The following is a 60,948-nucleotide window of genomic DNA, read 5'->3' as shown; positions in this document are numbered from 1 at the left end:
CTAGGTAATTATAAGCACAAGAAATGTAACTAACATCTATGGTTCCAAAAGAAATTTTCTTGTTTTTTCCGGCTAGGAAAGTTTATATTCCTTATTCCTTAAAGGCAGACAACGCATCTGCAAGCCCCCCAGTGTTGCAGATGTCCATGGGTGGTAGTCACTTTCCATCGGGTGAGCCTCCTGCTCGTTTGCGACCTATCACATTAAAAAAAGAAAATATATTCGCGGCTTATCTCTTCTATAATATGGATGTATAATACATATAGACCTTCCTCTTGAATCACTCTGCTCACTATCGAAAAACAGAATGTAATCCGTTATGTAGTTTAAAACATCTAATAGTAATTTCATTATCTATAGATTTGTTTCATCATCTATAGATGGTGTAAACTCACTCTGTTTTATACTGTCAATATTTTGCAAATGTACATACAATCTAAAGATTGCTATTACAAAATCATGTAATATTTGTCAGTGAACTATTATAAGTCAAACGTTACAAAGTCAGTTAATTTTTAAAGAAATTGGTTTTATTGTTAGCTATTCTATGCTTGAGTAAATATAGCACCTGCTATTTTTGTTATCAATAGAGTTTAAAAATTGTATTAAAATTGCTTCAATGACAAGGTAATAAAAAAAATCTCAAAGTGATTCGTACACTTTGCATAATCGAAAAATATTCGGACATTTAATTTGTTGCATTTATCTAAGAAATCATTTGATCGTTAAAATTGATAAGATGAACATTGAAATCAATTAAACGCGAATAATTATGTGAGATGTGTAACAGCAGATAGCGTTATTAAATTAGTGTTAAGATAAACTACTATTGCAACAAACAATAAATAAATGTTTATTTAAAAAAGTGACTGAGTGATACAAATATGTCGTCTTGGGTACCATTAAATTTAAGTGACGTTTGCTTAGAAAAACAAGCTCCTTTGTCACAATGTTCTTCGACAGGGTTTATGTTTTTGGCATTAGTGATGAAACTCTTTGGTGGTGTCTCATACAGCGTTTCAAGGGGAAAGAAAAAAGGTTCGCCCATATCGTTGCAACCAGAATTATTCCAAAGTAATTTGGATTTGACTTTCGATCGTTTAGATTCGAAATCTACATACCCATTTTCTAGTGAAAGTGACGCATATTTTACGAAATTTTTCAAGAATCCTTTTTTGGATTATATGTATAAATTCCCAAGTCATGGACAAAATCAATTAAAAGGTTCCAATTATTTTGATGTTGGAAATTCAAATTTACGCATGGATACATTACGGATAAAAAATAAAAAAGTAAACGAAAGAGGAAGAAATCAGAAAAAAATCAAAGAATACGACTTTATAGTTGTTGGAGCTGGGTCAGCTGGATGTGTTGTAGCTAATCGCTTATCAGAAATAAAGGGATGGAAGGTAAGTCACTATAAATTATAACACAAAGTTTCCGACCCTACAAAGTCAATAGATCTTTGGTATTTCGTCTGCAAACATTTTTAAGTTTGCTAATTATTATGCAATCTAAATCTTGTGTCAAGCCACTTCATAATCAAGGTAACGAATAATATTTAACTAGATTATATGGATGATTGAAAAAATAGAGTTACTATATCAGGATTTTCAGATGTAATAAACAAATTTAATTCTTCTAGATAGAATCTACGTTCCGAACCAGAGGTAGCTTTACTTATAAGATAATCTCGATTTAAAAGTAATTGTAAGAGGTTACTCAAATAAAGTACATTTTTATTTTTTATAATGCAGGTATTATTAAAAAAAAACACACAAAAATGCCATATAGTTTCCAGTACAGTACAACAAAACCGATTTAACTAAAGCAACTTTGTCATTTTGAAGAATTAAGAATGGGTGACATAAACATGATATAAAAACTTGTTTCAGATAGGTATTTAATACTTTCTGGAACGATTAACATCGGTATAATGTTGATTATGCATCATAACAAATACTTAGCTATCGTGTTAGGATTTAAAATACTGATTACAATGCGAACCGTATCGCTATGTAGTTCAAACTTCAAGAGAAGATGGGCGTGAAGTTAGAAATTGAAATTTGTTTGTTGATACAAATAGTGTCGATAATTATTTTAAACAAATATTGCTTAATCTATTATAACTCAATTTATTTGACTTTAATACTATGAAAACGAACCAAGCACAAGCCTAGACTAAATTCATTTCAAATAAAACCTTCAATTAAATATGTCTTATGAGTGAAAATTTTAAATATAATAATTTTAATGGACCAATAAATGTTGGGGAATATTATATAAATGTGTAGACTATTCCAACCATAGAAGGATTTTATTATCTTTATAATCTATTTCGAAATTCAATCGACAGGTGTTGGTCGAAATATTGTATAGGTACTTTGTTCGTGTTAATTATTAATTTGTTAAGAAATGGCGTTTCGAATGAAGGCGATGTTGTTAATCAGAACATTAGAAGTAAACTTTAAGTAAATACCTATAAACAGTCAAGTGGTATATTGTTGTATTATATTTATCAAGAACTAATTGTAATGCATTATACAGTAGATCTATTAGCAAATCGCATGGAATATGTAAATCTAAGGTTTGTCTATCTCCTTCGGTTTGAATAGTCCATAGTGCGTAGGCGACACGTGTTAAATTGAATTCAACTATAAGTATAAAATATCACTTTTAAGTTCAATAATTAATTTCCGAGTAATTAAATATATTATTAATGTATTATGTATTCATTCAAAATAAAAAAAAAAAATACCGTTCCATTAATAAACACGGTATAATATAATTAAATAATATTATGATATTAATATCACACAAAAACCGATATCTCCGTAAAGTACCAAATTCGAAATCTAAAACAAATACACGTGTTGTTTTTTGATTCTCCTTGTACACATAATATGTATATTATAAGTATACAAATACCCCAAAAAAGGATCTTTTCCCCTTACAATACTAAGGTAGAATTTATCACCTTTCGATTTTACGATAAATGTCAGAACTTCGATAAATACAATTCAAACGTAACAGAAACAAAAAAACATAATTTTCGTATTATTTCATCTATTTAAGAGGGGAAAACTTTATTCAACGAAATTTACATTTACAGTAATTTTTAAAACTCTTTTTTTAATTTATTCTTAAATCATCCTCACGATATCTGTTAGTGAAAATGAAATCAATAACCACTCAGAAGTTACTGAGATGAACGTGAATACGTACAGTGAAAAATAAAATACTTGAAGTATTTTATTTGTATATAAAGGCACAGGTTACAGTGTTATATACAGGTCTGTGTCACTGGATATGGCTTATCAACCAAGACACAATAATGGTCAATAAATCGTGAAACTATGCAAACTTGAACCTCAATTAAAATTATTTACATATAAACAGTGCAAATTTTCGCTTGTTAATCAAATTGTAATCGCTTTGCAGTAGATATACTTGGAGTCGAGCCAAGTTCTTTTTACTTACTTTTAGTTCTCGTGTCGCTTGCAATTAATTAGCTTTTAATTTGACGTACATGATACCCAAACGTTTTGACCATTGATGCGTTTCGTTTTATTTTTTCCACATATTTTGAGAAAAAAAGATAGTTTCAATAAAAAACTATTTTTGTTCGACGGATTTCAATTTTATTTTTAATTCAACTCCCGAAAAAATCCAGTGGAAAAAATCCATCAGAAAAATCGGAATTACGATGCAACAGGGAATAAGCAGAGACGTAACGTCCCAGTAAAAATAACACGTTGATCCTTAGCGAATTTTTCTGGCAAAAATCCTAAGGAACAGAGCGGTAGCTCTGAACATCAATTGATAATAGAAACTAAGTGAGACAGGCTATCTATTACACAAATGTATTGCGAATGAAACCGCGAGACCTAGGTAGTATGAAATATATAATTAGTTATCTGCTAGGCTTTACCTGTGTGTCGGATGAGTTTAAGGGCTAGGTATCCTTTTTCTATACCCCTGACAACTTGTCTGCCAATTTTTCTTGATGAACAGTGAAGACGTAAACCATGCCGGCGTTAGGGGGAACCGCGATGGGGGCAAGAGCGCCAAATTTAGGGGATAACCTATACATAACCTCAATACCCTCATTAGAGTCGGGCCATGTTTTCTAAGGGCCATCTTTAACCTTCCCATTTCGACCCTGGTCGAATATAAAAAGGCGAAATAAGTTCTGCCCGGGACACCTAAATGTTTAAGGGTGACACTGGACGTGAAAGTGTAACAATCAAACTTATTTGCGCATTTATAGTCTTAGTTATGATCTAAGTTATTATAGTTCTTGACATTATAATTTTTTTTGCTTTTTTAATTGTTATTTTAACAAAAGCAACGGCCGTGAAACATGAATGAAGTGAAGCGATGAAAATGAATTATGTTCGGCACTTTTTGTTTTGTCCAATGTCATATTTGTAAATAATAAAAATGATATATTGTTTACAAAGACAATATGACATTAAAAAATGCCGAATTCCATACCGTTCCGTAATTAAGTCGATACTACGATATGCGTAATCGAGCTATTAACCAATGTAGATTTCAAAAAAAGAATGAATTTGACAACCCCCGTGGTCGAGTAGTGTGTACACCGGTTTTCATGGGTACGCCACTCCGAGGTCCCGGGTTCGATTCCCGGCCGAGTCGATGTAGAAAAATTTCATTAGTTTTCTATGCTGTCTTGGGTCTGGGTGTTTGTGGTACCGTCATTACTTCTGATTTTCCATAACACAAGTGCTTTAGCTACTTACATTGGGATCAGAGTAATGTATGTGATGTTGTCCAATATTTATATTTATATTTATGAATTACTACACATAACAGTTGTGTTGCTTGAGACAGTTCGTATTACTTAACTGAAAACACTGCCACCATTAAGCATAAATTTTATATCAGAAGATGAAGTGCGTTTTGGTGACGGTGTTTTTGCTTGTATCGTACAAGCGTATAAAAAAAATTTGACCGAATAATCTTATAGTTAGCAACTGTTTATATAAAAATGGTAGGTATTGATCATTTGAACTATTTATGCAAATTTCTTACGTGATTATCTGTTTTTAATACACTAGTAGTAGTAGCAATTAAGCTTAGCGTGGGTCTCTTAGAGTCAAAAGTCGGTTAAAATTCAATGAATGGTAGAGATTTTATAATATCAGTGGCAATACCCATCGCGGTTTTGCAAGATACGCTGAAAAATAGATATATTACGTGCATTTTTAAAGCGACAAGTTTATCCAATCCCGAAAGTAAATATAATCATTGTTATTTGTTTGGGTGTGTTTAAAAGAATGACACTTTGAGCGGTTCGAATGGATAAAGTTGACGATTGGTGGATATTTCAACCCATCTAAAATAAATATTTGCCAAAATCCTTTCTACGCCCGTCCTTAATACGCAACGAATATCTTGCTTTGATGGTTTTTCATTCAGATCATTGCCCTTTTTTATCTCACTCTATCTTTGTATATATTTATAATAGCGTATAATTTTAAAAATTAAAATAAATATAAAGGTGTAAATATGACCAATACGGCATATAATTTAAATTGAGACGGTATAGACTTTTAACTAAGGTAACTGATATCACAATTGACACCTTACATTTTATAAATCAGTCATAATCGTGATCAGCCACTATTTATTCACATAAGCAATTGTTTTTCCCAAGGTAAACAAGGTAAACATTTAGATCATCGGTCTGAAGACTAATAAATTGATAAACACTAATATTGTGAATGCGAAAGTATCTCTGTCTGTCTGTATGTTGTTCTTTCACGGCCTTTAGTTCTTTACCAGCATGCAAGCTTGACACTTGACGACCAAGCCCCAAAAATGAGAGCGAAGACGCAGGCAATAACTGATGATACTATAAACGAATAATATATTCATCATAGATTTCATAGAAAGTTCAATTACCGACAAGGACAAAATATCCTAATTGAATAATTACTAGCTATTTCTCATTGACTTTGTCGGATTAAAGTGTATTATTTAATATAAAGGTAAAACATTCAAAACAAGTCACAGAACAGCAATTTACAACACGTAAAGAGTACTATAAAGTTTTGGGACTGTTGCAATCGAAACAAGTTTCTGTTGGATCTCGGAGAGTTTTGATATTCATTGAGAAACTATTAAAGCAAAATAGACCAATATTGAAAATAACTAAACTCTCCCGAAGTTGCGAAGTTCGTATTCACAACTAACGAAGTAAATAGAAATTTTGTTATTCTCTACTGTTATTACATACCTGTTATATAACTTTACCATTAATAAAAAAAATCTATTCGTCGATATCAAAACGTACTTTATTAACACTTGCAAGGACTTTAAAATCGTCAAACACGTCAATCTTTAGGCTAACAATGATTAATCATCCAAAACTTTTGTCAAAATGATAGGTTTGTTAAATTAAGCCTCTTCGTATCGCCTAATACACGTAGGGGTCACGCAGCTCGTATTAGAGTATAATGATGTTATTAATTCTTCTAATGATATGTTCAATTTGATATAATTTTAGATACTACTTTTAGAAGCTGGAGGCGAAGAACCGGATGTTACAAGTGTTCCCGCATTTGCAACCGCATTAGGAAGGTCTAACATCGATTGGAAGTATACGACTCAACCTGAAAAGTTGACCTGTCGCTCTTTAAAGGGCCAGACTTGTACTTGGACAAGGTACAGTAACAGCAAAAATGCATAATAATATTGTTCAATTATCTGTAGTATATTTAAATAGCTTCCTCTTTTTCGATTTCCACAGCCCTAGTTTATAAATACATCACTAGATGTTATCTGTAATTTATGACTTAACTCTGTTATCTGTGGTCGAACTCGTATTTAATAAAACATAGCGTGCAACTTATAATTACGTTTAATTTCACTAAAAACAACAAATATATTATTAATAAATTAATTTATCTTTACAACGCATAACCTAAATAAAATAGTTTAAAACAAAGTCACTATACTTACTAATAAATCACTCGACAGATTTTGATACGATTTACTCTAATAGAAAGAACGATAAAGGATAAATATTTGTATTTATCATTTGTAAATATTTTGTTCAATATGGCTGAGATATGACAGTGTTTATATATTAGGAGTTGCAAAAACAATGTACTGGAAAATTAAACGTCCTAAAAAAGCTTACAGAAAAGTCCGTGACAGAATCTATCTTCTAAAATAAACTCATAATAACTATTTATATTAATGACAGATTAGTAAAAAAACTGTAGGTTATAATATGCGAAATCATTTCTTCCAATTCATTATTAAATCTTGTTCAGGTAAACGTATAAGTTACCTTGAGCATTTCACATAGATTTAAATTACACTATATCATTGGAATGAATACTTAAGTCGATATCACTGTTTCCAAATTACATGCAGCCAAAAAAGTCGATCTCTGTGATCCACTAAACAGACGTAACAATACAATTTTGGATTTTGCAGCAAAAATGATCCTAATTTTAATCTATAAGTCAAGAACGAATTTTGAAGTATTTTTACATTAAAATTGCTATTCAAACTAATTTAATATCATTTTATATTTTAGTTTTGACATACCTTCAAACGTATAAACGCTTAATATGCTTAATAGTTTCTCATTAAGCGCACAGATAAATATGAGAATATCTTTTTATAAATTGCACCAGTGTGAAATCGAGGCAGGTCTCTAGTATAGTAATAATACAAAACTGACGTTTTGTCAAATTATTTGTAGCGGTAAAACTATGGGTGGATCCAGTGCAATCAACTACCTAGTCTATATGAGAGGAAATAGTCATGATTACAATAACTGGGCCGAAATGGGTAACTACGGCTGGACCTACAACGAGGTTAATTATACTTTTTACTCTTATTCTTGCTATTTGTGCTTCTTCCTTTTTATTTAAATATGTTGTTTCTTCATTTTAGGTCCTACCTTATTTCAAAAAATCTGAAAATAACCGTGATCAAGCATCTAAAGACTCATATTATCATTCAGTTAATGGACCACTGACTGTTGAAAGATTTTCTTACACTGATATAAATACAGTTATGCTGGTGGCCGCTTTCAAAGAAAAGGGGCTACCCGTAAAAGATTTAAATGAAGAAGATAATTTCGGAACAAATATAGGCCTTTCGACATCCAGGAATGGCCGTAGGGTATCAACTAACATTGCTTTTATCAAACCTATTCGAAATGAACGTAAAAATTTACATATAATCACGAATGCACATGTTACAAAAATCAATATAGATTCAGAAACGCAAGTAGCCAAAGGAGTTACTTATTATAAGAACGGAGTACGTTACGAAGTAATTGCGAAAAAAGAAGTCATTGTCAGTAGTGGTTCACTAAATTCTCCAAAACTATTGATGCTATCTGGGATAGGGCCCGAAGAAGAACTACAAAAATTTGATATACCTGTTCTCTCGGATTTAAGCGTTGGTCAAAACTTACAAGACCATGTTACAACAAACGCTCTTATTATGTCTATTTCTAATAAAACATCGACACTAATTAGTGCCCCCAAGATGCTGAATAAAATCAAAAGATATTATAAACAAAAACATAAGAAAACTGGACCAATAAGTTCTACAAGTCTCCTTAATAGCATAGCATTTGTAAAAACTAAGTATGCCACGGATGATGTGCCCGACATTCAAATTCATTTTAATGGTCGAAATGTAGAAGATTTCTACTCGGATCCCACAACTTACTTGACAACCGACTTTCTTCCTCTACCTTTTTACAATGGCATTGGTGCTAGGCCGCTCTTACTTGTGCCAAAAAGTAAAGGGTTTCTTTTATTAAATAAAACAGACCCTATTTATGGGCAACCTTTGATATACACAAGATTTTTCACAGTCAAAAAGGACGTTGATGTATTAGTTGAAGGTATGCGATATGTTGTTAGTTTAGAAAACACAAAAACGTTCAAATATATTGGTGCGAGGTTCGTTAGAGTACCAGTGAAAGGATGCACTCAACACGTTTGGGGTAGTTATGATTACTTTGCTTGTTTACTTACTCAATACACCACAACCATATTCCATCCTGTAGGAACGTGTAGAATGGGACCAGCGTGGGATAAAGATGCGGTTGTCGATCCCAGATTAAAAGTATACGGAATACATAATTTAAGAGTAGTTGACGCGTCAATTATGCCAGTTATCGTAAGAGGGAACACAAATGCACCGACAATAATGATTGGTGAAAAGGCATCAGATATGATAAAGGAAGATTGGTTATAATCGTGTAATAGCCTAAAAAATATCGGCCAAACATGGAGTATCTTATACCAATATTATTAATCAAAAAGTAAGTTTTCACCACAAGTGTGTTCTCTTAAGTAAAAAGACTTGACGAAATGTTGAAGAAATGTCATCATACATCAGCTACGAAACAAATGGACACTTTGAATATTTCGAATCCTACATCTATTGTGAGTAGAGAGTAAAACAAGAAAGTTTCAAACAAAGACCAACGGAATAATTTCTCCGGCTGAATCATCTCGAAGGAATACGAAGACATTATGTAAATGTGGCCATTAAAATAAAAATAGGAATGCTTTAATATTTCACACTTTCTTTAAACGTTGAAATTGTATTGTAAACATAAAAGTTTTGTTCGTTCGTTCGATGTTAAAAATAAGTTAAGTGATTTGCATTACATAAAATAAAAATAAATTTATACAATTTCTTATTAATGTGGTGATGATCATTTTAGAGATAACAGTTTTCCAAAATCGGAGTTATAGTTGTTTAAAGTTAATACCCTTGTAATAATTTAAAGTCGTGACTGATATTTTCTCAATAGTTTAAATGTTTTTTTTTTTTTATGAGTTGGCAAACGAGCTAGAGGCTTACCTGATGGAAAGTGACTACCACCGCCCATGGACATCTGCAACACCAGGGTGCTTGCAGATGCGTTGCCGGCCTTATACTTATTTTAAAACTATCAACTATATTTTTTTGTCGTACTCGATTTTTTATTTTGGGATACGCGCAAATACTAGCAGACTTCTATTTGATGTGGACAAATAAATATATTATAATTGTTGCTTTTACATTTTATTTTTAAATATTTTCATTTGGTGTACACGCAAATATTTGTAATGTTCACACCAACGACTCCATTGTCATAATTTGTATTGGCCTTGCGTCATATTTATATTTTAATAAATAAAACCTATCAATAAAAAAATCGTTTTCATTTTATATCGAAAATATATTTTTAATGAATATAAAATTAAGTCTTTTCCAATTATTAGATGTCTGCGTCTATATTCATTAGTAGTTAATATTATTACTATTTCTTCTAAAACAACTTCGAAAACACCTTACCAACATTATCAGAAACAATCGGAAAACTAATGTACTCGAAGATAAAGTGCGTGGTAAGTCAGCACTACACTCAATCAAAAAATCCGTCAATATAATAAAGTCTATTGAATCTATAAGATTAATGACTGTACAAAAAACATGTCAAATCTGTAATAATAATACTATGAATAATTAAACACATATTCTTCTGTCATCAGTAATTTAAGATTATAAAGAAAGACTAAGTATTGTGTAACAATACCATACAACATGTATTAGTAAGGTAGTGTTTTATAATAGAGAACTCTTTTAAACTTAGCGGAGAACTATAAACGCTGTTGTAATGGCTCTAATCAAGACCCATCTGCCGTTGCTATACATCCATTATCTGCCTCCATAAACCGCTGAAACGCAAACAATCCGGACCAAGACTTTGTCCTTGCACTAAAATCACCGCAAGTGTGTCTATCTCTTTCTCATCTAAAACACGTGAAAGAGATGCAAAAAAAACCTAAGTAAACAGGAGTTAAGTTTTGAGATCATAGTTAAAGTATGTCAAAGTGCAATAAATACAAGTTCACTTCTTAGCTATTATTAAATTACCGTAATAAAGAAATATTTGTTTTATATTAAGTTTGTTGCACTCTTGTGAGTACGTTTTTACGACTATTTGGATTAACTGACCTGTAAACTTTTCTCATGAATGTATTGAAAGATCAAAAAGTACATTTACATAAAAGTTAATATAACATTTACATAAGATAAAATGTAGAATATTCCAAACCCGATCTACTTGGTAGAAGGACTTTGTGCAAGCCAGTCTGGGTATTCCCACCAACTTAGCAAACCTACCACCAAACAGCAGTACTTTGTATTGTTGCGTTCCGGTTTGAAAGGTCAGAGCCAGCGTAACTACAGACACAAGGGATATAACATCTTAGTTCCTAAGGTTTGCAGCACATTGACGACATAAGAAGTGGTTAAATTTCTTACGACTCCAATATTTATGAACAGTGATGTCCACTTACCATCAGCCTATTTGCAAGTCCGTCTATCTATGCTATAAAAATATACATGTTTATTCGACAGAACATTTGATCCTAGGACCTCATAATCTACAGACGTACAACCAACGAAGCAGTTGAAGATATTTTCCATTACATAAACATCGCCTGATTAGAATCTAAAGCCAAAAAGCAAAAAATATATATATTTCCATCAAAATATTTAATCACCAAAGCAAAAACATTTACGTAATTAAGTTGAACGCAATAAATTTGATTATTCAAAATGATGAAGCCAAACAAATTCGCATGCTTTGTAATGATGAAAATTATGAAAAGATTGTAATCAGAAGGAGAAATTATGATAAAATATTCAATTTTACTTTTGAAACTTACTTTGAAGCGTCTTCGAAAGAAGTATTTTTATATGATACCATAAATCACTTTGGCTTCGTACGTTAAGTTTTGTCATGAATTAAGATGTAATTATATATTAATTTGTTTCTTATAATTATATATTTGTAATTCGTAATCCACCGTCCTCTGCCATCAAACAGACTGCCGTTAGACATATTTATTTTTCTGTGCCAATTTATGAGTGTCCTCGGATGTGGTATGGATTTATTTACCATAGATTGGACATATATAAGTTTTATGTTAAACGATGAAATCAATGTATTTTTTATTGGAAAGAGGATATCATAACAGGTTGTGTTCTAGCTTCGTGAACAATAATTTAAGTGACTGATAAATGAAGTGAACAGTGAGATTATTTATAGTATATGATATACACAAAATAAATCATAAATAAATAAAATAGTTCTATAAATTTTGTATCTTTTATTTTTTCCTAAAGTATTTTCATGAAATCGATTTTTTTTATTAATAGTTATAATGTATAACTATTATTACTACTGTTGTGTGTGTGTGTGTTCTGAATAAATTGATAAATTTCTAAATAATTAAAAAAACATTTTTCATAGATTAATTAAAAGATAAACACGAGTAATTAGTATGTTCATTTCTAACCATATAAAACAAGATGGAGTCATAATTACCGTCGCCACAGAATTTTCCTTGCGTAAATTATTGTTTTCTAAAAGGGACATTTCTTTCACCTTTTTCTTGAAACATCACGTCATTTGAAGCTGTAAATCTTAGCGGCTAACGAGATAAAAAGAAACAATGCACCGCGTTCGTGACTCTAATTGTATACTCTTGTTAGGGTTTGTCAGAGATCATTAATTTAATACTAATACTGGAAGCGACAAAGTAAACATAAATACTTGGTATGTTAAAATACTGTAAATGATATAAATTATATATGATAATATTTTCTAATAACTATAGACTAATCGAAACAATTCATAAAAAATATTAACTTTTTAATACATTACACTAAACTCAACGTAATTTAAATATAGAAGACAGTACGGTCGTTTTCAGATGCACTACCAACATTTTATTCTCCGATTCGGTTCTGCGAATGCAATTGTATATAAATCTTTTAATACAATTCGCGATTCAACCTTTTCTAAATATTTTCCGACAATTCGTTTCGTATTGCTAACTTTTATTTTGTGCAAAGAGAACTGTATTGATTTGGCAAATATACTTGGAAAATTGCATATGGAACATCTAAGCCAGCAAATATCGCATTATTAATATTCAATTTCTTTTTTCCTTGTTTAATAGGAAAAACCTATTAAGCAAGAAAAATGAAAACAAACATGTCTTATTCGGAAAATCAGATATTACTCGAGGACACTCATAGATTACATCAAACTACGTCCCTTTATCTTATCTAGTTAATTTATATCGAGTGTAGCTTGATGATTTTTATCCAAAGTCACATTAAGCTTTGAGCTGTAACACTAACTCCTGTTAATGCGATATCAAACGATTTTTACGTCGAAACAATTTCTTCGTGTGATAAATCTTTACAAAGTAGTCTTGACGGATATATTTTGGTATAGACTTTTGTTTGCATAGAATAAATGAATAAATGTGTCACTCTCGACTCCCAATAGGAAATCAGATGTCGGAAACTGTACATCTTCAATAAAAACGCTGAAACGAAGATGAACAGTCCAACAGTTTGTATAAATATTTATCTTGTACTGCGATTGCGATTCGAAAAATTTAGACAAGCACGACTGAATTTTGATATGCTCAATTTGTGAATATAATTAAACCAATCTAAAAAAAACTGCCACAGGTCCACCAAATCGAGGGACGGCGCTCCTTTTTTTTCTATTACGCAGTGGACACTTTCATAGCGAAACCCTTGCTTGATGAGGTCATCTAAGATTCCCACTCACGCCACTGCGATGGCCGTCTTCTGCACGGATCGGAATAATTCGCACCTTATCTAATCGTTATCAGGAAGACTATTTTTATGATAGACTTTAAGTTGCGTCATGTGTGTGCATAAATTATCCAAGTGGACGGTATATTCGACATGACCTGAAAAAAATCAGGAGCGAGATTAAAACTTTACGGATTTTCTGATATATGGAATTGTATAATAGTCAACCTCTAGGATCTAGGCTTCCACTGCGAATGTTTTGATAGAAACAACCATTTTTTGGGCATGTTATGGGGGCGAGACATTAGATATCAGTTACAATTATATGGTATACAAATAAGATAACTTTATTAGATGACTTGTGTAATTTCCTTAATTATTTTGGGGCATTGCTATATTTTTTAAACGCCCCAAAATAATTAAGGAAATTTCTAATATTTTGTTTTTATATATTCTGCGTAGAAATCATTAAATACTTCACGCTTTTTTACCTTTAATATAATCTTCCATTGAGTAATATACCTAAATTTTTAATAAGCCATTTCTATATTTAAAAACCTAAGATATACCTTAACATCAAATTATGTCTTACAGTAAAGACAATGTCAGTACAAATATTGACTAGTTAAGATTATTCGTATCGCTTAATTGAAACATATATACAAGGCCGCCTCGATTAGCTCATGCAAATGTTATTAGGATGCCATATTGAAGTCTAATGGTGAGTTCAGACTAGATTAAAAATGTGTGACCAAATATGAGTCATATTTGTGACCGAACATATTATTGTTTGTAGAAATTATGAACAAAATATATTTAATGTATCGCGCATTTTGGTATATCGTAGCGTAACATTATATAATATACTAGCGACCCGCCCCGGCTTCGCACGGGTGCAATATTGATACTAAATATACTACAGAATATAATTATTTACAAAGTTCATAGCTTTTTGTCATTAGACAATACAAACCGCTATGTCCCTGCGTTTAAATATGTAATATTTTCGAAAATATTCCTTTAAATTACATGCTGTTATGGGCCATTTTGATCTATATTAGATGCACAATGTATTTAATTGATTCATGCTGTATTGCTTAAAATCGTTGAAAAAATAAGCTATTATTTCTCGTAAAAAGTAAAGGATAAAAAATGGTTATTGCGGGTTATTCCTAAGAAATAGAGATATGCCATCGCGGACTTTTTTGAAGACCTTTATAAGATGTACAGTACTGTAGTACATTATTTTATAGATCTAAGTATAGGGACATATATACAGGGACAGACAGACAGCGGTAAGCGACTTTGTTTTATACTATTTAATGATCTATATTTTTGTACTTAAAAAATAACAGTCCTGACTGACTGATTCATCATCGCCGAGCGTAAACTATTAAAGTTAGTTCCATGAAATTTGGCGAGTAGAATCGTTTTATCGAGTAGACACCCACTAAGGAAGGGATTTTGGATATTATACCCCATATAAGGGGGTTAAATAAGGATTAAAAGTTTTTATGGAAGTCCGACATTTTTTAAGTTAGAAACATGAAACTTTATTTTTGGAATACTGATTAGAAATAAGTAGGTATATATGTATTTAAGCGTTTCTAGATATTCTACCCCTAAAGAGGTGAAATAAGGGTTGCAAGTTTGTAGGGAAATTCGTTCATTTTTTAAGTTAGAAACATGAAATTTTATTTATTTATATATTAAGTATATATATTATTATTTTTGGGATACTGATTAAAAACGAGTAGATATGTATTTAAGTGTTTATGGATATTCTACCCTAAGGAATGAAATACACACCAATGTGGTATACAAAAAGGTAATCACCTAATATTTTAAGATAACTGTAAATATATTCACGCGAGCAAAACTACTTGTTTTAAAATAAAAGTAGCTTAAGTTACTCCTTAATACATCAGCTATCTGCCAGTGAAAATTCCGTCAAAATCGGACCTGCCTTTGCAGAGATTAGCCGGAACAAACAGACAGACAAAAATTGTTAAAAATGTTATTTTGGTATATGTACCGTGTATACATACATATGCATTTAGTAAAAGCGGTTATTTCAATATTACAAACAAACACTCCAATTTTATTATATGTATTGATACCTTTTTTAAATAAATAGTATATGCAAGGCATTTTTTTTCGGTCTAGTATATCTTAGAGTAGTTTGTTCAAAATACTCTCTAGCTTAATACCAATAATATAGATAACTGAAAACTATCATGAATTTATGATGATATATGTAAGACATTTTAATTGAATGTATGAAGGGGGTGTGACATCCCCCTTGTTAGTTGCAAACAAAAGAACGTAGCGAGTGACATGCCGTATGTCGTCCCGATATACGAGTCAGTCCACATCCCAAGGCCACCACCAATACATTTCATCAACAGTATCTCACTTCGAGGCGCTACATACATTGTACAGACAAAGTGTGAAAAAGTATCCACGTAGAATCCCTAACTTAAATTCACTTGAAATAGAATGTCACTATTTTCATTCAACTTCGCAAAGCTAGGGAAACTCGGATAGAAATGCATTGTTTCCCATGAATTTTAAATTTATAGCTCAACGAGTATTTTAGTTAAGGAAATTTCTTTACGGAAGTTTAAAGAATTAATAGTCTTTATTGCTCCATTTTATAATAAAATACGTGTACCATACGTGGAACCTAAGATTTTGAAATGTAATATGCGTTAAATGAAAATCTGCCTCACGAATACCTCCAGTCCACGTAAAGTTACGTGGATGTCAGCTATAAAATAGCATCCTTAAGTGGAGATGATGCATCACCCAATAGTGGAACATTCACGAGTTTTTACGATGTGAAGTTGGCTCTGAAAAATCTTGACACTTCATTATAGTAAATTTAAATTACCTAAACCCTTAAAAAAACTATAAAATTAAAGAATACCCATTTAATAAAAAATAGACAAACATCCAAGCATACGATATCAAAAACACAATATGAATAGAACAAGCACTAGTTACGTAGAACCATAGTATAGAATAGTATAGGTATATAGCTTAGATTGCAAATTATTATTTGTTTAAGTAAAATAATTTACGACGGATGTTGTGAAATATTGCATCAGCCGAGGATGCATTATTAATCCATTAGCAATGTAAATTATTATTAGATTTGACTTCAATCGAGAAGTTAGTCTTAATTAGAAAATAGTTTTAATTATAAATTGTATTTTTATGGTTTTTTTCAACCATCGTACTGCAACGTAATTCACTCAACGCGCACGCTGACGCAACAACCAGATTCTCCTTAACCGCACTCGTGTGGCCGTAGCTTTACCAACGATGTCATGATGCGCTTCGCTTGGTCATGCAGGTGGTTCGATCCCTTAAATTCTATACATACGTATCATACAAACATTACTCTGTATAATTGAAATCAACTGACAACTAGCAACACTATTATATTTAATTTAAATTGAATATTCTATAAAAATACAAAGTCCTTCGCTTGAAATCTCCACGGAACCTCAGCAATTTATTTCTTTCTAATTTAAGTCCCACAAGTTCGTATAATAGAGGCGAGATGCAACTTTGATATGAAATTTAAATGAGTCCAGGTACCCTAATTCTAGATCCTTTTGTCATTCAGAATCGTCCACAATTCTAGAATTAATGTAAATGATGAATACCAAAGTTTTATTCCGTGAAAGTTGGGAATTGAATAAAATTTATTCTTTGTGGGAAATTGTTGTTAAATAACGGAATAATGACAGAACGAAGTTTTGTTAAATATTTTGTGGACACCGCTTTAATTTAGTAATTATGTAAAATTTAACCAAGAATACAAACGAATAATTGTCAAATAAATATTAATGTTACAATTTTATGTAAGTACTTACAAGGACATATAACTACAGTTGAACTACAAGGAATAGTGAAAGATGCCTAAAAAAAACATAGCACATTTTTGAACAATATATTCTTACCAAAGCAGACCAACAAAAAGGAAGATGTTAGAACGATAGAATAATACTACAATACGTAAATGATCACCTTCGAGCACCGATTCTGGCACTTTTACGACTATACGATCAATTCATTGCCATAGGATTTGAGATACACCCCAGAAGCCTTATGCAAAGATATGATATTGGATTGTATGATAAAAGAAATAGACTGGAAAAATAAACACAAAATTGTTCTTTGAAAATAGGCCTTTATCGAGCCTTTATTAGACATTTTTTAATTTATCTCTGTGTTACCAGTTATACTCGTATATTCTCCAATAAATATCATTATCGCATATTAACCATATGAACCTTAGAATACCTTATACCAACATTATCGAACAGTCCGTCATACAATTTAAAACTGGAAATAAATGTAAAAAACGTTAAGAAAAAACTCGATGTATATTTTGCAAATATAAAAAATATATTAATACAATACATGGAACCACCTGTATACGCTATGCTAAACGATGTTGTTCTGAGCAGGTTAATGAATAGTCAAAGCGACAATTCACTTACGCTGTTTTAAACAACTAATTATAACATTATTTATTTGCTATGTACCTGCTTTTTGTTTCTTTTATATTTTATTTTGTTATTATTGTATAGTTTTAAGTCTATGAGTGTTGACAAAGATACCGATGTACGGATAAATCCAATAGGGTTTTGTTACATCGTGCTTAATACAGTACAATATAAATAAAATATATATTCCCTCAAAATAAAATAAAAAAAAAACAAATAATGTTAAAATAATAAGTTAAATAAATACAAACTTTCTACGATCTAATACTACGTCTTCTATACAATGCATATATTGTATAATAAACATTACCAAGAAACATAAATTTACTATCAAACCCTTTTGATACGTAAGTAACAACTAAATATGAAGCCATACTTAAAAGTTTTCCAAAGTTTGTGCAAAGTGTGACTTTTATAATACGGAAATCTCTACGCATTCAAATTGGAACTAAAATTTAAACACACATTTGAGGCAACTAGTCTAAGATCAAATACACAAAGTATTCATAACAATAAATAACATCTTCCACAAATAATGACGCATTTCAACTAGAATTTAATTCTGCCATATATCTATAACCAATATCTCCATTCCTCTATGAGACGGCTATCAAGAGTCTAATAGAGATGTGAACATCGCTAGCACTTTGTTTGCTCTCCCCACCTATTTGCGTCTAACCCGAGACCATTGTGCGAAAATGCATTTTAGTGATGGTATGTTTTATATCGATAAATATGATTTAATATTTATTTATCACAGTATAATAATATACTTCAAAATGCCTCAAATGCTTAAAAGGAACGCTTGTGTGAGAAAAGTTATTACACAATTAGTGAGTTTATGATTGATAGCACACTTTGGAAATTAAACGATCGCCTCCTGGCCATTTCTTTTCATATTGAATATATGTAAATAATAAAATTGACAAAAGAACCGCTGAGTTTCTTTCGCCGGTTCTTCTCAGGTCAGGGCGTATCCTTTTCCGAACCGGTGGTAGTGTTTAATTTGACTATCAATAAGTAAGTGCAATGCTTCTATATTGAACAAAGGAATTTGAGTTTGAGTTTATTTCAATATCATTAGTCAGCCCTTTATAAAGTGTTTATTATATTATCTATGTCAATCTAATTATACTTGAGTTTTCATGTAATGGGATGGCCCAGAGATTAAAAGATACTAACCAAAGATTGAGGGTTCATTCGCGAGTAATCACTACAAGATTTTCAAATGCTTAATTGATGTTCATATTTTATCACATATTCTGAGTTAAAGGAAAACTGCATTTGTCAGTTTAAATATTTAAGAAAAATTAACGCATGCTAATAAATAATTTTCATTGATATTTTCGTGCAAATTTTTATACGACTATCGATAAACTCGACTGCACATCACTACCTCCACGATGAAGACACCTTAATAGTCCACCACTTTGCTCGTATTTATCTGTGTCAACTGCTCCCTGGTGGCTAGTTGTATTTCCTTCAAAACTCAAAGATTATTTTTAACAAGCTCCCATTAGAGATTGAATCTTTTATCTTTCTTAATGTAAACAATACATTTTGCTTATTTTTGTCTTAACTTATTCAACGTTATAATCATAAACGATATAAAATAAAGTAACTAATTCATTTTGAACGGTTTTATGTGTGTTTCGTATATCTTCTTCAGCACGGGATGGAATTTGATACGCTACCCGTAAGTTTTAACTTTTCTTTAGGGGCGCTAAAATTTAATTTATTAAGTGTAATTTTATTTTGTGTAGTTTTCCCGTCTTAAGTACTTAACAGATCTTGCGTTGCGAACCGTTGTGTAGAGAAAAGACAATATAGGTATGTAAGTACTTAAAACATGCACAGTCACATAGAAAGTGAAGCCGCTGCTGAAACTTGTATTAACAGAAATATTTGTTATAAGCTAACATTTAGTGTCATTTTTTTATTATATTTATTTTAAGGATACATACAATGAAATCACAATTATAGCACAACATATACATCAGCTTCGTTTCCGCTGCTAATTATAAAATCATTAAAATTAAACAAAGACCGGTGTAGATAAAATCAAATGCGTAACATATTGTAATCAAATGAGATCAATAAACATTTGATAAAATAAAGTTACAATTAAGAATAATATTAAAAAAAATTTAAAACAAAATTGTTTGAGTAATCATTTGATGCTCCTTTTAAATATTAAAGCAAACAAAATTCTTTTGTTAACTACAAAAATAAAAAGTAAAACCTCCTTCGGTAAGAAACAAAGATACGTATAAGATACGGCTTAAAGATTATTTGTAAATGAGCGCCTGAATATTCATTACCATCTTCGTGGTTGTCTTAACTAGATTTCAATAAGTTACTTCAATTTATAAAGATTTTTCTTTATCGAGTGGATTATTTTGGATTAAAGCTTATTTATCGAGTTAAATTCTTCTAAACATTTCTCATTAATATTTTTTACTTGATTATTGCCCTTGTTCTTCCTCTTAGGTTAACATTTATTTATATAACTTTGTTTTCACGCGATATATCTTTTTTTTGTTGCGACAAACCATATCTAATGGGAGATAAATAATTTTCAACGACTCGAAATATTTTTCTGTAAAATTATACGGTGAAATGTAATTTTTGTATTTGTACTAACATATAATACCTGAATAGATTTCAATGTAATTTTTCGTGTAAATTTTAAACTATATTTAAATTATTAAACTCTTCAGACATACGATAGCATGTAACATCAAACTCTTCACAATTCATTATCAACTAGTGGATGTCTCGCGAAACTTCGCGTTCGAAATATTTTTAGGAATTTCGAAACCTATGACAAGTTTTGTTTTGATTTCATTTCATTGTAAACTACAAGTCACTTATCTACATTTGGCGCCAAAATGATGAAACCTTTTTTAAATGAAAATTTTAATATCAAATAGTAGTACCGCTCTCTAACCGGCCAGTAATGTTTTTCCGCTCTCTAAAATTAATTCTTTTTTATATAAAGTCATATCGGCTTACGCTATTAATATATAATATGACTTAAGCCTATTATAACGCACAACTATTAAACGCTGTCATATAAACAGACATCCATATAAAGTTTCAGGCAAACATTTGACAACTAGTTTGTAAAGTTTAAACTACAAACAGCTTAAACTACATAGCCCTAGATTACAACCACCTCTACTGATACTTAATAATAGATTATACTAACTTTCTATGCACTCGGAACATTTCTGAACTAACTCGAACACGCTAGTTTATCGTGCCCTTATACTGATTCATTCACGAAGGCACGCCCCTCCACGTCAATTTTCGGCATCAGTGTGAGTGACGCACAACATCGTACTTAGAACGTGTCTTTGTGTGCGTAAGACATCTAACAGTAAAGATAGCAAAAAATGAAAAAATAATTATATTTTTGTGAAGTTTAAATTATTAAAATTCTTAATTTATCATCATGTATATCAATAAAACTGTACTCATATTTGTTTAAAGTACACATACCAGACAAAATTGAACATTATTTATGTAATAATTATATATTAATCAAAAATTAATTCGGGAAATACAAATTGCATTTCTTGAATGAATACCAGCAAAATAAAAAATCATATCATCTATATTTGTAATTAATTATTTTTGCTGACGTGTATTGAGCGGTGTTGTGCAAGTGTACCAACATACAGGAACACAAATAAAACTTGGTAAGATTTGACAGAGAAATTTCTACGCAACACGATCCAATTAGCAAAACTAAAAGCATCTTGCGTCATTAAAGATATATTGACTTTGAATTTAGAGTCGAAACTCCGTGTTGCCAGTTTATCGTTACTTTTCGTTTGATGATACCGAAAATAAAATTTACTAATTTGATAGATTCCGTAGTTTTATTTAAATAATTATTGATAGAAGTTTTTGTTGAGTCAATCTGTTTAAATATTATGATTTACTTTAAGTGAGTGCAAGTTGACATTTTAAGATTAAAAGGTGGTAGATCTTTGTGCGAGACATTCTGAGTACCACCCACTCATATTCTACCGCTAAACAGCAATACTTTTCAATATTGTATTTCAGATTGAAGGATGTAACCAGTGTAACTAGCTGTGTAACTAACAGGCTCGAAAGTCGTAATAACGAAGTTTCCAAGGTTCGTGGCACAGTGGAGATCTAAGGAAAGGTTAAAATTTATTACATAGCCAATGTCTAAGGGCGGTGATAACACCATCTGGTGGACCATTTGCCAATCCTATATATATATATATATATACTTGATAAAAAAGACTTAAACCCCGTTTAACTAACGATCACTGTGAAAATGTATATATTTCTTCATCAAAAAGGCTTTTACACTTTTAATACATTGACATTGTTCTTAGTCGCCACTAAACGGCACTCCATTACTAATAAAATTGGTAATAGACAACATTTGTCGAGTTTTGATAATCCAATATAAAATAACAAAATTATTAAAATTATTGTGTCTATACGTATAATAAAGTTGGAGTGTCTGTTCGTAATATTAAAATAATCTCTTTTTACTAAATGCCTATGTTATGTATATTTACACGGTACATATACCAAAATAACATTTTTTTCAATTTTTGTCTATGTGTCTGTCTGTCTACCTGTCTGTTTGTTCCGGCTAATATCTGGAACGGCTGGACAGATTTTGACGGGACTTCCACTGACAGAAAGCTGATGTAATAAGAAGTAACTAAGGCTACAACAATAACTTCTTTGCTGAATTTAAACGTGCACGAAGTCGCAGGCACAGCTAGTATAAAATAAATTTAATCAGTCCTTCACTGCTCAGGCAATAAAATTATTTAATGCTTTACCTGTTCATATAAAAGGATCCAAATGTATATCGATATTAAAAATGTCTATTAAGAATCACTTTCTCAAGACTAGAGACAGATTTCTTCGTATTTTATCTTATACATATATTCAAATCAAATAAAATTCCTTTATTGAATACAGAAGCATTTTACTTACTTATTGAATGTATACCCACTATCACACCGGTTCGATAAAGAAATTCAATATCAAAAGAAATAGCCATGAGGCGATCGTTTCATTCTCTTGGTGTGCTATCAAACCCATTCACTAATACATTTTAAATAAATATCGGACACTGATAAACGAAGTCTCAAAATATTATGAAATTCATCACAAATGCAACTGACAGCTATTTCTATATTTTCTTGTCTTAATTTCGGTTGGATTGTCTAAAAGAAATGGCTAATTAGCCATAAGTCCGTACATTTTATTAATTATATTTGTCGTAGAACGGGTGCCAAAATAAATAGTAAAACAAATTTATAAGTAAACAACGCATATTTAAAACAATAAATTATACTTATTCTTAAACACTAATTACAATGAATTCGATATAATATATAGAATAATTGAGTTTAATTACAGAATAAGTACAAAGATACGCTCACCTGGGTTAACCAAAAAAACAGTTCAGAGCACCGATTGTGCCGTGTTCAACACTGAACCACTTCTGATCTGTTGACATCTGTCGAGCCTTTTTATAGCAACTTGTCCTTTCGAGTCAATAGCACAACCGTATTATATGATCGGAACTTGATTAAAAATTATTATCTCCCACATATTAATCTGTAGTACGATTTTCTAGTGATATAAAATAATTTATAAACAAATAAATAATTAGACTTTATTTAAACGAACGGAAAATCATCATCCACTACAAAAGTATCACTCCGCTTATTTTTGTTAATAAAACGAGATGAAGATGTTTTAAATTAGAGCGTTTTCGTTGTTCACAGTTTTAATGGTTTCTTTAATTCGAACAGGATTAATATCTTGCAAATTGAGCTAAAGCAATAAATATTCAGGACCTTCTTTTAATCTCACTCGCCTTCTTAATACGAGGCCGTTTCTCTTAAGTTTAAATCGCAGGAAACTTTTAAATGAAGCCTGTTAATTCTTAAGACGAGAATAAGATTTACAGATTCACCGTGGCGAAAAACATTGCGTTAAAATAATATATATATTTTATATAATAATATTATCGAATTTCACGGTTCTGGTATATTGTTTTAAAAGTTATAAAAGAGAAAGAGAACTTTAAAGAAGGAACTTTAAAATTCTTAAAACTTTAAAATCAAAGTAAGTATTTTCTTTACAAATAAATATTTATAGTATTTTTGTGATTTCGAATGTATACTACAAAAAAAATTGGACATCCATCCATTTTGATAGAGTTTAAATTTTTTAATGCATTATTATTTTCAAACAAATTTATCATTGGTGACAACCCTAATGGTTAAATAGGCTTGACAAATAACATACTCTAAAGCTTGGTATTACAGTTTGTAGTGGGTAGTTAAGGTTGCTCGCTCGATTTTTCGGTATATAAAATGGCGGCTTTCTTCAAAATCGAGGGTGTGACAATTTTCACGAAAAATAATTAATAGTTACTACTAGACTTTTTTCTTTTTTGTTTTCTATGTTTTTCGCATTTATTTTCAGTCAAACAACTTACTTGGTGGTAGGGCTTTGCGCAAATCCGTCTGGGTAGGTACCACCGACTGGGTGATCTATTCAGATATTCTACCGCCAAACAGCAGTACTCAGCATTGTTGTGTTCCGATTTGAAAGGTGAGTGAGCCAGTGTAACTACAGGCACAAGGGACGAAACATCTTAGTGCCCAAGATTGGTGGCGCATTGCTGGTGTAAGAAATGGTTAATATTTCTTACACCGCCATTGTCTATGGACGCTGGTGACCACTTACCATCCGGTGGCCCATACGCTCGTCCGCCTACCTATATCATAAAAAAAAAAACAAGGCCATGGTGAAAAATGTTTTTTCGATTAATCGTTTGTTTATACGGAATCCATAATATTTCCTACGATTTTTCGTTCAGAAAAATAATATAACTATTGAAGTTTATTTATTTACACACATATAATCCTGTAGGCGTTCAAATAACAAATATGTTGATATATGTTATTGTTGATAAAAGAAATATCTTCGAAATATAAGACCAAAATCGGACAAAAGGCTGTGACTCCGGAAGGCTTTTCCTCGTCAAATAAAACTATTCAACACCTTCCAAATAACACAAGCATACAATTCGAATAAAGTATTTTGAGCTTATTGTATTTCTACATAAGGTCTGTTCTTATTCAATAGTTTACCGTCACTTATATTAAGAATGTAATAAAAACATAGTGTATAGAAAAATCCTACGACGTTTGTGAGAAATGATATAAAACGGTCAGATTGTTGATTTAAAGTCAAAGTACACAGTCATATTGAAAATTAATCCAAGTTTGAAGAACAAAAAGAAAACTTAGTCTTCATCATATTCCTTCTATCGTTTGTTAGAACCAATGAAAATATTCTTATGAACCATGTGTACAAACACTATTGGTTTATAAAAGGCATTTTGAAGTAAATGTTCACACATTGACCAATCAATGCTATCAATATGTAGACAGAGCCGAGATGGCTCAGTAGTTAGAACGCGTGCATCTTAACCGATGATTTCGTGTTCAAACCCAGTGTTTATAATTCATCTCGTGCTCGGCGGTAAAGGAAAACATCGTGAAGAAACCAGCATGCAATTCATTAAAAAAGTTTCCTGTAAAATTCGGACGGGTATAAAAATGTATGAAAAACAAATTGATTTTCGCTAACGGATTCACTACTAACGAAATAGTATTCATAATGTAAAGTGACCCGTCATTTTCTGAACTACTTTGATAACTTCTTCTGTTGTTCTTTTATTTAATATCCCCCTGATATATAGGTTGAAATATAGTACATTATATTACATTAACAGCCTATAAATTTCCCACTACTGGGCTAAGGCCTCCTCTACCTTTGAGGAGAAGGTTTTGGAGTATATTCCACCACGCTGCTCCAATGTGGGTTGGAATTTCGAGAAGAAATTCGTTGAAATTAGACACATGCAGGTTTCCTCATGATGTTTTCCTTCACCGCCCAGCACGAGATACATTATTACAAATTAAGCACATGAAAATTCAGTGGTGTGAAATATCTCCACGCTATTTATTAATTAATAATATATTAATAAAATAATAATAATTAAAAAATATGTTGATTTCGTTATCTGTAGACATAACGATGTCCTATTTGTCAACGTCGGATGAAGCGCTAAGACTCTAAGATATATGGAGCAAATATAGCAATTACTATATTTGCTGCATTGCGTAGTAAGTATTACTCAAACATAAAGAAAAAAAAACAAATAACAATCAAATATTTAGTATTGCATAATACATATTATTTTTGCACTTTGTAGTAGCACAAAAGTAGCACAAAAGCATGCTTTTTTATAGTCTTAAGTAGATGCTACTTAAGACTATTAAGACTTATTTTCATAAAGATCAATTAAAAAAAATTTATTATAGTTGTTTCAATAAAATTTCATGCTCAATATGGTCTAAAAGTGATTAGCTTTATATTAATATGTGAAAAGCTAATAAATTTATATATTACGTTTTACAAATAATTGTTTACGTTCATACTGCCAATCTTAAACACTGTCAAATTATAATTTATATTCAAACATATATATCAAAACGCAATTAATCATTTTTTACGATTCGTTTGAGTTTTTTGCTGTCCTACCGACCAGTTTTCGAAATTTTTTCACGTAACTGGAAAATGAAAGTATAGAAAGATATTCAGTTTAATCTTTATAAATGACTAGTTGTCACCTCCGGCTTCGCTCGCGTTTTCGAGTTTGGTCGTGGTGTTGGGCATAAAAAATAGCCATACTTTTCTTGGAGTTTCCTAGGAATTCGCATCAGTGTTTATTTAGCTGTCAAAGAGCAACAGACACACAGACACTCACAGACAGAATTACTGTTGCATTTATAGTACTAGTATAGTCGAACTACTGTTGAATTTCGACCACTGGACGAGCCCAAGTACAATTGATTTATTTAGCAATGAACTTACAAATGCAAACTTAATAAGAACATCAAAAATATTAGTTAGGAAAATGTTTAATATTTACTTCACAGTAAAATAACGTAGCGAAGTAAAATCTGAGACTTTAGTAATTAAGCGAAATGAAAAGTTTGCCTTCATCAACGGCGTTTGTTTGTTTTTATTAAAAGCGATACTTTAATATTTCAAAACGAACTTGTCTTTAGTTCGTCTATAGGAGTTATAGGAACACGTTCAATATTTGCGACTTCGGGAATGCTCAGATGTTTTTTTTTAAACAGAATAATGGCAATGACCCAAATTTATTCGGTTCAATTACTAATATTCTTATTCACCCCTCCTTTTAAGCTTATCTTGTATTGTGTTCGGAGTGGGGACGACAATAGCCCTTGGGGTCAGGATCGAACCTGCGACTATTAACATCGCTAGGCCGCCCGTAAATCATTGCGCTATTTACGCAATGGTTTTATATATTTTATAGACACGCATAAAAACTGTTATACGTAAAATATATACATTTATAATCGGGAGTTCAGGATCGCTTTTATTCCACTAAAAACAAACAGTGAAAAACAAAACTACATCATTCACGTATATATAAACATTATTAATAATAGAGCTGAAAGTAATTTAATATTGAAGTTTAATTGCTGTAATTTGTCATTTAAAGCTGTGGTTGAGGGATTCTGTCTCTCTCAGTCTATAATTATCGTTCCACGACTAGGAAAAGGCCTGGTCTCTTAAAAAGAAAATCTTAAGCGCTGATACTGCGCTGCAGGTCTTCGTTTTTCCACAGGGTTCATCTCGGTTCAGCACACGTAATGTGATAATCAATAAAAACAATGTAAAAAAGAAACATCCAAACAAATATATCAAAAGCAGCCGTTAAAATAAATCAATATAAAATAGTAACCAATTTTCAAGTCGTATCAATCTAAAAATTTGAATGGCGCAGCGACGATACACATACAAATTGATTTATTCACAAAAATCAGAAAGCTAAAATAAATATCCTAAAATATACGCAAAAAGTTATAACCCTCAATCCGGATACGCGCAATTAACTCGTTTATACAGGATAAAACCGGATTTTAAAACGTTTTATAGACAATCGTCATATTCAAGTGTTTTACGGCCGCATTAAAACGTAATGACGTCGCTCGTCACGTGAGTTAATTTTAGTGTCATTAATAAATGTTCTCGTAAATGTAATCATTCAAAGAATGTATCGGAGAAGAAGACATCTTAATTCATCGACTCAATTATTGATATGCATATGCAATCAAGGTGTATCATAATCATCACGCTCTTTTAGAATTTTGTAATAAATTATTGGTACAGATATTCAATATATTAATAAAACAATACTAATATATAAATATATAACGTGTTCGATCTAAAAAGAGTCGAATCTCCATGACACAATTATATTACTAAGTGTTACATAGCATATCAATTTTATTATATTTTTGGTAATCACAGATTTTTTGCTGAAAAATTCCTCTCCAGCCCAAGATTTCAAAGCTATCAGACTTTCACCTCACATGTCCGTTGGGATCCTGCCACCTATAGGCCATCGACCGCCCTGGCTGGAGGGTGCCCTACACAGTGTTTGTCTATCCGCGGTCTCCACTTTTGGGCTCGTCTGATTCAACGGTCATCGGTCTTTCGACAAATATCCCTTCTGTTTACAAACTATTTCACGTACTCCGGTTTTTTCCGGATAATCTCATGTCTGATTTTATTCTTCAAAAAATATTATGTATTATATATATAATTACAGTTGTGTAACATTACAAGACTGTTTTATTAGAATTTCAAATCGTACCAAAAATTCATTGATATATTCTGGGCTGTGTAGCTTATTTTGTTACACAAAAATAATAAGCCAAAAAAAAACATAAAAAAACGCCTTAAGTGTCAATTGACAGTAAATAAAACATTATTAATAAATATTTTGAATGAGTTTCAATTAAACGAAACATTCATCAGATATTCAGAATGTATCAGAGGTATCGTATAATAAAGCGATGATCGTGCGTCACGGTCGGAATACATAAGTGATTCGATCGATTTGCGAGTCATCTTACGGACAGGAATTAAACTTTTCCGCCAGTCATTAAATGGGAGAAATATTTTTTTGTTCTATAAAACGAGAACAAATATTTGATTCTCTTTTCAAATATATTTTTTTTGTTGGACCAACATAAATTATATTGATATACTTTTTTGATTTTGAATAGAGAATAGGCTGCTTGATAGATGACATATTATTTTCAAACTAACTCTATTAGTCTTCTTAACTATGTGCGATCCGAGGTTTTGCGTAGTTTACATATTGGTTGACGTTTGTGCTTTCTCCATTCGTTAGAGCTGAAACGAAAAGATAACTGAAAAAATGTAATATCTAACACCAAAGTTAGAGATTAAATGTGATCTAGTAATTCCTTAGACTGGCCTAAGTCTCCAGTTTAATAATATAGACAGATTAACATGGACCGTGTAAGTAAACTATAACATTTTCACGTAAATCAGACTAGAAATTTACGTTCCCGAAGCAATGGTACCGAATTTTCGATGCAACGCTTTTAGTACAACGCTAAACCTCGAACAACTCAAAAACTGAAACCCCAACGATGTTTATACGTCATTCTAATAGGCATATAGTTCCGTTACCCACGAACAAACGTAAAGTGAATCCGAACGAAAAATCTCAAACATCGAGTATGAAATATAAAATCTTTATAGCACAAAAGCATGCTACTACATAGCATGTCTAGGTTTAAGTAGCAGATGCTACTTAAGCAATTAATAGTTGCTTTCACAATGATTTCTCCAATCTATTAAATATGAAAACAGTTATTACTGACTCTACTGCTTATTATCGTTTTTATATGAAGATAAAAGTTTTTGTCCCGTTACGCATATTGCCGAACGGAGTTTGATATTTGCCATAGTTAATATTGAAGGTGTGCAAGAGACATATACCTATATAATGTATAACAAAAGGTTTTTTTATTTATTTAATAGGAAGCTAACGAGATACATAAGAAATACTTAAAATATATACATAAATTATAAAGCTGAAGAGTTTGTTTGTTTGAACGTGCTAATCACAAGAAGTACTGGTACGATTTGAAAAAAAATTTGAGTGTTAGATTGCCCGTTTGTTGCTTGATATGATGTTGAAGGCTACAGACTTATAACAATAATAATGATTCTTAAAAAAATCAAACATGCATAGTTTTAGTAGTACTGCCGATCTGCCAACATGACACAGTCATATTGTGACAAACTTAAAAACTAATTATGATGATGTTTACGATGTATACCGATTTCAGCCTCAAGATAAACTAGCTATATAGGACATTTTGTAGTCCAAACTAACGAGAACTTCAGGATCTGCAGCTTTATGTCTAGCTTCTAGACCAACAGACAGAAAGTACATAACGTATCGTATTGCTTCATACTTAGTTGTTTTTTATAGTAATAATGGAAATATTTCTTTCCACTGTACCTATGTTTTCCTAGCTTTCGTATAAATAGTGAGCTAATAGAAATTCTTAAGTCATTAACGGTATAAGTAGGTTGATATTTCTTACATTGCTATGTCTATGGACTATGATGTAAACTAACGTCGGCTGTCAAAAGTTCTGTCTATGATAATAAATACGGTATATTAATAAGATTTCACCCGTAACTGTCTTCCAAATTTGTCTTCCAAAAACAATAATTCAAAAGTTACGAAGAAGAAAGGTGATTTTAACGTTTAATAAAGGAGTTTTGTTTGAAGGTTAAATTGGTCGAATTTATCAATTTTGACCAAGTTTTTGACACGGAGGTACCATATTCAAATACGGTAGTCAACACAGCCTTCCGGTGATTTCGGAAACCCAATAAATCTCAGACCACCTGTCGGTTGTGACTTTTATTAAAAAACTTTTATGAATTTAATTCTTCGTCCGACTTCGTCTTCTTTGCAAATTAATTCTGAATATCCTTAAATTATTCACTTATCGTGAACTTTGAAACTATTTTAATTATATAATGAAATAGCTGGATTTTTTCATTTAAGCTTTTATTAAGAAAAAATGTTCAACTTCCTGTAATATTAAAGAAACGATTCGTTTTGTTTGCGTCGTTATAAAAAACGCGTTACAAGACATCCTACATATTATATGAAACATAGAAGTTATTTAATGCAAATATAATTTCAACTAGCTGTGCTCGCGACTTCGTGCGCGTTTGAATTTAACAAAAAAGTTATTGCTTAGTTCGCAGATATTTTTTATAACTTATTAATTCTGTATTAGGCAGCTTTTGTGATATTAAGTCGTTATTGGGAGGAAACCGAGGTGACGGCAGCGTGAGGGCTGCGCGCGGTACTGGACAGTATTTTTTACATTGCAGCGTGACTTTATTATTATTTTATACATCATTCTAAAATATAAGTAGCCTAAGTTACTCCTTATTGCATCAGCTATCAGTGAAAGTTCCGTCAAAATCGGTCCAGCCTTTCCAAAGATTAGCCGGAACAAACAGACAGATTTCATTCTTTTATCGTATTCATCTTGAAATATGTAGGAATGAATATTATGGAATGTATATTAGTATACATTCATCCCTAGTAGTAGTATTTTTTGTGACAAGTTTAATTCCACGCGAGTGAAGCCGCCGGTTCAGCTAATATATATACCATTTTTTTTTTAATATTATGGGAGAGAGACTTACACTAACCTTGAATTAGTAACGAATATAATTAAAAAATTATAATTTTAGCAGAATAAATATAATTGATGAATGAACGAAGAATATCAAATTATGTATATTTATATTTAAGAACAGATGGTTTACAGCGCTTTTTTATTGTACTTCTTCTTTTGTTTTGAGGCTAGTGTATAAGGTCCCAAGAGCCTGTGTTATGCCGGGACGATAGCAATAAGGCAATTGATATTTCTATCAAAATATTCACAGCAGCTGCTCGGAGAGTTGATGCAATATTTCGAATCCCGTGCGTAAGTACGTTGGACCATTGATCCTGCGCCTGTATTCTGTCCCATGTCAAATCTTCATATTATAAGTGTATCCAAAGGGGTGAACCGGTGTTTACGGAGACACTTGTGCCGTATAATACGTCCTGTACATCTAACTATTCTTCGTTGAAAATCTCCTCTATGGTCCTGACGTAAAGCTATCATCATGGCGATGATATCTTCACGTCAGGGCGTGATAAAATTCACCTGTGATTGTCAATATTGATATTCCCGTACGTTTGCATTTAAATATACAACACATTCTGTATAGATTCTGTTAACAAACAACGATTTAAATATATAAACGAAAAATAACCCAAATAAGGGAAATGTATAAATTGTATCACAATTTAAGAGTAAAAATATAATAAAAGAAATATCGTTTCAATACATCCATTAACGTTTTAAAAGGTTTCAAGTAAATTGGTTACAATATAAACCGAACACAAGAGGCAAACGAGCAAACAGCTTTAACTCAAAACGCTCATAAAATAAAGCACTTATCCCTTCTAAATTACCGAAACCGCTATAAATTCTATATGCCAACGTATGGCCGTAAAGTAAAACATACCTCTACGTCGACTCACACATTGACTGAGCGAAATTCTCGTATTATAATTGACTCGAAATTCATTTATAATGAGCAATCTAATGAACTAAACCCACGTGATATTAACTATATGCGAAAACGAGATTTCTGTCTGGTTTTTCACATTGACTGAATTAAACTTTCATATTTTAACTATGTGCAATGAAATCCTATCACTGTCACAGCATCTAGTCTAGTTTAAAAAGATTATTTACGTGATTTTTTTTATGATATTATTTTTCTTTTAATCAAGTTAGTGTGATAAGACCCTAAGGGCTTGGTAAAAAAGCATTCATAATATTTTAAGAGTAATATACCCTCTGCCTTATGCTATATGATAAATAACTATTCAGCTTCAAATAGATCATAAATGTTATTTATTTATCTCGCCTTAGATCGACTTAAACCCTTGATACATTTTCTGGTAATATTCCTATATTTTGATTTATTTAATTAAATAATAAAAAAAATACCATCACCAACCAAGTAACCTGGGTAGGTGCTACCCACTCATGATATTTTACCACCAATCAGCAATACTTTGTGCCGTTGTGTTCCGGGTGCGTGAGCCAGTGAAACTACAGGCACAGGGGACATAAATTAGTTCCCAAGGTTGTTGGCGCAAAGGTGTGCTTAAAATCGAACTTTATGTCTAGGTGTGGTGGTGTCTACTTATTTTTCATAAAGATAAAACTAAATGATGAACCATTACTTGCCGTTGTATCATTATATCAATTTGTAATATGAGGTTCTTATTAATTGGAAAAATACTGTGTGTGTGTGTGTGAATGCACACACCGAATTTAATCGCGGAAATCTAAGATTATTCCTATTTCATACACACAGTCACTACAGTGCAGGTTCATAATTGATTGATAATTTATAATCAATAATAAGAATACATATTTGCTAATTTTCATAATCTTTCACTGTGTCGTTTTCTTAATTTGTAATTGGAAGTATCAAATTGGAGTGTTGGAATACGCTCTAAAATTTACTCTTCAAAAGGAGAATAAGCTTTAGGATATAGGAGGCTGTCAATTTACTTAACTTTATTGCATTAATCGATTGCTTACTGCTTAGCAAAGAACCTTTTGAGGACTGACTATTCTATCATTTGCGTCCACCGGACTTTATCGGAACCTTTACTCGTTCGGTACAGTACAGAACAATTTACTCGTTCACTTGAAGATTCCTTTAGATAATTTCAGAGCGCATAGCAATCGAGTTATTTTCGGTGATTTAGTATAGACGGGCATTCAAGTATCAGCAATTATCGCTCTATTGTCACGTCGTACTAAATAACTTCTTCGTAGTTCATATAAACTAAATCACTCTACGATGTCCCGACGTGTGTAACTTTATATGACATAAAGCTGAGAAATGGGTCATTAAAACGTCGTATGGAATTTAATTTACATATTTTGCTACGTTAGATGCAATGCAAATGTTAAGATCTGATGTCTTAGGAATTTAGGATCCGTTACATGAATTAGACGGACTTAAATCTTAGTTTAAAGCGATGTTACGTCCGAACCTTATTTAATTAAGTGTTTAACTGGCACAAACTTAGCTACAGTAGTTTGACATAGTGCCAAGTTTACAAGAAAACAGACATTTTGATTAATTTCTAACGTACAATATATGGAAACGGCATTTGTATCCAGTCATTGACGCAGAAGCATTGTACTCAGATTGGAAGTCGAAGTAAAATCTACCACAGATTTGGAAAAAGAAATAGGCTGACTACATTTCATAAGGCATTTTACAATTTCAATAAAATAAAGACACGACCAGGAGACAAATAATTCATTCATCTGTGTCACGTAGTCACTTTACGTTACTTTAGTTTTTTTTATTCAGCAACAGGCGCAATTATTAGGGAAAAGATGTTGACAGAGTACCGGTGTTTTTCCGACCCTACGAATTTGTATAGGACCATCTATTTCCGTGTTTCGCTTAAACACATATACATATATATATTAACAAACACAACACACTATATTTATAACTCTAAGTATCAGAAAAGAACTGATATTTAAATTAATCTTATTTCTATCTTGCCTACTATAATAAATATATTAATAAAATTGAAACTGAACCAATATATAAAATTTATATTCGATAGATCGATATAGTTCCAATTCATTTATTTATTTACGATATTTTACCTATACAATTCAACAAACAATCATTCCAAATTATAAAATATTTATTTCTATTAAGAACCTTCGATATTATATCCTTAATATGTTAAGAGAAATATATGCTATCGTAACGTCTTAGAAATTTTTCCTCACGTATTCAACACAAATTTGCTCACAGGCGATGGAGTAGAAGACTTAAATTGCCTTTGTAAGGAATATAATATAACTATTAATATGCTGCGGGTTAACTTCCAGACTTATACAGACGGTATAAATATTAAAGACTTACGTGGAAATATAATATAGATTTTATTGATTTAATACTCAGAAAATACAAGAGGTAATAATACTTCGGGATAAAGTCAGAGCTTGGTGAAAATACAATTTTAAACGCTCAAATTGTACACGTATCACATACGTAACTGTTCTTAGTTCTTATAAAACTGGGTGCTAATTCTGTAATCGGAGTTACCTTGTCCAATATTTTTTCTAGATGAAAGAGTTATTTTTATTTACAATACAGAAAGTTCACAAATTAAAATACAGGCTGAAACACATTTTAATAATGTGTCAATGTTTTCCTTTAAAATTTAAGGCCATCTACTGCAAGTCCTGTTTGAGTTCTCTCATGATTAATAGGATGATGTCTACCTGATTGATTTCAGCAACTGCCACGGCCACGGTAACTAACCAATGGCGCAGAGCGTATTATAGTGCAGAAGTTCCTAATCTATTGAGACGACAATTACAACATGAACGGAAAAAAAATAGGCACAGGGTAAAATAAACCGAATTTGATTAAATTTCCTCAAACAAGCTTGGACGCTATGGAACGACATTGGGCACTTTTTTTTGTCAAAGACGTGACGACTAACTCCTAAACGTGAGTGAATCCGCAGGCGATAACTAGTAATATATAACAACGGCACGCAATACTCGTCTGTGTAGGAACGACAACAATAATTAAAAATAAAACATTTTTTTTTTTAAATAGTTACAGTCTGTATATTTCCCACTGCTGGACCAAGGCCTACTCTCCCTTTGAGGAAAAGGTCAGGAGCATATTCCACCACGCTGCTCCAATGCGGGTTGGAGGATTCACATGTGGCAAAATTTCAATGAAATTAGACACATGCAGGTTTCCTCACGATGTTTTCCTTCACCGCCGAGCACGAGATGAATTATAAACACACATTAAGCACATGAATATTCATACATACATACATATGGTGGCTGCCTGGGTTTGAACCCGAAATCATCGGTTAAGATGCACGCGTTCTAACCACTGGCCCCTCTCGGTTCTCAAATACAACTAAGTTTTCTAAATTTCAAAACAATTGGGTAAGTAATAACGATAAGAAATAGTAATAACATAGGAAATATTAACGATTCAACCCCAAGAGGGCAATACGCTGGTCCGGTTTTAAATAGTATTGTCCGTTTAATATGGTGCTTGTGCGTAGTAGTATTATTTAATAATACAATAGTTTACGCGTAAAGAATATAATCTTTTCTACGTTAAAAACAAAAAGTTGACATTATAACCTTTTTTATTTTTATTTTTACTCAAATTATACAACTGTGTTGTTTCATGTTTGTTTGTCTCAAAATCAAAATATACTTTATTCAAGTAGGCTTTTACAAGCACTTTTGAATTAATTTAACAAACTATATTAAGTAAAGCTAGCATCGGTTCGGAATGTAGATTCTACCGAAACGAACCGGCTATTTGAATACTATATAATACCAGTCGCATTATCACGAATAATATGACTGCTCAGATTGCCTATCTCTGTAGTATGAAACAAAATCGATTCCTGCCATTTTTACGCTTACTCGTAGATCTATTTAGTTACGCAACGGATTTGAATGTGATCAGTAATAAGCGGAGCGGCTCAAGAGGAAGGATTAGATGTATAATATGTCGGCGGAAAATCACGTATTTAAGAAAAACACCTGCCTGGAAATTACTGTTTTAATTATTTTTAATTTAGTGAATTTTGAGATGTTAAATTAGTTTGAAATATTTTTTTTATTTAAAAACCAGCAAACAACTCAGTAATTACTCTTTTTCACCATTTTAATTACAGAGTATATCAGTAAAGTACAAGCGTTTTTGTATTTAATTAATAAAAAAATATAGACCATTAATCACACTACGATACTAGAAGACGGGTTTAAAACGGGTAGCAATTTCATAATAAAAACTTTACACTATAGGTGATGGTTAATATTTTTACAAAGGCAATATTAAGAGACGTTAGTCCTCTTAACATTAGGTGACCCATTTACCAGATTGCGTATCGATATTCAATAAAAAAAAAAATCATAAGAAAAGACACCCTGTATTTTGAAAATACCAACGATCGTACCTATGTTCCTTGTTCCAATTACACTGGACCATTCGCCTTCAAATCCAGAATACCCATTGAGGTGAGTCGCTAGTTACATGAATAATTATATTTAAGTACCTTGGTATGTACGAGTAAAGTAAATGAACGTAACCTTCGAGTCTGGGACGGCATTATGAGTCGTTACCCTTCAAAATTACCTTCAAACTGTCACTCGTTAGCAATATATATACAATATAAATATAAGTATGTCATAAGACTCGGGTTTACGATACAAAAGAGTTCACTTTAAGGTCGTTTTGATAAGATGATTTTGATACTAATTTTGTTATTGTTAAGGTGTATCGTTAGTAGAGCGGAGCGTAGTTCCTTTTGTGATTTCTATCAGTAAGCTTTGTTATGATTTTGGATTCTAAAATTGTTTCTTCCTTTTCATATAACTACAACAATATATTTATTAATGAATTGGATAAATAAATATTCACTTTTTAAAATTATAATAATACTATTTAAAACTTAGAAATATATAACATGACCTAAACTTAATGTAATACGTATGAAAATTTTATATAAGTACACTTCGACGCTGATTCAGTGATTTTCAAAATTTGCATTTTAATATTTTTAATATTTAGTTGCTACGGATATATTACAAGTAAAAAAAATCACTAAGAAAAAAACGTGATGGTCAGTAGTAAAACACAGAAATTGATGGTTATTAAAATATAATATAATTCAAGAAAATCAATATTCACCATTTTTTTTAAATACGAGCACAGAACGCCCAGTGCGAATACAAGCCCAGACAAGCATCATTAAGTATCTATGTGCTTAATTTGTGTTCATTCATTTCGTGCTCTGCGGTGGAGGAAAACATCGCATCGGAACATCTTGGTAGAATTAGCTCTGCTACTCAAATGGAGTGGAAGCCTTAACCCAGCAGTGGGATAAACATGTATACGCTATTACTATAGATATAAAAAACATTACAGACTGTAATAATCTATTAAATATTTCAAAGACTTTTCTACATATTTTACAGATCTATAAAGATATCTTACCTGAAATATTAATGTTTCAGATTTTCTTTATCTGCGAATGAAACCGGTTTGCAAGTAATGCGTTACTTAAATCCACGTTAGTCTCTACACATTTATATATAACGTAAGGCTAGCTATCCACCAAATATGCAGCGATACAAAGCCTTAGATATTTATTTATTAGATATATGAATTATTATTGAATATCAAAGTCGTGTCTAAGTATTATTAATTACTGATTGCTTCAATGTAAGATTAATAAGCTTGATCTAATGTATCTATACTATTTATTTTGCTTTAATTAAAGACCGAACTTAAATTGTGACGTCATATATACAAAAAAATATAAAGATAAAGTTTTGTGCTTGTATTCTTTTCATTGCTGGCTCGTTTATTCATTAGCTAGTTTTTCTGACGATTATTCTTAGCTAGAAATAATACTCTTTTACCTCGTTAAGAACTTTAAAACACTTGATCTTCCCAGTCGAGTCATGATGTCCAATTGGACTATGTGAGTAAGGATATAAAAAGTTCCTATGTTTTTGCACAAACATAGGACGGGCAAATGGCGGATGTAGCCAATAGTAAGGGATTGCCACCACATTTGGAACTAAAATGTTATGTCCCTTGTGTCTGTACACTAACTCACCGGAACACGTTAACACTAAATATTGCTGTTTGGCGGTAGAATATGTGATCAGTGCGTGTTACCTACCCAGACGAGATTGCAAATTCCTACTACCAAGTAAACATCCTGTATATTTGAACAGACTACTTTAATAATGTTCGCAGTAACTAAAATTTATTAGAATGATACAATAATTTCTTACAAAATTGTAAGTGATAATGCGCTATATAACGCTATATATCTGTGATTAGTTAGCTTTACCAATCTTAGGAAAGCTACCGGAAAATTTATGTGAGGTCGCTTTGAAGTGTCTTCGCCTTAATATCCCGTTTTGTTTGGCTTTGAAATATTTGAGCGAAAAAAGTCACGATTAAACCACACTGGTATAATGAATGAGTATAAAATTATAAGGATTCTTAGAATTTTTTTACGAGATAATTATTTTTTTCTTAATAGATTTTTCGCTATGGTATTGTTTAGACGTATAATAATTTAGTGTTTTTTGTATAATGAATCTTATTTAGTTTATTATAAAGTTGATTTTGCCAAACTATAGGCTATTTATCAAGGCTGCTTTTTCTTTATTATATGATCATTCTGAAACGTTATATTGATAGGTGACTTGCAACTGTTAAGTACGAATTATTCTGTACACCAATGCTTCCTCATATTTCATGAACTCCTCCTCGTGCACGTTTGCCACCTAACACATAGAAAAAAATCAAAGTCTAATGGAATTTTCTTTGCTGTAGGTGTTTCGATTCGAACGCTGCCAACTATGACATATAAAACATGTGCATAAGTACTCCAAAATATCTACAAAACAGTCAATAATCATTAATCATTGTTTTAAAGATAATTCACAGACATCGTTTTCATAGCCTTCACATAATATGCTAATTATATAGGGCTAGTTGTGGCTTCTATCGTTAAGCATTTTACTTATAAACAGTAAACAAATATCAACATCCATGTTTCTACCTTGAAAAATGACAAATTTCCATACCTTTCATAAACGCAATGCCAATTTTATTTCCACTTCAACGGCTGATCTTCATTGAAAAACGCAAGCCTAAATACATCCAGATGTTCCTATTTCTAACATTAAAGAAGTTGAACTTTTTACATGTTTCTAACCTTTAAATTTCACCAGGAGATTAATTTTTCTTAAAATTCTTTCTTAGTGCATACATTCGATCCAATGGAACATTTCATTCTTTTGGACTCTCTAGTTTAAGCTGGGCTTTTTATGACAGACAGTCATTTTAAATTTTTATCACGTTGATGTTTAGAATCAAAAAACGTTCTAGATGAATCAAATTATTCAACGTTATATCTATTTTACACTATTGAGAAATTCAAACAAGGCTTAAATGAATTAATTATTCAAATGACAAATGTACTTGAAATATAATTCAAGATACGCTTATCAGATTCAGTCGTAATCAGATTAGTGTTAACTCTAGACAAGAAGATAGACTTATGATACCCTATGTTTTCAACTAATTACTTGATACATTTCAATGAATTTCATCATATTCTTATCAGTTGGTGTAGACTCTAAGTTATATAGTTATAAAAAAGTATTTTAGGTGAGTTTAGTTCGTTATATGATACAGTCATTGTTATAAAGCATACGAGATAAGTTATAAAGCATACGAGAACCGAGATGGTCCAGTGGATTAAATCTTAACCTAAGTCGGTGGAGGAAAAAGTTTTGAAAATTCTGCCACAGCAATTTGCCATGCTAAGTCCACTAAACGGCACGTAGCAGCGTGATAGAAACTTCAAATATTTAAACTCGATAATTTAAAGTAGTGGGGTGCTCCTTCGTGAATGTGTATATTTATAAAAACAAATAAGTGTTATAGGTCTACATGACAGGAAGACTTGTATATTCTCCAGCTTAACAAAAATGGGATTGGTTACGTGAAAATTTATTGTAGGGCTTTGTACAAGCCCGTCTAGCGAGTTATCATCCACTCATCAGATATATATATTTTTTGTTATTGTATTCTGGTTTGAAGAGTGAGTGAGCCAGTGTACCATTCACATTACATACATACACATTTACATTAGCAACCTGTGCTGGGCTAAGGCCTCCTCTCCCTTTAAGGAGAAGGTTTGGAGCATATTCCACCCCGCTGCACCAACTCGGGTTGGTGGAATACTTCCTCACGATGTTTTCCTTCACCGCCGAGCACGAGATGAATTATAAACACAAATTAAGCACATGAAAATTCAGTAGTGCTTGCCTGGGTTTGAGTCCAAAATCATCGGTTAAGTTGCACGCGTGCTAACCACTGGGCCGTCTCGGCGCTCACATTGGACATAAAATCTAATACCTTAGCCCCCAAGACTGCTTACCTATTGCCGATGTAAAAAATGGATAATATTTTTTACAGCGTCAAAGTCTATGGGTGCTGGTGACTTAACTTAACAACAGGCGCCTAATTTGTTCATCCACCTACTTAAATAAAAAATGATACCAACAAAAATATGAAATTACCGATTCATTGAGAACCTTCCCTTATTTTTGAAGTTGGTTAAATATGCTTTTCTTTTCAGCCATCAAAATGAAAACATCGTTATTAATAGTTCAAGATAATTTGGTTGTTATAGTAAAATAAACGGTATAAATATTACTTCGATAAGCACATATAAATCTCCAATCCAAATAAAAACAAATATTGAAATCGTTTGTTCGTCTCTAGTGTGTTCAACGCGTAATTTATCTGTATGTACATATATTATGACCAGGAAAAGATCTCGTAAACTTTGTCCTTTTAAAATAATACAATCTACTTTATTTTGTCACGAATGAAATATTACTTATTCATTTAAAACTTTTGTTCCTCTGTTATTTCGGATCCTGAATAAATATGAATACCATAATTAGTCATGACAATAATTATAATTTATAATGTTCGTTCGTTCCTTTTGCAGATAACAGTTTTATTGCAGTACCGTCTGAAATCGGGGACTTCATCAGCTAAAATTAAGGATTTAAACCGATGTATAGAGTAGGTAGCTTAGGTCAATATAATTTGTATATTTTCTGTACCGTTGCTATTTTCTTAAATTAACATTAATATCAATGCTGTAGAAATATTGGAATCCAGGAATCGAGTAAATGTTTACTGCATCATCTATAAAGAAATTATTTTCTCACAAAATTAAAATGGTTTTATACGAACAAGCGGTGCCAAGTATTTTTACTTGAAGAATTGATTTGCAAAGTAGTACCAATTAAAATTAGCCATTTTATAGCGAACTGATCCATGATCATTTACGATTTTTGACGTTATTCAGAAGTAATTGTTCTTCTAGATCAGGAGGCTTTGATTATGCCGACACAGCCATCGTACAGTCAAATTACTCTTACCTCGATACATCAAACGTTCCCAATTATAATACGGGATTCACTTTTATCAGAAGTAATAATCAGAATCAGAATCCTCTAATTTATATGCCAATTTACCTAACAGGAGGTTTCGACGCGATATCGCCATTTCCTTTCAGTAAAATCATACGGTAATTACCTTCAAATTCAAATATAAAATAAACAATAATGATCTGTGTATGATGTTTTGTTTGTCGCTAATTCGAACGTACTTTAATTGCGCCATTATTTATTTCGATCTCAGTCCATGAGTCTCATCGTTGAGGTGGAAATTTCAATGGTAGTGATCAAATGAAAAACGTCAAAAAAAATAACGGAAGATTTAAGCTACAGCAGTACTCTGGAAAAACTCATTCGGGAAATGCTAAAAAGCAATTCATAGTATGGACTATTCTGGTTCGTGTTTTCTCCGAATGTTTTAATTGAATTTACTGTCAAAATTAAGTTTATATTGCCCATAAAAACGTTGTAAGTTCAAAACTCAATTTTAAATTCGTTGCTCAAATTGTTTGTAAAGTTTTATACTGTTAATTACAATATTATTAAAATCACCAGTAAAGATGGTGACAAAACTGAATATTCATAATAAAGGTCTCATTTGCAAAATTAATCCTCAGCCTTGGATTTACTTATTGTTGGTACAGCCGATTTGCTTTGATTCTCACGGAGAATTTAATGTTTTCAAGCTTAAACTCGTTACAATTGACTCGGTTATGAATAAACAGAAACTTTGGACTGGCCTTTAATTATTTTATATTAACTTTAATAGCTCTCCAATTGAGATGAATATTCATTCTGAAGCTGTTATTTTTAATATTGGTTTATATTTCTTACTTTTTGTTCCCAGTTTTGCTATAAAGCGTACTAGCCTGCAAATTTTCCACTGCTGGGCTCAAGCCTTTTTTGTTGACAAATGATGGAGTTTGTTCCAGCAAGTTGCTTAATTTTATATAAATACATATATAAGATTATATTAATTTAATTAAATAACACACGCTTGAACTTTGAACCATAATTTATTACTTACTACCCATTATTCTCGTGTTCGCGGAATTAGTCCCAGAAAATTTCACTTACTGAGCTCTGAAATGTTGAGTACACAGACTGCTACTTTTTAAATTATTCTTTTTTCATTTTGTAGATAATACTGAAAACATATATGACGGCAACTCCAAAGTTTTAACATAAATGGTAAAACGATCTGAGTCTGTTTTGCCAATTCCAGCAAGTTTCATGTTTTAAGTTTTAAGCTGTGTTCGAATCGAGCGAGTTTCCTTGTTATATAAATTCCTTTAAAAAAATCTAGACACTTTTCGATGGAGTATTATGGATTAAATCGAATTTGATCATAACCTGATGAATTATTTTTTATACTATATCGACGTTAAGACTAATTTTCTTCATTATGGCCCCACGTTGGCCGCCGAATTATGCTTACCATTAATTTAGTATAAACAGTATTATATTAACAATACAGTAGGAACTTAAAAATGTTTTTCTATGTCAAACTACTACTTGGAGAATAGTCTAATAGCTAGCTGATAAGGCTTCATATCTTGATGTATTTCAAGGTTCAACTCCTTGGTATGAGGTACAAAGAGGAAGCTTGTCAGTTTTTCTGTCAAGAATTTCCCAGTAGCAATTCAGAGTTTAATTCAAAAGTGACAGAAGCTGATGAAGTTTTATTTTAATCATAGAAAGATAAGAGTTTATGTCCAATTGATTTTTGGATGGGGACGTAGACCAGCTTTATACATTTTCTAACTTAAAATTCGCGTCTTCACAAATAAAATTAAGTAACTAGTAATTAAATAAAGTTTCGTGCCTGTGTAGAGCGTTGGGGTCGTGAACGGGTGAATTGGGAGCCCAGCGCATCCGAAACAGATGGCCCTGAATAGTATGGCAGCAGGGATGCCTACGTGTGGTTTTAGTGGAAAAGAATCTCATGTAATCCGGCTTTCTCCCAGTCCCAGACCAACGATGGTAAAAAAGTCAAATATATAATAATATATTCTACATTACGCGAATGAATTAAATTTCTAATTTTGTGGTATTAAAAGTATAAATATTCAAAAGTCCAAAATTACGCGGTACACCGTTTTTATATTTCAAAACACCATTTTCAAACGAATGCTATTCTTTCGTATCACGTTTTGGGTAGTGTTAAAATAAATCGCAGGTGTGGGAGATTTGTTTAAAACATTTTTCCTGAAATGTTTTAGTTTAAACAAATTCCGTTTTAAAAATTTAACAAAACACTCGTATGTGAGCACGTCGAACTATTTGTTAGCTTATTATCTTTCGCATCTCTTGTTTGCCTTTTCAAGTATTTTCAACTTCTCGTATAATTTAGCAATAGTCTTAGGCCTTTTTTATAAGTACAAACCTGTTATTGTTCGTATTTGATGTATTTACGTCTTATTTATTTATTAGAGCCGAGATGGCCCAGTGGTTAAAACGCGTGCATCTTAACCGATGATTTCGGGTTCAAACCCAGGTAGGCACCACTGAATTTTCATGTGCTTAATTTGTGTTTATAATTCATCTCGTGCTCGGCGGTGAAGGAAAACATCGTGAGGAAACCTGCATGTGTCTAATTTCAACGAAATTCTGCCACATGTGTATTCCACCAACCCGCATTGGAGCAGCGTGGTGGAATATGCTCCATACCTTCTCCTCAGAGGAAAAGGAGGCCTTAGCCCAGCAGTGGGAAATTTACAGGCTGTTTATGTTATGTTTATGTACGTCTTATTTAAATTAATAGGTTGACACTTACAATGTTTTGGCGCCAGATGCACTGGCAACTGAGCAACTTGGTTGGGCACAACTATAAACACACCACTGTAAGAAATATTAAGCATTCTATTCGTTGATATACGACCAACCTTGATCCTGTAATTACACTGGCTCATTAGTCTTTCAAATCGGACCACAACTATACTAAGTATTTATTTTTAGTGAGAAAATATGTGAGAATCGGGGACCTAAACAGACGACATAACATTTCATAAAATTTTAGTATACATATGTACAGTCGGGGTAAGAAAAGATTCGTCACCTTAAGATCTATTTTCGTGTGCTCAGTATGAGCGATAATCTGCTTTACCGTTTGAGTATGACATATTGCGTCGCAATTTAATTATAAGTCGCATCTAACAAAGAGTATAATAGCGTTTAAAAGCTATTATAATAATAAGAAGAAGCCGTCAATCGGTATGATAATTAACAACTTTTCACGGAACGTCATAGCCCTTCGTGAATGCTCGTGTAACATCGGAGATTAGGACATTGTCTTGTCTCAAAAGAGAGTGCATAGTAGTAATCCTACTTCCTACTAATATTATAATCGCGAAAGTTTGTGTGTATAGATCTGGCTGATTTCTCTGAGGTATGGATGGATATTTGTTACTCTTTCACGTAAAAATTACTGAACGGATTTGGATAAAATTTTGCACACAGATAGAATATGTACTGGAATAACATATTGCACTAGACGTTGTCCAAAGATGTTACAGTATTTTGAACCAAGTTATCATGCTATGTTAGTTTAATTTTACAAGCAGTTTAGTGGTTTAGTTTCAAAAGGTACTAAGAGTTTACGACTTGATAAAGGAATGAATTTGAAAACTGACAAAGGTTTTCTTACTCTGACTATACCTGTAATTAAAATTGTATATGAATATGATTAAAGTAATGGTTATTTAAAATGTTTCTGTTCCACTTTCGTTAGATATTATTATATACTTTTTTTAGTTTAGTTAGTATTTTTGGTAACTGTTCAGAGCGTCGATGACCGAGGCTTAAAATATAGGCGGCACTGTCTAACCGTATATGAGATTGATAATTCCGCTTCAGCCAGAACAGTTTTAGTCCGTTGTATATCAGAACAGAGAGAAGAGAGTTCTGCCGAGCCTCAAGCGGAGCAACAAGCACCACAATATTTTAAGGATTTCACAGTTGAAAGAAAGAATCTCACATAAGCCTGAGATTTTGAAAGACATTTCTGTGTAAAAAAACCACTCCGCCGATAATGGTTGTCATACCCACAGTTAGTCAGGTGGATTCCCTACATGGTTTGTAACCTAGTTTTAAATAGGTACTTTATTCACAAACCGCAACAACTGAAAACCTTTCAAATAAAATTAGCGAAGCAAATTTACTTCGTATATATTAAAAAAGCCGTATGAAGTTCGGAACATAAGTAATAGTAGGTATTAAGTGCGGTCGCATTTACACGCCGCTTTGTCTAATTACACGCTCTTACAGGGAGACGTGCGGGAGCCAGCAGAGTGGCTGTAGGCCGAGAGACGACTGTAAATTTGAATTATATATCCCTCAACATCTTTCGGCTTATTTATTTGTCAAATTAATATTTATTATGTACTATATTATTAAAAGTGTATTATCTATTTGCCTTAGATAGTTAGTGAAACGGGCTTGGCCAATTTTATATATATCAGCTGTTTCTTTTTTTTTAAATTTTAATTAAATTATAGTTTAAGAAATATAAACAAAATCATACAACTAACTATAACGATAACGTTTATTGATCCGTTTTAATTTATTATCCTTTGTAATTTAATGAAACTGTTTTAATTGTAAGTCTTATCGCTAACCAAAATCAAATTCGTACAATTATTTAGTATATTGTATAAAAATACTTAGACAGGGAATAATTTAAAATCACGTTTCAAAGCTTATAGAATTTTGACAATCAACTGACAATCAATGTCAATAATTATTATGCAATAAGTTCTTAAAATAAAAAATAATATTAATGTACATAAAGAACAAGTTGAAATTATTATCTTTATAAGGTGTGTAATAATTGCCTCAATATTACAAAAACACCTGTCAAATATTATATTTACTGACACAATACATAAATAAAAATACAATCACCTCCTGGACTACTCGCCCTCGGCAATCAACTGCGCACGATAGCATTTCAGACTGGAAACGCTTTGCGAGATTCATGCATCGACCTTTACTTAAACAGTTGAAAGCATTTAAGCAAATTATACTACAACTTTCGTACAAATGTGTACATTAAAAGTTCTCAAGACGAATCGTAGAACATAAACGTCGTTTCATAATTTGTTTTTAAGTTTTAATGATACCATTAATTTTATTTTAACAAGTTATAAGAGTCTGAATGCAAAAAGTTTATATTAAATTATAGTTCTAGCGAATAACGAACATTTTTATGTACAGACAGCACTTCGAAGTGACCTAATTTGTTTTATTTTTAATAATTCAATCCAATATATTATCGCTACGGTTTAAAATAAAAAATTCAATCACTTGGCATTGTGGCAGCATTTACACGAATAGACCACTTAACGGTAAGTGATCACCACTGCTCGTGAACATTGCCACTATTTATTGCGCCTCTAGGAATGGGAACAAAAATTCGGTTTTCTGTGTCTGTATTTAAATTGGCATAATTCATCTCGTGCTGGAATATGAAGTAATACATCACGAAGAAACCATTTGTAAACAAAATCAGTCATGCATTTGTAGTAATACCATTTTATATGTTACTTAAAACCCATATGTTCGCTTTCAAGTGTAACATCATCTTTGAACGAAAAAAAAAGGCGGAAACTAAATATTTTGAGTACGTTTAATTTTAATTGGCAGCTCTTTACTGACTGATGGTTAACCAACTACACAGAGAATATTCTTATGTCCAAGTGTGTGCGCAAACACAGCTTCACTGTCTGACACTTACTCTCCGTTAATCTTATAACTAGATGAGATCGTAATACGACTTGATTCTAGATAGATCAAATGAATATCACGCTGCTAACTTTAAAATAAAAAACCGGGAATCGAGATTTCATTGACAGAAAATCACCATAGCTTGTATGAAAGCGTACATTGTATGGTATGTATGTACCAGTTAAAACAAGTTAAGACTCATAATAACATAACACATATCGTACAAACATAATATCGTTTTATAACACAGATCTGTCTCGTCAAATATAGATATAGAATATGAAAGAAATATTTCACCCGAATATACGCAACGAAAGGCTTACAAAAATGATAAATTGCAAATTGCAATAGGCATTAGAAGGCACGTTGTACATCAATGTGGCATGGATAAAAGCAACAAAGCTGACGTCAGAGCTGAGCGTCATATTGACAAGGAAGTAACGACAGACCATTCCTCATGCCCGGTTGATATGGAATGAAATAGCGGTTAAACATTTCAGTACTGCATGCATACTGTGAGATTTTATTAGCAATTTTACTCAATTAGAATACATGTCTTGGGCGAAAAATTATGAAACGATTTTTTTTGAAAAAGATCTTAGTTTGAAATTCTGGAATACTACCTTTACCTGCCCATCGTAACCGATGATTGCAGGTTTGCGTACTTGGGAAGCGCCACTGAATTCATGTGCTTAATTTGTGTTTATAATCCATGTCGTGATCGGCGGCGAAGGTAAACATCTTGATAAAACCTGCATGTTTCATTTCAATAAAATTCTGCCATATATATAAACGCGCATTGGAGTAGCGTGGTGGAATAAGCTCCTGAAATTGTCTCCACAAAGGGAGACGAGGCCTTGTCCCTTCAGTGGAACATTAACAGGCTTACTTGGCCGATACAGCTCGATATATTTCGTTATATTTTGCACATATACGAACAATTGGAGTCTGATTACCAAGACGCGTTCTAACGAAGGGTATATGGAATGTTTTAATTATTTTTTATTTATTCATCCTTTTTCTTCCTTCTGATATTTTCGTATTACCGTTCTCATCCAATTACAAAATCGACAGAGTACGCTCGTGCGAGCGATTTCGAATAATTGTATAATTAATTCTTATTTCGCAAGGTCAAATTAGAATTAAAGTTACACCGATTCGATTCGAATTGATTAAGCGAGGAACTCAATGATGATTATTTTCTGACAACCGAATTATACAGATAATTAAGTACAATTATATTCTTAGTAATCACTATTTTATGATATAAGACGAGCAAATTTGCCACCTGATGGAAATTGGTCACATCCGCCCATAGACCATGGCGCTGTAAGAAAGATTACTCATCCTTATGTCGCCAATACATTACCAACTTTGAGAAATAAGATGTACTGACTTAGTCATCTTTCAAACCGTAACCCAACAATACTCAGTATTACTATTTGGCGGTAGAATATCTGATGAGTGGGTGGTATCTGGAGCCGAGATGGCCCAGTGGTTAGAACGCGTGCGTCTTAACCGATGATTTCGGGTTCAAACCCAGGCAGGCAACACCGAATTTTCATGTGCTTAATTTGTAATAAGTTATCTCGTGCTCGGCCGAGAAGGAAACCTGCATGTGTCTAATTTCAACGAAATTCTGCCACATGTGTATTCCACAATCCCGCATTGGAGCAGCTTGGTGGAATATGCTCCAAACCTTCCCCTCAAAGAGAGAGGAGGCCAGTGGGAAATTTACAGGCCGCTAATGTATATATGGATGGTATCTACCCAGACGGGCTTGACAAGCCCTATCAACATGTAAATATCCTACATGGAAATTAAGAAACGTCACAAATTTTCATCTATTTATATTGATGATTTATCATTATATTATTATTATTAATATTAATCAAATTTCAATACATTCGTTGTGAAAGAACGCTAATTGAAGTTTAAAAATATATTTACTTCAACCCTTTGCAGCTGATTTAAAGGAGCAAACACGAAACTAAGACTTGTCTTAATAAATCATATTTTAAGTACATAACTTAATATTAATAATATTAGTAGATGTTTAATATATACATCATTAATAATATATGAGTTCTCAACATAACCTAACCAAAAAGGTTTTATTCAACCAAATCTAGATCATACACCATTCAAATCTGAATGGGCAATGTAAAGGCACATCATACATCAAGTTGACAATTATAAAAGCTGAAACGTAAGGTACTACTTGTTAGGAATATATCAAGTCAGAAAAAGTAATAAAAATTGTCTATGTCTGAATCTTGTTGTATTTTTCATTAGTTCTATTATATTTGACAGTACGCCAAAAGGCTATGTGTGAGGGCTATGTAATGATAAATAATTAAATATATAGTCGTTAAACGAGACAAGCAACTTTAAGTAAAAACACTGACTATGCTATATAGAGAAAAAAAATTGCAAAAACAACCTCGTCTACCAAAACAAAATTCACGTCTGTTTGACACAATGATTTCGAAGCACCTTTATTGCTATTTTACATGATCTCACAGGTATGGCGGCTGCTTTACAAAATATCACGCCTCGAGATCACGTCTCGCTTCGCTTGATTGAACAAGTGTGTTTGAACCTTAACGAAGCTCACGATTCAAAGCCTTGTGATATATTGACAGGGAAACGTTAATAGCCAATTTGTCACGCCATATTTATTACACAATAAACAAAGTAAAACATTACCTTAATACAACTCTACATAATATTATAAGTATAAAACCCTTACACCATTATATATTTGAATAAAACATACATACTAACAAAAAAAAAATCTATTTAAATCGCACACAATCACTCAACACGCATACATACGTAGGCTCACACTACATCCATACACTTTACCAACACACTCACACAAAGGTCCACGAGCTGGTAGTTGTAACTTGTAAGTCGTGACTCACCTCAGAACACGATCGTGAATTGTAAGAATGTGAAATGCGCCATTGACTATAATCATTCCATTTATAGAATACTCGTATCAAAAAGACGTATCACCGTGTATCGGTTGTCAACATTTCACGAGTGAGATACGACCCGAATTCTTACAGAATCTCATGACTAGTAATATAAACATAATACTTTTAATTTAGAATTAATTTATGCGATCGGAAATAATATATGAAGTACTCTGTCCTAACAGTATTTAAAACGGGATATTTACCATGTTTTTAATTTTTATTTGGTGGAGCTCGATATTTCGACATTATCTACGAACGTCTTGTTTACGAGTCTCGTGAACAAATAACCCGTTTTAAATACTGTTAGTAATAAAAATAACCATGTTAATATAAAATCTTACTCTGTCCTAATCTGACAACAATAAGAGTTTTGGTAAATTAGCGTCTGTGTATACAGCAAATATTTATGTAGTTATAAAATTGAACACATCTTTAATTCACTAATATATAATACATATATATACATAATAAAGCTAATAAAGTGAATAAAGCTGATACTATCCATAGTGACAACATTAACAGCCTTTAAATTTCCCACTGCTGGGCTAAGACCCCCTCTCCTTTTGAGGAGAAGGTTTTGAGCATAATCCACCACGCTGCTCCAATGCGGGTTGGTGACGCGACAACTTATATACTTCGATACGTCTTTTCCAATTGATTATTTTTTAATTAATTACGTATATACGAAGGGAGGTCCATAAGTCCAACGATAGAAAATATGTTATATAATATGACATAATATAATTACTCATAATTCCAATACAATTAACAAATGGAGATAATAGCCGCGCGTGATAAAGACTGTGCTCGATAGTCCTTTCAGCGGAAAAAAGGCCGCGACAATATTTTAACCAAACCATTTTTTTTATGTTTGCCCTCAAAACAGGTCAATATCAAAATAGGTTCCTCGGTTTCAGAGTCGCATGATAACGTTTTTTCTCTTAGAACTTTATTCAAATTTGTGATCACATAAAAGAGGCTAAGAGCTAAATCTCGACTATATAGTGAGTGAATAAATGGTTCAAATATACAGCTACGTAATCTGACTTTTAAAAATAAGCAATACACTATTGGTTATTGGGTAATACTGATCACTTGTACTTCAGGGTATAGTTTACCATTTTCTTTCACGAACTATTCAAGTAGTGTATTCTAGACATGAATTATATATAAGTTAATTGTGGCTTGAATCGATTTTTCTAATTATAATACTTAAGTAAAACTAAACGTATTTTATGAGTACAATTATGTGCCGTAATTGGGTATCCGATATTAACAATGAATTTAACCGTAATAAAAATACGCTTATTTTAAATTAACGCTTATTTAAACCGAAAATAAACACTGTAACTTCTTTAGCGCCAATTAGTAAAGTCAAAAGCGGGAGCTGATGTTTTCAATATTTCATTAAACCTTTGAAAATACGTGAGTTTGATAAACAAAAATACACCCTTTCTCATTGATATAAAGTCCTTTTTAATAATCCTCGTGTCATGAAAAAGTTGGAAAACAATACGTAGGCAACTAGCTTGAACCGGCTTTAATATTTTGCCACGAAATCCAGTGACATTTCCTTTAAAATTTTTAGCGTTGGCTCTTTAAAAGTGAACAGTGTTGACTTTTATGTTGCTGTGGAAAATGTATTGATCATTTTAGAATCACAAAATAAACAGAATCATTTTAGGTTCAATAAGATAAGATTTAAGTTAACACAGGCGATCATAAAGCGATCAATAACGTTTGTTTGTAGAAAGCAGTGATATATGTTCCGGCGAACATCTAGCAGAGCTTGCTCGCGCAGGTTTTACACGAGGTGCATATGTGCATGTAAACGCAGACGCGCGGACGCTCGAGAAAGCACGTCATACTGTGTATTTATTCTCTGCTCTGCTGACTCCACACGCCCGAGCATAGGCTCGAGTACCTTTGCGCTGATTTTCCACTTTTATGCTATTAAGCAGTTATTTACATTGGTTTCATATTTGAATGCAATGTTTCTGATTCATTGACATTGAAAATACTTTTTCTTAATTATGGCGCTTCACAAATGTGTACCGGACCTTAGAAGCAAACATATGACATATGACGTGATTATTGTCAGAATATAAATCTTGTACCAAATTATTAGATTACATTATTGATTACATTTTAGAGCGAAGTACAAGGAAGATACCTGCGAATATTATGCAGACTCTCGCCCTCTGTAAACTTCTAAGCGATTTATCGAATTACTTTATTTTGTTTATTGTTGCCGTAAATCCTTTTTTTTACAGACTCTATTTATTACTCAAGCTCGTAACAATATTATACAAAAAATATATATACGTCTACGTCATTTCATAAACTAAATATAAACTATCAATTTACGAAAGTACCTTCTTAATCCGGTAAACAGGTTAGTGTTAAACTAAAAAAAATAAACAAGACTAACCACTTAAAGTATTCGTATAATCATTGATAAGTGTGAATAGTTTTTTATATAGGAGTATTAAGTGCCATCGCCCAGATATCACTGCTTGGCAGTTGAATATGTGATGAGTTAGTGCAAACCAGCTTGTACACAGCCCTACCACGAAAAAATTATAAACTTGGTATAGTACGACACAACTTAGATGTAGCATCGGCAAAATTCGTCAAACCGATCACATTCGAATTAAGTGCGTCTTCAAAATCATCAATCTTTATTTATTTCTTATGCGAAAATGATCTTTACGCAAACGTAATAAGTTGCAATGTCATATAACCAAATACATTCGGCAAATTTACGATTGATTACATTTTTTTAAAATTTGTCGATGCTATATTTAAATTGTGTCGTACTATAAGTATTTTTACGTTACTTAATTCGACATTCAAAAATGCCGGCAACACACGTGCAAGCTCGGGTGTTGAAGATGTCCATGGGCGGTTGTAATCACACAAGCACACATAACCTAATCGAATGTGGCTCACCTAATGATTGGCTGAGCCTCCTGCACGTTTGCCACCTATACCATAAAAAATATACAATTTTGACAAGACTTGAAATTTTAAAGCAGATCGTATGGTATGGTATGGATTTTTATCTTATTTTTATAAATATTTCGATATGAAAATGAGACAAAATGACAGATAAAAGGCAAGAAGACAAACAAATAAACAGACAGATTGATAGATCGGCTTAATTCCTACAAACTATTGTTATGATAACAAAGTTGACTATCGTAAACTAAGTACTCAATGATCCAGATTGATACATTCAACTCAATACCTAGTTTATTTAAACTAAAAGTATTTGCAACTTTTAGACTCCGGGTTCATCTTTACGTCTTTCAAAGTTTAGTTGTTTGCTGGAAGATTTTATGGATCTTAAAGTCTCCTTCAATAAAGTCGCGTATTTTATTACTTTTTGAGTGAATATGGCCACTATAAAAGTTCGTAGGTATTTTATAATTCCTTGTCTGTACTTAAGTAACGGTTTAGATATTTTATTCGAATTAGATTTTCTTATTATTTTTAGTGTTTTATTCCTTTTACAGAAGTCTTTAATATTATTACTTTTGTCTCTATATCAGTGAACTAGTAGATTAAAATTATAATGAAATAAACTCTAAATAATGAATTATATCGAATATTGTTATTCCTTCGAAGAATTCATCATTTATTTAGGCTTTAGTATCTTAATTAATAATAGAAACTGTAGTTTAATAATAAATATATTAATATATGCCTCAATATTAATAATTCCTAGGTGATAATTAAATGATGTATTGCAAAGGCTCTTATTTTGTACGCTGTCGGCGTTAAATTGATATTTTACTTAAGCACTTCAATTTTACTGCCAATGTTCAGATAATAACTTTACTGACATTCAAACCGCCATTATTACTAGAATCCATAATGGATACTATCAATATACTACACTAATCACTACTCACTCGATAAATTACACTTCCATACTCTTGTACAAGGCATTTTATTAACAAGAACTTATATCAGTATGTAAATCATTTGGTATAAAACGTCAGCGCAATTTATGATACTAGTATTATTACTAGTACACTATTTATGAAACTAGTAGTGTTATCTAGTGAAAAATTAATGAAAACAAAACGAATTCAATGTTATTTAATATTTATTTATTAGGTTTTTATTCAAGATTATTCAAGATCTTAAAAGGCTGGCAACCCATCTTTAAGACGCCGGTGTTGCCATTGTCATTTGTCCATGGGTTGTTGTAGTCGCTTTCCTTCAAGTGAGTCTCTTGCTCGTTTGCCAACTATAGCATAAAAAATTGTCTCTATCAATGATATTGAGTCAATTCAATGTCAAAGTATTTTATTTTCTACATCTCTTGTGATTGTTCAGTTTTCGCATTTACTTAAAAAGTATGTAATTATAGTAACGTTTATAATACAACATAATATAATATTTTTTTTCTTTTTATAATTCTTCCAACAAAACATTATATTTCTTATAAAAAACAACAAAGATATTTCACACGAGAAATTGAATAAGAGATTCCTCGCTCATCGGAGCTAAGTGCTTGTTTTGTGATGATTTATCGTGCTTGATTCGAGCTCCCGTTGTCTAGACACAGGGCCGTGTGTCAAGACACTGTGTCAGTTTAAGATAAGTGAGCACATAGCACTTTGTACATTACACACAAGATGAAATACATCCTACGAATGATACGCTCAGTATTGTGTATTTAAAATTAAATATCTATAATAAGATACAATACTCAGTATCTTAATCTTTCATGAGTTTAAAAAATCCTACTGTACTAAAAAACGAAATATTTTATATGACAATACATTTTCAAAATATGGGATTGATACCATTTTTTTTTTACATGAAATAACAACATATAATGATGACAACAGAACTCTCAGATTTACCTCATCACACCTCATTGGTCAAAATTTGAAAGCTTCAGAGCTACACATGGTCAAATAAACACTTAAGCTGCCAAAAAATACTTCAATGAATCAACAACTTTGGTCAATGTTTTTAATATTATTGATTGTGAGTATATTTTTACCCATTAGAAATATCGAACTACGTTTCATTCGCTAATCAAAAAAGTATCTCACCTTCCTCGTATCTAGTGTACAAAGAATAATAAATATATACAAAATAAGTTGTGACGTAATTGCAACAATTTTACGGACATATTTTCCTTATATCTTTCACAATAGTCTCGTTGCGATATATCAAAATCCAAACGAACTGTTCGCGTGTGAATCGAATGGCCATAGAAATATAGGTCGTCTGAATTTACGGATTATTGTACACAGACGTCCTTTTAAGTTCGAACATTTTTTTTATTTTTTCATGTGATATTGCTGGTATTAAGGCAGCTCAGCAATAGATAACAATTTACCAATAACAAGAAACTGAGTTATGAAGAGTTACTCAGTTTTCCTTGGTAGAATCTACAATCCAAAACGGAATTAGTTTGATATTTAATCTTGTAAAATGACGATGTATAAGTGCTTATATATATTATATGGATAAAATTGTTAGTGTTCAGTTAACCGCACTTCTGTGCCTCAGAAAGCCGTCGGTCCTGTATCTCAACTCTCCGGGTGTCAATTTGCCGTATTATCGGATTATGAAAGAGAAATCACGCTACAGCTGAACAGTGCAACCACAAGTACAAGGGACATAACATCTTAGTTCCTAAAGTTTGTGGCACATTGGCAATGTTATCGATGGTTCATATCCACTTACCATTAAGCGGCCTACCTATTTGCTAATTTACCGACCTATTCTAAATTTGAAAATTGTTCATGTGAAATTTAAAGCTAGCTTAATACGACATAATAAGTCCATATTTTTATGTCATGTTATATGATATCTTTAATTTGAGCTCCAAAAGTTTTTACTATTCCTTTAACAATGGCCTGTCCAAGATAGCTTGATCTCTTTAACAGATTTAATTTTTTGTGATGGACATAACTTTGCAATGACGAACATATTATTTTTAATTTAATGATTTTAAAAATTGTAAAAATATTTAAAAAAATACATATAAACCTAAAGATTCAAGCGCTGTCCGAAAATTTTAAGACTTTTTCTATTATATATTATTGCGTCAAAGTAAAATTTAAATAGAAACACTTAAAATAATAGACGCTTGTACAATGTTACATCGGTCGGATGGTAGCAGTTACTGCCTGTTATTCGCGTCCCTAACGCGAATAACAGGCAATAACTGCTACAAATATCGATTACAAAAATCCTTATTAAAGATCATTGTTAAGTTATTGTTACGAACAAAAGAACCCCCTCCTTTTGGTTGGGGTCTCTTTGGCCAGTGGTTGGGGTCTCTTTAGCTGGAATAACTCTTTTTAGAAATTTGGAAAAAAAAATTTAATTGTAATTTGAATTACGCATTCCATCGTTCCATCGACTGTTATATATGTTATATTTTCTGTTTCTCATCACTAGCCCGTCTGTCAAAAAGATCAAGTTAACTTGAACAGGGTATAATGATATATTAAATTCTATTCTTTAGTTAATTTACATTACCATTGTTAATAAATGTAAAAAAAAAAAACAAATCAAATATTCTTCCATTTCATAACTATGAAGTTGTCAGGAATATATCACATAATCCTGTAAAAAGTGAAACCAAAAGAAACTCACCATTACTTTACTTTATAACCCAACATATGTCATGCTTCGGCAGGACATTCGTTCATAAATCGCCTGACGATTGATACATAGACGGAAGAACTGTTTATGCTGAGGCGAGGCTGCCCGTGAAATTGAATGTGTCCACTGGATTTGTACGAGCGTATAATACATGTGCTTGGATTAGCTGTTGAATTAGGATAGAATGGATGTGACATTATGTTAAATTATTTGTTGAATTTAATTTCGAATAAATTATACATACAATTACATTAAGTAAATAAATATTTTAATAATCTAATGGCTAAATAAATCCTTGCAATTCTTTAAAACAATAATTTGTGAGGCTATATTGTAAGAACACACATTGTGTCTCAATTGTAAAATGTCCAAATGACTTACAGGTATCCCCTAATTTGATGCGTGTATTAAGTTAAATCCTTTTATTATTATTATAGTTAATATCCCATACTAAATGTCATTTAATGATCCTATTTTGCCGTGAGATATGAGTTCTGTACAAAAATAAAATTGTATGACTTTGTTGTTTTATGTATAATGATTAGATCAGCTTGATGTATTGGGCATCACTGAGGCCGGGTATATTGGCAGACGATTCGCAGAATCCTGAGCAAGCAACTAGTAGCCAAGCAATTTCTACACCCTCGCTAAGATGGTGCCCACCATCAAAAATCTATAACAAATTATCAATAATATATGAGCCACCAGAACCACAATCTTTAGAAAGGAAGGGACGACTGAAAAGCGTCGAAAAAAAAATGTCTCATAAAATAATTGAAGTTTAGCCAATACCGATATATTTTATAAGGCTCTTCTAGTAAATTTCTATAACGGTATGTTTTTTGGGATAAAGCGATTTTGGGTTAAAGCATGTGCCGTTTCACATTCATCATCTGCCATGTTTATTATTTTGTAAAGACTTAACGGAATAAACAAAATTTTTGAGTTTCGATCTTAAATAAATGTTTTAAGGGTGATTTCAGAACAGCACAATACAAAATTACGCTCACATTCGGTAAAATATAAATTAATTTTCACCCAAATAGTATAACTAGTGTATTTGAGTATTTACAGGAAAATGTTTGTGGAAATTCTTCGTTGCTTATGCTAGAGTGACTAAACTAGTTATTTGTTTAAAATGGATGGCTTCTGCATATAAAATAACAATGCATTTGTTTTTCTATTTTCATAGCAAGCAAATAGATTGGCACATGGACTACCTGTAAGTGGTTCCGCCCATAGATTTTATGGTCAGTTTTTATTATGATACCACTTCCCACTACGGTAGAATACTAATGGACATTTAAAACGAGCCATAAAAGTCGACTGACCATCTTAACCGCTATAAATACACAAAAGCGGTCTTAAATGACATTCACCGATTTAAATATGATACGGTCAGCAAAAAAGTGTACATTTTTACATTCTTCATGACTTACGATTGTTGAACTCACTTACAGGAATAAAAAGCCTTTTAAAGACAACACAATTATATATTTTAAACATTACACAATTATACATAGGTTAACAGAGCCAATCTTGGTGACCTTATCAGATATCCAAACTCGGTGCGAGAAGTAAGACTTACTTTTTATTAGGAAAAAGCATAACACCTTGCTGAGTAAAAAATTTGCTTGTAATCTGATGGGCAGGTCACTCTTCAAAAGGTGAATGTTGGATAAGGTAAGGTCAGCTAAGCTAGTTCGTTGGTTATTAGATGTGAGTGCATCAATATTTTAAAAACAAACAAATGAGTCATCCAGTTTTACACCTTTACTGTGTATATATGTACTGCAAACTTTGGAATAAAGATCTTGGAGCAATAGAAATATATTCGATATTTACCAGCAGGATGACGTACAAAAGTTGACGGTATCTTCCGATTAAAGTCGGTTTTAATTTTATTGGGAAAATGTACTTATAATTTATAAGCACGTGAAAACTTCTCACAAATGCGTTGATTTGATCACGTGGCCTTTGATATTAACAGACACGTTTTGACTTTCGAATTCGATGCAAGAAATGTCATTTTTACACCTTAAATTCAGGTAATCCTATTAAAAGTTCAAAGAATGATTTACCGCAAGCCGTTCTCCGATTTCTATAAATTCATCCCAAGAATCCGACTTTTGGCATGTACATGTAGGGGAGACTGGGTAGGGTTGAAACAGTTAGCTTTTATCGCTTATAATTTTGTTATTTATGAACCAAGTGACGATTATGACACGTGAAATTCAAAAGTATACTTTAAGCTAGTATACTTTATTCAATGGTTGTATCATTATATTTTCCGGATTATTATTTCTACAAATATATGAAATTTAAGATATACAAATATTTGTTTCAACCTACCTACTCATTCCAAGTTAGAAATTTTTATTTATACAAATACTAATTATTATCATATTTATGATGTCAATATAAGTTTAACATACAAAGCGACGAGCGCGACGCAATTTATGTGAGCGATGGATTATTATAATTAACGGAATGTTATTTATAGAGCACTACATGCTATTGAATAAGGTTCTTTCACCCACTCTCTTGTTCACTCCGCCTGTATGCATGTCTGTTTGAGCGCGATAAACTCAAAATCTACTTAATGAATTTTGAAACGGTCTTCATCAATGGACGGAGTGATACCAGGATGTTTTAAGTATATAATTCATTTAGATAGTAGCTTGGTTTAAATATGACGATGATTTTATTTAACATATCGGAATAAAAATAATGTATTATTCAGTATAACTGTTTTATATAAACCATTATTGTACCCTTGTGAAACCGAGTCGGATAGCTAGTATGTATATACATACATACATAAATCATCAAAGAAATTTTATTGTAAAGAATAATGCGTTACATGTTTTAAATATTTAAAACTAGCTTAGTCCGTGGTTTTACCTGAGCAAAATTTATCAAACTTTATAGAATACGAACATTCATCTTAAATTTTACCCCCTCGACTTGTAAATTAAATAAGTAGCCGTTGTCCTTCTCCGGGACTTAAAAAACCCCCGTGCCAAATTTCATCTAAATCGGTTTAGTAGTTTAAGCGTCAAGCGGTAACAGATAGGTTATAAAGACAATTAATGTGTTAAAAAAAAGTAGATTCTCTCTTGCAATTTAATTGCTTATGATAAGTAAAAAACAACGTTCAGCTCTTCTGAAATAAAAGCAAAATATTATTTAAAATATTTCTTTCAAATAACGAACTTTACATTTTGCGAAAAATAAACTTTTTAATTTTCCAAGTTGTCTTCAAAACAAATCTACGGAATCAGAATT

General features: G+C 31.9%; 1 protein-coding gene across 1 annotated transcript; it reads left to right on the top strand.

The window, feature by feature from the left end:
• Positions 1 to 1,262: 1,262 nt before the first annotated feature.
• LOC113401890 (glucose dehydrogenase [FAD, quinone]-like) lies at positions 1,263 to 9,261 on the top strand. The gene is made up of 4 exons (XM_026641966.2): positions 1,263 to 1,409; positions 6,536 to 6,693; positions 7,745 to 7,859; positions 7,939 to 9,261. The coding sequence occupies exons 1-4, from the start codon at positions 1,263 to 1,265 to the stop codon at positions 9,259 to 9,261; spliced, it is 1,743 nt and encodes a 580-aa protein (XP_026497751.2).
• Positions 9,262 to 60,948: the final 51,687 nt, after the last annotated feature.

Source organism: Vanessa tameamea, chromosome 23 (assembly GCF_037043105.1).
Source record: "Vanessa tameamea isolate UH-Manoa-2023 chromosome 23, ilVanTame1 primary haplotype, whole genome shotgun sequence".
NCBI lineage: Eukaryota > Metazoa > Arthropoda > Insecta > Lepidoptera > Nymphalidae > Vanessa > Vanessa tameamea.
Note: the sequence above shows the minus strand (reverse complement) of the source record. Positions and strands in the feature narration are given on the sequence as shown.

Bases quoted from the DNA above. Each gene is read 5' to 3' on its own strand.
- LOC113401890 (XM_026641966.2), top strand. From the start codon at position 1,263: ATGGATACATTACGGATAAAAAATAAAAAAGTAAACGAAAGAGGAAGA. The intron at 6,694-7,744 runs GTACAGTAACAG...AATTATTTGTAG, and splicing joins CAGACTTGTACTTGGACAAG to CGGTAAAACTATGGGTGGAT. The intron at 7,860-7,938 runs GTTAATTATACT...TCTTCATTTTAG, and splicing joins ACGGCTGGACCTACAACGAG to GTCCTACCTTATTTCAAAAA.